The 70,034-nt window shown below is 44.7% G+C and overlaps 5 protein-coding genes across 11 annotated transcripts; 4 read left to right on the top strand and 1 right to left on the bottom strand.

Moving 5' to 3' along the window:
- Positions 1-1,428: 1,428 nt before the first annotated feature.
- Positions 1,429-5,054, top strand: LOC308677881 (apoptosis-associated speck-like protein containing a CARD; the record flags this gene model as incomplete). The annotated part of the gene is made up of 3 exons (XM_081344576.1): positions 1,429-1,705; positions 3,604-3,663; positions 4,679-5,054. 3 exons carry the CDS (start codon positions 1,429-1,431, stop codon positions 4,948-4,950), a joined length of 609 nt encoding a protein of 202 aa, XP_081200702.1. The 3' UTR covers positions 4,951-5,054.
- Positions 5,055-10,272: 5,218 nt separating this feature from the next.
- LOC308677281 (apoptosis-associated speck-like protein containing a CARD) lies at positions 10,273-17,412 on the top strand. 3 transcript variants are annotated; one of them, XM_081343541.1, is made up of 3 exons: positions 10,273-10,600; positions 11,307-11,366; positions 16,988-17,412. In XM_081343541.1, the coding sequence occupies exons 1-3, from the start codon at positions 10,324-10,326 to the stop codon at positions 17,146-17,148; spliced, it is 498 nt and encodes a 165-aa protein (XP_081199667.1). In that variant the 5' UTR covers positions 10,273-10,323; the 3' UTR covers positions 17,149-17,412. The 3 variants fall into 3 exon arrangements, with proteins under 3 accessions (XP_081199667.1, XP_081199665.1, XP_081199666.1); XM_081343539.1 differs by lacking the exon at positions 16,988-17,412 and adding an exon at positions 14,842-16,295; XM_081343540.1 differs by lacking the exons at positions 11,307-11,366; positions 16,988-17,412 and adding an exon at positions 14,842-16,295.
- Positions 17,413-20,477: 3,065 nt separating this feature from the next.
- LOC308678656 (uncharacterized protein) lies at positions 20,478-25,087 on the top strand (the record flags this gene model as incomplete). The annotated part of the gene is made up of 2 exons (XM_081345885.1): positions 20,478-20,669; positions 23,892-25,087. Exons 1-2 carry the CDS (start codon positions 20,615-20,617, stop codon positions 25,085-25,087), a joined length of 1,251 nt encoding a protein of 416 aa, XP_081202011.1. The 5' UTR covers positions 20,478-20,614.
- Positions 25,088-31,921: 6,834 nt separating this feature from the next.
- On the top strand, positions 31,922-60,591 carry LOC308679126 (histone acetyltransferase KAT8). 5 transcript variants are annotated; one of them, XR_014028703.1, is made up of 12 exons: positions 31,922-32,290; positions 35,685-35,759; positions 36,680-36,855; positions 37,761-37,814; positions 38,157-38,321; positions 39,105-39,194; positions 42,371-42,511; positions 44,395-44,488; positions 45,227-45,377; positions 45,965-46,119; positions 50,033-50,284; positions 60,552-60,591. XR_014028703.1 is itself a non-coding variant. In XM_081346396.1 (11 exons), exons 1-11 carry the CDS (start codon positions 32,026-32,028, stop codon positions 50,095-50,097), a joined length of 1,431 nt encoding a protein of 476 aa, XP_081202522.1. In that variant the 5' UTR covers positions 31,922-32,025; the 3' UTR covers positions 50,098-51,666. The 5 variants fall into 5 exon arrangements, 2 of the variants coding, with proteins under 2 accessions (XP_081202522.1, XP_081202523.1); XR_014028704.1 differs by lacking the exon at positions 60,552-60,591 and adding an exon at positions 51,322-51,666; XR_014028705.1 differs by lacking the exon at positions 60,552-60,591 and adding an exon at positions 51,307-51,666.
- LOC308679128 (prostasin-like) lies at positions 54,173-69,657 on the bottom strand. Its single transcript, XM_081346400.1, has 6 exons — positions 69,478-69,657; positions 61,320-61,343; positions 60,686-60,848; positions 58,633-58,907; positions 55,160-55,326; positions 54,173-54,722 (listed from the first exon to the last, which is right to left on the bottom strand). The coding sequence occupies exons 1-6, from the start codon at positions 69,539-69,541 to the stop codon at positions 54,345-54,347; spliced, it is 1,071 nt and encodes a 356-aa protein (XP_081202526.1). The 5' UTR covers positions 69,542-69,657; the 3' UTR covers positions 54,173-54,344.
- Between the last annotated feature and the right edge of the window lie 377 nt (positions 69,658-70,034).

Raw genomic sequence — 70,034 nt, 5'->3', positions numbered from 1 at the left:
ACCGTACTACAAAAAAGATGTCAAGATCTTCCAGAAAGTTCAAAGAAGAGCAACTAAAATGATCAAAGGCCTGGAGACTAAAACATAGGAAGAATGCCTGCAGGATTTGGGTTTGACTAGTAGTCTAAAGCCTAGGGACGCGGTGGCTCAGTAGGTTAGGACGCTGAGCTTGTCGATCAGAAGGTTGGCAGTTTGGCGGGTTGAATCCCGAGTGCCACGTAACAGAGTGAGCGCCTGTTACTCGTCCCAGCTTCTGCCAACCTAGCAGTTCGAAAGCACGTAAAAAATGCAAGTAGAAAAATAGGGACCACTACGGTGGGAAGGTAACAGCGTTCCGTGCGCCTTTGGCATCTAGTCATGCCGGCCACATGACCACGGAGACGTCCTTGGACAAGCGCTGGCTCTTCGGCTTTGAAACGGAGATGAGCACCAGCCCCTAGAGTCGGAAACGACTAGCACGCATGAGCGGGGGAACCTTTACCTTTTACCTAGTAGTCTAAAGAAAAGAAGAAACAGAGTGACATAATAGCAGTACCTCAGTATTTGAGGGGGTGCCACAAAGAAGAGGGGGGTCAACCTATTCTCCAAAGTACCAGAGGGCAGGAAAGAAAGCAAGAAACAATGGTTGGAAACTGACCAAAGAGAGAAGCAACATGGCATTAAGGAGAAACTTCCTAACAGTCAGGGCAATTAACCAGTGGAAAAGCTTGCCTTCAGAAATCATGGGCGTTCCATCACTGGATGTTTTTAAGAAGAGAATGGATAGCCACCTGTCTGAAATGGTATAGATTCTCCTGCTCGAGCAGAGGGCTAGACTAGAAGACCTCCAAGGTCCCTTTCAGCTCTATTTTCTATTCTATTCTATTCTATTCTATTCTATTCTATTCTATTCTATTCTATTCTATTCTTCTGTTCTAGTTCTAGTTCTATTCTAGCTTCTCGGAGGAGAAGCGAAACGTCTTCAAAAAAACACCCGAGAAAGTCCAGTTGCCTCGTGGAAAAAAAAGCACCTTTGGGACAACCGTGATCTGGATGACTGAGAAGCTCCACAAGCCGAATTTATTTGCAGACGGAGCCAATTTGCATTAAGCTGTTATAGCTACACGCACCTGAAGAGGCCGTGCGATGCCAAGCAGGCTACCAGTGCTAATTACACTCTCGCGCCCTCTTCTCAGTCCCTCCCTGAAGAACTCGCGCGTTGCCCGAACTGCACGTCTGAATCCTTACAACCCTACCAGACCCTTCCTCCGGAAATCTCCAAGAGGTCTCTGCAGCAAAAAACCAAGCAAGCCCGGAACGGGAAGCCAGAAGCAAAAAACCGAAAGTAACGTGGATCGAGCGCCCGACCCCTCCCACTACTTGCCAACCTTTACCGCGCTTTCCTGGTTGCTTTTTCTTGCCAAGTTCCGTTTTCGGGGAAGAGGCGCGATGGCCAGGAGCGTCCGCAGCTGCCTGGCGGAAGCCCTGGAGAACTTGGAAGACGTCGAGCTGGAGAGGTTCAAGGCGAACCTCAACGAGTACAGGGTCAACCCGGGCTTCCGAAACATCCCCCGGGGGTCGCTGCAGAAGGCGGGCGCGCTCAAACTCAGCGACCTGCTGGTCAGTTACTACTGCGAGGACTACGCCGTGGAGGTGGCGGCCGCGGTGCTGCTGGAGAGCAACTGCAGACCTCAAGCCGAGCAGCTCCTCAGGGACACCGGGAGAGGTAGCCGCAGGGGTTGGGCGCTTTCAACCGCGGAAAGAAGGAAGACCGGACCGGGGCTGACCCGGGGTTTTCTCTAACCTAGCATGCCCCAGATGGGTTGGGGCCGTAGTTCCCAGCCCCGTAGCTTCTTGGGGGAGTTGAGTGCGGCCGGAGAACCGTAAAGCTGTGGTGGGGAGGTTGAGCTGCTTCAACCTCAGTTGACCAGCCAATGGAATGGGAAGAAAAAAGAAAACACGTTTCCGTTTCCAGAGAAAAATTCTTTGCTAGGATTTTGCTTTCTCTTTCCAAACGTTGGGTAGGAAATAGGTCTAACCCCACCCCCCTGGCTCCCTTTCTCATATTTTATAAGTAAAATATATTTTACAATTTCTATGGGAACCAGAGCAAGTTTTATACATGTTTGCTTACCAGTTATTCAGTGCATGTGCCACCCAGCAAGCGCACACACACACACACACACACACAAATTAATATATATAAATATATATATATATATATATATATATATATATATAAATTAAAATGATCTTTTAGCAGTAAAAACTGTTTTAGTTTTTCTTATTTCATCCCAGTGTTCGCTTAGTTTGTTAATTTTAATATGCTTGGGATTCGCATTTTTAATCTTATCAAGAAATACACACACACACACACACACACACACACACACTTTCTAATATACTTTCATTGTTTAGAATTTATGGCTGTGCTGGTATTTTGTGTGTGTCTGTACTTGCACAGCCATAAAACCCAAGCAATGAAAGCATTGCTAACATTTCATATCTTTTACAAAAGATATGAGACATGAAAACACCATATATAATAAATATAATGCAATAAAGTGTAACCCAGTAACAGAAAATAACAGCAGTACTAAAAAGTTAGAAATATCAGGGCGCCACTAACTTATCACTGTATTAGGAGGCCTGGAAGAAAAATGTGTTTTTCCGATGCTGGAGAGGGGACAAAGACCGCTTTGGGTGTTTCTTAGCAGGGTGGGGGTGCCCAGTGGTTTGGAAATTGTTAGGCCTGCGATATTTTGATAGGATCAAACTGTTGTATTTGGTTAGGACAGAGGTAAGAGCAGAAATGAAGGTGGATTTTCTTTAGATGCAGTCATCTCAAGCCACGAAGGGTTTTATACTTTGTGTCTGAAAACAAATGCAGAGTGAATGAAGATGAACTGATGCGATGCACTCATTTCATCCAAATCTAGTCTCTGGTTCTGTTGCAGAAATTGTGCTAACTGGAGTTACAAGTCACCTTCAGGGACAGAACCAAGCTTAAATTTATCAGGACATCATTTATCATAGCAAGTTTATTCTTATCCAGGTAGAGCTGTAGCTGATGTCTCCATGCACCGTGGAGACACCTTAATCAGGTTGACCTGAACAGAGCTCCTGGCCAAGGGTCAGAGGACACAATATGAGCAGAGGAACGAAGTATATTTTGCTGTTCTCATCAGCACAGTAATAAAGACTCTTGTCTGTTTCTGGTCAATTTCACTCCTTGTTTTCCTCCAGCAGCATTGTAAGCATCACCTTCTGGAGGCCCTCCAAAAACCAGAGAGTACAGCAGAGTCTTCACATAAAGAGAATCTTCCTACATGCAGTCCAGTCTAATGCTGCCAGCACAGCTTCATTCTAGGTGGAGAATAAGAACTCAATCAAAATGTGTGCCAGAGCCTCAGGTACAATCCCAAACTGAAACCCAATAGGGTCCATCAAGATGATTATACTGTATAGCTCCAGCTTCCGTGGGAAGTTCACTTGCTACCATTTTTCCAGCTTCTCAAGCTGATCTATGCACACGCGGTCTCTCAGAGAATATCAGGCAAAGTTTTGTGCGTTGTCCATTTATTGGTGGTTTTGCACAGTAACCTTTTTTTTCTCTCCTTCCAGATGCCCGCAATGCTGCTCAGAAACCTGTGCCTCGGCTCAACACCCACTCAAGACAAACTGGTGAGTCCCATAACTTCTCCAACAGTAGGCAGGAATCCACTGTTTGGGTGACTGTTTGCTTAGTACAAATTTAAGCAAATTTCAGTTTCACAACAATATCTGATTTCTCTCTAAAACCCCAAAGAACGGTAGGGAGATTATATTAAAACCTTGGTAAAGGCAACGTATTTGCATATATTTATAAAACATGCAAAGAAAGATGGGCACCATTTTCTCTTCAGCAGGCAGTTTGGGAAATCCGTCTCTTCCCATTGTTGAATTAAAAGCCTGATGTGAAAGGTGCTGATTGTGTTGGTCATATTATTTTATAAAGACTCATTTCACCTGTTAGCTTTCACTTCGTACCTTGGATTTATTTTTTTCAAAGTTGTTTGTGTAGAACCGTGGTGAACCTATGGCATGCGTGCCACTGGTGACACGCAGAGCCCTCTCTGTGGGCACGCGCGAGATCACCCCAGTCCCAGGCCTTCAGCTGGGCTTTATAAAACCTTTTCGCTTTAGGCCTCTGCCGCCATTTGCACAAAAAAAAAGGTTCAATCAATCATTTCAACTTCTTGCGGGGAAAAAAAAGATCTCGCAAAGTTGGAATTGATTGATTGAACTTTTTAGTCCCATCCAGTCTGCCGTTACCACTGCAGCCACGCCCACCCAATGGGCCACGCCCACATGGCACACGACGATACATAAGTGGGTTTTGGGTTGCAGTTTGGGCACCCGGTCTCTAAAAGGTTCGCCACCACTGCTATAAAACAATACAAGCTTGACAATATTGAGTCTACTACAACCAAGATGTTTGTTGTTCCCCAAAGTAGTATTCATAGGACCCCACAATTAAATAAAAAATATTTTTGTTTGATAAATTAAATGGTTGTAACCTTGCAATTTATACAAGCCTTTGTATAATCTCCTCCGGAGACCGAGAAGACAGTTGGCTCCTAATGGAGCACACGTTTGTTTTTTTATCAAATATTCTGTGCCTTGAATTGTGAAAAAAAAAATTATTTTTTTTAAACAGAGGTTCAGGCTCCAGAAGTGCATTTTATTGAACGCCATCGGGAGGCCCTGATTCAGAGAACAACCACAGTGGAAGAAATTCTGGATCAGCTCTACGGAGTTCTCCTGAGTAATGAGCAATATCAAGGAATCATGATAAAGGGAACAGAGCAGGCTAAAATGAGGGCGCTCTTCAACCTGATGCCCGGCTGGGATCGCCATGGCAAAGATTTGCTCTATGAGGTTCTGAAGGAAAAAAGAAGATTTCTGATTGAAGACCTTGAAAGGCAGTGAGGCAACAGAAGTGAAACACCACCTCACGGCATAAAATATCCAGTTACACAAGTCATAGGCATCCCACAGAGGTGTATCTCTCTCTCTCTCTCTCTTTCTCTCTCTCTCTCTCTCTGTATGTATGTGTGTGTGTATATATATATATATATATATATATATATATATATATATATATATATATATATATATATATATATATATATATATTACTGAGCCCAAGATTTATGTTGCTAAGTGAGAAATTTGTTCAGTGAGTTTTGCCCCATTTTATGGCTTTTCTTGCCACATTTCTTAAGTCAATTACTGCACTTGTTAAGCTAGCAACACGGTTGTTAAATGAATCCGGCTTTCCCATTAAGTACGGGCAGTCCTCGACTTACAACCACAATTGAGCCCCAAATTTCTGTCACTAAGCAAGGCAGTTGTTAAACGAGTTTTGCCCTGTTTTATGACCTTTTTGCCACAGTTAAGTGAATCACTGCAGTTGTTAATTGAGATTTCCACATTTCTTTCTGAGGAGCATTTTCACTATGTAATAACAGAGTCAGAAGGGACCTTGGAAGTGATCTGGTCCAATCCTTTGCTCAAGCCTAGACCATTCCAGATAAATGGCCATCCAGTCTCTTCTTAAAAACCTCCAGTGTTGGAGCATTCATCACCTCTGGAGGCAGGTTGTTCCACTGGTTAATTGTTCTCACTGTTAGGAAATTTCTCCTTAGTTCTAGGTCGCTTCTCTCTCTGATTAGTTTCCATCCATTGTTTCTTGTCCTGCCTCCCGGTGCTTTGCAAAATAGATTGACACACACACCCCTCTTCACATTCACATTCTTCTTGCCTACACATAATTTTTGATTGCATTCCAAATCAAACTGCTCTTTATCCAAAGAAGCTTAAGCACTTATGTAACAATAACAAGTTTTGTCTAGATGTTATGGACTGTAATTCCCCCCCCCAATCCCTTGTCACTGGTTATGCTTGCTGGTGTAATGGGAACCCACAGCTGGTGCCCCCCAAGACACCTATCTCCTCCTTCAAATAATTGGTTCTAGCCTCCAACGAGAGACCAGAGGTAGGGAAGCGGTAGAACAGTTGTGTCTCAATCTCGGACTTCAACTCCCAGAGTTCCCCACCCATTAGGCCCGTGGTGGCGATCCTATCGCACGCGTGCCACAGGTGGCACGCAGAGCCCTCTCTGTGGGCACGCGTGCCGTCGCCCCAGTTCTAGGCCTTCAGCTGGGTTTTATAAAACCTTTTCGCTTTAGGCTTCTGCCACTGTGTGCAAAAAAAAATATGATTCAATCAATGAATTTCAACTCGCGGGGGGAAAAAATGATCTTGCAAAGTTGGAATTGGTTGATTGAACTTTTTAGTCCCACCCAGTCTGCCTTTACCATCGCAGCCACGCCCACCCAGTGGGCCACTCCCACCCAGTGGGCCACGCGTACCCGGCACCCAACGATAAATAAGTGGGTTTTGGGTTGCAGTTTGGGCACTCGGTCTCTAAAAGGTCCGCCATCACTGCATTAGGCAGATGAAGTCCACGCCTCATTGCTGAGGTTGAGAAACACTGCTATAGAGAGCAAGCGAGATGATTTTGATAGAGATATACAGAAGCTGTTCCCTAGTCAAAAGTGGCTGAAGTGTTATGAAGTCCAGAACATCCAGATAACATTCAGAAATATCTCAGAGAGACCGCCTTCTTAATATACTGAACTCTAAGAAGGAGGCGTCTATGGAGATTCTCACGGTCACGGTTGTCCCAAAGGTGCTATTTCCAAAAAAACCAACTGGCCTTTCTTGTTTTTCTTTTTTCTTTGAAAACGTTTCACTTCTCATTCAAGACGCTTGAGCTGAAGAAGCTTCTTGGATGAAAAGTGAAACGTTTTCAAAGGGAAAAAAAAAAGAAATGGCCTGCGTAGCAAGGCTGACAAAAACTCATGAAATAGCTAGATTCCAAACGTTCCTTTTACTGAACTGGCAGTCCCAAAGCTAGCCCATTATTTTTTATTTAGAAAATTTATATAGCAATAGCACTCAGCCTTATCCTGTATATCTCTTCATATAGCTGCCTACTTGCTCACAGTGACTCTAGGTGGCTTACAAACAATAGAAATAGTAGTCCTTGTTATTCCTGATATGGTATGAGTATCATATGTAACCATGATTTATGATTCTATGACCTATCACTTTTTTTTTGTCTGATTGAGAGCTTATGCACCAGAGACAAATTCCTTGTGTGTCCAATCACACTTGGCCAATAAAGAATTCTAGTTTAGTCTAGTCTAGTCTAGTCTAGTCTAGTCCATTCCATTCCATTCCATCTCCTATTCTATTCTATTCTTCTATTCTATTCTATTCTATTCTATTCTATTCTATTCTATTCTATTCTATTCTATTCTATTCTTTACAAAATGTCTAGTATTTTTAAAATCAAGGTAGCCCCAGTGCAATTCTAAAAGAGGTGGAAAGAAGAAAGGTCAGAAAAAGGGGAACAGGCAAACTGAAATACCAATTCCTAAAGTTTCCAGTTATTATATGTCAGGAGGGATGAAAAAAAAATCCATCTTGTCTCAAATAGCCAACCTAGAGGAAAGCATAACCAAAATGGCTGTGAGTTTCAATGGAGTAGCGGATGGACTTCCTTTGATCCTGATCTCTGTCTGAACATTCCCATTGTTGCCTTTTATCAGACAATCTTGACAAAAATCCCAATTCACGCCTAATTGTATCATGACAAAATAAAGCATCTTCTAATCACGTGCTACTTTGTTATTTCAAAAAACAGAATGAGATTAAAACAGGGTTGCAAGCAAAGGAACGTGTATGCATTGTGGAATGTTTTAGTTAATACATGTTCTGTTTTGATTTACAGTTTTGAAATATGCGCATAGATAAACGATGGGATGGAGTAAGTTGGCATATAATCAAAATGTTACTATAGCCAAAGGCCAGCAAGACAATGAGATAATTAACTGATATGGGAGACAATCTTCAAGATGTCCTCATCTGCTGCATTCTTGAGGCTAGATAACAAAATTTAGTGACCTGATAAATCTCAAAGGTTTTTTTAGTAGGAAAACTATGTAATAATCATCTGCCTGCTCTGGCATTACTTACAAAAAAAGGAGAGATTAATATCTAGCACTAGTGTAAAAATTGTATGTATATACACAGATATATAAGTGAAAGTTGTAGCAAGATTAGCAATACAAGACAAAAAAAAGGTCTAAGCAAAGTACAATGCCAATATTTAAAGGAATCAGAGGGGTTGTGTTTTCACAGAAGCTGCAGCAAATGAAAAATTAACCTTGTCTGAAATTTGTGTAAATGTTTATTTAGACAGAACAAACTTACGATGGTAATACAGGTAGCCCTTGATTTATGACCAGTCTCTTAGGAATTGTTCGAAGTTACGACAAAACCCTCAAAAGCTAGTCATGACCCAGTTTCAAGTTCTGACATCACCACCACCCCTCTTTTGTGGTCCTGTGACTGTGTTTTGGTCACTTGGCACCCAGCCTGCATTTACTGAGTCAACCTTGAGCCTGGTGGGACGCGAACCTGCACTAATTGCAGGCAGCTGGTGTTACTTAAGGAGGCATTAGCCCACTGCTCCACCAAGGCTCTTTGAATGGTCCCTAAGTGTTGTAAGTCGAGGACTACCCGGTATAAACAGGTGCGATACAAATGTCAACCCAGGGACATTTTCTTAAGGAGGGCTCCCTTGGTGCCCTCTCTCAGCTTGGTTGTTTTCTTGCAGATGTTTCATTTACCCTAACTAGGCAACCTCATCAGTGCTAGCTAGGGTAACGAAACGTCTGCAAGAAAAGAAGCAAGCTCAGAGAGCACCAAGGGAGCCCTCCAAGCACCAAACCCATTTCAGCCCTGAGCTACAAATATTTTCCTTCATTGGCACCATAGCTGGGTGAAATGGGAAAAATTTGCCTGCAGGCACACTTCCACCAAAGAACATTTTTTTTCTTCCTGCACAAAATGCCTAAGGCAGCTGTGCCCTGCCTACCAGTGTCAGGTACAAACCTCCAAACAGCTGCACAGCTGGATGGAAAATAGCCCAGGAAAGCGGGCGGAAAAACGACCACGGCTCACGATTACAGACGCACACCGGACGAGCCCTGATGATGTTTGTTACCTAGTTAGGGTAATGAAACGTCTGCAAGAGAAACAAGCAAGCTCAGAGCCGCACCTCGTGTCAACCCTGAGCTGCGAATATTCACCGGTAGATTTTTCTTTTTAATAATAATAATGATAAGTTGGAAGGGACCTTGGAGGTCATCTAGTCAAACCCCCTGCTGAGGCAGGAAACCCTATACCATTTCAGACAAATGGCTGTCCAGTCTCTTCTTAAAAACTTCCAGTGTTGGAGCATTCACCACTTCTGGAGGCAGGTTGTTCCACTGGTTAGTTGTTCTAACTGTCAGGAAGTTTCTCCTTAGTTCTAGGTTGCTTCTCTCCTTGACTAGTTTCCATCCGTTGCTTCTTGTCCTGCCTTCAGGTGCTTTGGAGAATAGCTTGACTCCCTCTTCTTTGGGGCAACCCCTGAGATATTGGAACACTGCTATCATGTCACCCCTCACCCTTCTCTTCATTAAACTACACATACCCAATTCCAGCAACCGTTCCCTATATGTTTTAGCCTCCAGTCCCCCAATCATCTTTGTTGCTCTTCTCTGTACCCTTTCTAGAGTCTCGACATCTTTTTGACATCGTGGTGACCAAAACTGGATGCAGTATTCCAGGTGTGGCCTTACCAAGGCATTGTAAAGTGGTATTAGTACTTCACGTGATCTTGATTCTGTCCCTCTGTTAATGCAGCCTAGCACTGTGTTGGCTTTTTTGGCAGCTGCAGCACACTGCTGGCTTATATTTAAGTGATTGTCCACTAGGACTCCGAGATCCCCCTCACAGTTACTACTATTGAGCAAGGTACCACCGTCCTATACTATACCTGTGCATTTGATTTTTCCTGCCTAAACGTAGAACCTTACTTTTTTCACAACTGAATTTCATTTTGTTAGATAGTGCCCAGTGTTCGAGTCTCTCCAGATCCTCCTGTATCTTAAGCCTATCTTAAGCGCCTTTGGGTGAAACGGGGCTCAGTTCTGGCGCCAGCTCCGTTTCCTCAGCAAAGGGGAACAAAACGTTGAAAGAGGCTGATAAACCAGCAGTTCCGAGGCAGCCGTGGGTCCTCCCTTTTCCGGAGACCGGATCAGGAAGACCCGCTGAAAGGAGAGAAATCGAAACGATATTTTTTTTTCTCTCTCTCTCTTTCCCATTTCTAATTTCCTCCCCCCCTTTCCACTTCAAACCGGCTGGTGGTTCGCGGCTCATCCCGACGGACGGGGCGCGGCGAACATGGCCAAATCCATCCAGCAATGCCTGGAGGAGACGCTGGAGGATCTGACGGAGGACGAGCTCCAAGAGTTCAAAGCCAACCTCCACGAATTCCCGGTCAAACCGGCCTACGACAATATCCCCCGCGGACGGCTGCAGAAGGCGGACGCGCTGGATCTGAGCGACCTCCTGCTCGACTTTTACACCGAGGATTACGCCCCGGAGGTGGCAGCCGCGGTGCTGAGACGCTCCAACTGCAGACCGCAAGCCGAAAACCTTGTGGCTCTTTGTGGAATTGGTAAGGAAGGGCTGTGTGTTTGTGTGTGTGTGTGTGTGTGTGTGTGTGTGGTGGCAGCCGCGGTGCTGAGACGCTCCAACTGCAGACCGCAAGCCGAAAACTTGTGGCTCTTTGTGGAATTGGTAAGGAAGGGGTGTGTGTGTGTGTGTGTGTGTGTGGAGGGAGGGGGTGATAGCCAAATCCGGCTTCAAGATGAGGACCTCGGTATGGTTAGACCCCAATTTATTCCCGAGACGAGGGAGATCTTTTAAATTACAATTTATTTGAAACGTTTCGACTAAAAAGGATTCTCTTATTGATTGATTGGTTGATTGATTGATTGAGAGAGAGAGAGAGAATACAAAGGGGAGAAATCACACCGTCACTTTTTATAGTTTGCCTAATAAAAAAGTACATCAAAAGGTTTTGATTGAGTAGGGCAAAGTCAACTGTCTAGTTCAGGGGTAGGCAACCTCGGCTCTTTTATGACTCGTGGACTTCAACTCCCAGAATTCCTGAGCCAGCTTGGCTGGCTCAGGAATTCTGGGAGTTGAAGTCCACAAGTCATAAAAGAGCCGAGGTTGCCTACCCCTGGTCTAGTTATATCATAAGAATTAAAAACATCCAATAATGTGTGAGCAACTCAGATTGAAAAGAGCATTGTGCTCTGGATAACAGCAAAAGAAACATTGGCCAAGAACGGAACCTTTTTTTCCCCTCCTTCCAGATGTCTGCAATGCTGCTCAGAAACCTGTGCCTCAGCTCAGCACCCACTCAAGACAAGCTGGTGAGTCCCTTAACTTCTCCAACAGTAGGCAGGAATCCACCCGGGTGACTGTTTGCTTAGTACAAATTTAAGCAAATTTCAGTTTCACAACAATATCTGATTTCTCTCTAAAACCCCAAAGAGCGGTAGGGAGATTATATTAAAACCTTGGTAAAGGCAACGTATTTGCATATATTCATAAAACATGCAAAGAAAAATGGGCACCATTTTCTCTTCAGGACCCAGTTTGGGAAATCCATCTCTTCCCATTGTTGAATTAAAAGCCTGATGTGAAAGGTGCTGATTGTGTTGGTCATATTATTTTATAAAGACTCATTTCACCCGTTAGCTTTCACTTCGTACCTTGGATTTATTTTTTCAAAGTTGTTTGTATAGAACCGTGGTGGTGAACCTATGGCACGCGTGCCACTGGTGACACGCAGAGCCCTCTCTGTGGGCACGCGTACTGTCGCCCCAGTCCTAGGCCTTCAGCTGGGTTTTATAAAACCTTTTCGCTTTAGGCCTCTGCTGCCGTGTGCAAAAAAAAAAGATTCAATCAATCATTTCAACTTCTCACGGGGGGAAAAAAAGATCTCGCAAAGTTGGAATTGATTGATTGAACTTTTTAGTCCCATCCAGTCTGCCATTACCACTACAGCCATGCCCACCCAATGGGCCACGCCCACCTGGCACACGACGCTACATAAGTGGGTTTTGGGTTGCAGTTTGGGCACTCGGCCTCTAAAAGGTTCGTCTGGATAACAGCAAAAGAAACATTGGCCAAGAATAATGTCAATGGGTGGGGTTGGGAAGGGGGTGGGTGGGGGGGAGGGGTTGTTTTGTTAAAGATAAAATGTATTGAAAAACTTTTCAATAAAAAAATAATAATGTCAGAATGGATATACAGTAGATAAGATACATTCTCAACATTTCCCATCCTTGAGCTCAATTCAGGTAGTCCTCTACTTACAACGGTTCATTTAGCGACCATTCAAAGTTACGACGACACTGAAAAATGTGGCTTATGACAGCTTTTCACAGTTACGACCTTTGCAGCATCCCCCTAACCATGTGATCAAAATGCAGGTGCTTGGCAACTGGTTCATACTTATGACCGTTGCTGTTGGTCCCAGGGTCATGTGATCCCCTTTTATGACTTTCTAACAAGCAAAGTCAGTGGGGACTTAACAATCAGGCTACTAACTTATCCACTGCAGTGATTCACTTAACTGCAGCAAGAAAGGTCGTAGAAAGGGACAAAACTCAATTAACAAATGTCTCACTTAACAACAGAAATTTGGGGCTCAATTGTGGTCGTAAGTCGAGAATTACCTGCACTCACTTTTGTTCATGGAGGCTTGAGAACAGCTGAAAAATGAAACTCTTATCTAAAAGGGAGGTTTTTCTTCAAGGCTAAAGTTTATGGCAAATCATTTGCTATACATTTTGAAAAGGGCAAATTTAAAATACAAGAAAACCCATGTTAGTTGGCCAGTGTAACAGTACTACAAGAACCATATTGTGAGTATTTCAAAGTCCATGTTGTGTAGCCCTCCGGGGGCGAATTTGGGGCCCGTCAAAGCCTCTCGCTTGATCCAGATCAAGAAGGTGGGCATCTGTTCGGGTTGGTAGTAGAGAAATAATTTGCAGGATCTTATCCCGTGGCCATGTTTGTTGCAAACTGAAGCGCCAGATCTTCCAAAATCACCTTTTGAAATTTTTTCTGGCAAAGCTTCTTCAAAAATGAAACAAGAAAACCTACTAATTTATCAGGCATCCTTTTCCTTTGGTGCCTATGTTAAAAAAAAATCCTGCTGTCTTTCTTTCAATTTCTATAGAAAACATTAAAATCATAGGTATTCAGTAAATTGAATTGAAAAAAGAAACAGCAAGGTGTGCATCTTTTTCCTAAAATACCTTTAAAACGATCATGGCTTCCACTTGCATTTCTTAAAATTTCATGAGCCCTCTTTCTCATTCTCACATATTTTATAATTTTCTTCCTTGGATGTTTATGACCCTTGCTATCTTCTGCAGTTCTTACACAATACAGACCTTTGTCACTAACGTATTCAGTATTACTCAACCATTCCCTAACAAGTTTGAAAGAACATTTTTTAAACTTCTTATAAAAGTCTCACCTTTTTACTTTCACTTATTACATCATTCCATTTATGAACTATGGAACTTTATCTGGCTTTTAATTTTAATCTATTCTCTTGGGAAGCTTGCCTGCAAAGTTTGTGAACAAAATCGCCTTAGAAAGAGCTCCACAAGTTTGAAAGACATTTTTTAAACTTCTTATAAAAGTCTCACCTTTTTACTTTCACTTATTACATCATTTCCTTTCCATTTATGAACTATGGAACTGTATCTGGCTTTTAATTTTATTCTATTCTCTTGGGAAGCTTGCCTGTAAAGTTTGTGAACAAAATCGCTCCCAGAATTCTTGACAATGGCCACTCTGGCTGTGATATTTGGGGTTTTAAAACATTTTTAAAGCATTCTTTTCCTTGTCTGACAATTGTAGTCCAGTTCTGCTCTTTCTAACAATTGGACTACAGTAGAACCAAAATAAACAAAGGGAACAATGCAGTCTTGAAAAACGTATTGGAATGGCACCCACGTTAAGTCTCACTCTTGTGCAGTCTATATGCACTCCCTGAACAGAAAAGTCCCTATGAAAAATTACATACATGCTTGCTGTGCTTGCTACCACTCATTCATAAATAACTGATACAACAGCAATGTGAAATGTAATTTGATTTCCTAGAAACTTTAAGAAGTTTCCTGTATGATTTTTTTAAAAAATGAGAAGCTTCTCTCCCTTTCAAAAAAAAAAAAAAGGTTTACTGCTGTAATTGTCAACTATAGCAGGGGACAAGAGCTGGCATGCTTAGGTAAGAATATCTGGGTTTTTCCCCCAAGCCATTTTCCATACAACATAAGCTGGCCAAGGCAGGGCAATTCAGATGTGTCTCCACAGGAAGGAAGTGGAACAACCCCCTCAGCAGGGGGTTGGACTAGATGACCTCCAAGGTCCCTTCCGACTTATTATTATTATTATTAAGTCAAACTCAAGCAATTAGCCAGCATAAACAAGGATGCTGTTTTTGCACACTTTGTTTCCCATCCCAGTGACTTCTATCTACCACTTCCTCTAAAACACTTCGTTTTTATGTTAGAATATTAGAATTCTACTATTGGAGAAGGACTCAAAATGCTGTTAGAAACCATTAGCTTGCTCTTCCCGTTCCCAAGGCCGCGAGAAATGTTTCTCATTCCGTGCAACTTCCAGATGTGGGGAGTTCAACATCCCAAATGCCGTAGCCAGAAAGGCCATCGCCAAGAATTCTGGAAGTGGATAATCACTCGTCTAAAAGCTGCTCAGGATGGGAAACACTGGCTCTGAGGCAAAGGGAATGAGTTGGCAGCTAATGTAAGACTACCCTGTGAGCATGTACAGAGTTCTTGTCTTCTTGTCATTTCTTGACAGGGAATCAGCCGTCTAGTTCTTCTCACCAGCATTTCATCGACCGGTTCAGGGAGCAGCTGATTCAGCGAACTACCACAGTGGAACAGGTGTTGGATAAATTGCATGGTTCCATCCTAAACGAAGAACAGTATCAAAAAATCTGCTCGCAGGAAACTAATCAGGCAAAAATGCGAGAGCTCTACAAGTTAGTTCCTGGCTGGAACCGCCTGTGCAAAGATCAAATGTACAGTGCACTGGAGGCCATAAATCCATTTCTCATCAAAGACCTAGAAGGGAGATGAAGCAACAAGGAAGATGGAAAATTAAACCATTTTCCTGGAAGCCTGGCATTCTGACGAATTGGCCATTAATGGACTCAGACGCAAATAACATCTACATACAGTGCAAAAGAGATAATCAAAGAGCCAAAAAGAACAAAGCGACCAAAACAGCTCCCTACCAGCAATCAACATCTAGATGAGCATAGATTAACATCAAGATTAACATCAGATCAACAATCAAGAAGTAAACAATATCCTAATCAAGGAACTGCCAGACAAGCTAACAGTAAACAGCCCCACCAAAGACATAGCCCCCTCTTCTTTGTGGCAGCCCCTCATATACTGGAACACTGCTATTATGTCTCACCTATTTCTTCTTTTCTTTAGACTGGCCAAACCCAAGTTCCGCAGTCATTCTTCGTACATTTTGGTCTCCAGGCCTTTGATCATCTTAGTTGCTTTTTCTATATAATTATTATATAGATTGTGTATTGTGTTGTATGTTTAAGGTATGTGAGCTGTCTTGAGCCCATTCACTTCTTGGGGGGGGGATTCCATTAATTAATAAATAAACAAGCATAGACTAGAGAAGATATTAGGTGCGTGTCATGTATGTGTTTCACTTTGAGAGTGGGCAGCTAAATTTCATTTTTGATGTGCGTCGTCGTGCCCACAGTAAAAAATGAAAATAAGGATTATCTTATCTTAAGATATTACTGTGCTGTCGATTGGGCAATTGGATTTTATAAAAGGATGATAACACAACATTAGTTGACATTTTGTGGGGGAGCGATGGCTCAGTGGTTAAAGACGCTGAGCTTGTCAACTGGAAAGCTGACAGCCTGGGTTTGAGTCCCAAGTACCGGGCAATGGCGTGAGCTCCAGTTTCTTGCTCCAACTCCTATCCACCCAACAGTTCGAAAGCATGCAAATGTGACTAGACAAATAAGTACCACTTTAGTGGGAAGGTAATAGCGCACCGTGTGCCTTTGGCATATAGCCATGCTGGTCACATGTGGTGGGTCTCATTACAGGTGGGGATGAGACAGCATACAGGGTGGAGGTACAAAAACTATCCATATGGTGTAGTAACAACAACTTGCACCTGAACATCGGCAAGACGAAAGAGATGGTGCTAGACTTCCGGAGAAAAAAGGAGGAACCTGCCCCACTTTACATCGGGGAGGACTGTGTGGAGAGAGTTTCCTCCTTTAAATTTCTGGGAGTCTACCTCTGTGAAGATCTGACCTGGAAAGTTAATACAACCCAGGTGGCTAGAAAGGCCCAACAGAGGCTCCACTTCCTCAGGGTCTTGCGGAAGAACAGGGTAGAACAACGGCTTATGACCCTCTTTTACTGGTCTACTATAGAGAGTGTCCTCTCGTACGGTATTGTGGTTTGGTATGCTGGTCTGACAGCCGCAGACAGGAAAGTATTACAGAGGGTGGTGAGTACAGCACAAGACATTGTGGGCTGTCCCCTGACACCACTGGATGACCTCGCCAGGGCTCGCTGCCTTGGAAGAGTGAGGAAAATTCTCAGGGATGACTCACACCCTGGACGGTATCTCTTTACTCTCCTACCATCCGGCAGGAGATATAGGAATATAGCCAGCCGTACCAACAGGCTGAAAAACAGCTTTTATCCGTGGGCTGTTAGGCTTTTGAATGAGAAATAACTTTTGTGAATTTTATGCAGAATTGACTTGGGAGGCAGGTGTGTGGTGTAGTTGGTTCACATGGTGTAGTAAGATGGAGGGTTTGTTGTCAATGTGCATTGGGGGGTGGGAGCACAAAGGGAGGCTCAGCTAATCTCAATGTACACATAGTTGTACTTTGACAATAAAGGTTCATTTCATTTCATTTCATAATGCAATATGTCTTCAGACAACACTGGCTGCCTTGGCCTAGAAACAGATGAGAACCGTGCCCTAGAGTCGGACATGAATGGACAGAGAAACCGTTACCTGGTTGACATTTTAGGTAAGCATTCAGAAAAATCAGAACCAGCAACAGCTGCTATTTATATTATCCTGTGTTTCCCCTAAAATAAGACAGGGTTTTATATTAATTTTTGCTCCAAAAGATGCATTAGGGCTTATATTCGGGAAACTATGGTACTAAATGTGTCCGTCTGGCTGACAATCTTAACTGAGGCTTATTTTGGGGTGGGGCTTATACTGTATTACTGTTGTGATTCAGGGTCAGCCTGTGGGTTCGGCAGTTGGGTCGGACGATTCAGAGGAGGAGGAGGGGGGTGTTGGAGAGCCTGCAGAGGACAGTCCTGAGTCTTGACAGAGCCCTCAGCCAGGCCCCTCTCATCTGGTTACTATGCAGACCCAGCTGTGTGAGCCTGACAGCGTGGATGAAGATGACCCAACAGCTGGCCCTGTTCAACGATGCCCAACGCAGGAGGCAGTCAATCAGGAGTAAACAGAGGAAGGCAATGGGGCACCTTGGAAGGAGGCAGAGAGAAGCCACGCCCTGAACTGTTTAAAAGCGGAATGTGTGGGAGGGCTGGTTTGCTGAAGGCAACTGTTTGAATACCTGCTGTTTCATGGTTTGTATTTTGGTTTTGCTCTGTTTGCTCTGTTTTATGTCAATAAATTTGGCAGGCTTAGTTCCAGCCTCTTGCCTTTTTGTAAAGGGGTTGTCCCTGCCTTTTCTGCAGGGCCAGTAGTAGGCTGGAACAGAACAATTATGAGCGTCTGGAAAAAATCATGTTAGGGCTTATTTTCTGGTTGGCTCTTATTTTCTGGGAAACACAGTATTATAATATAAACCAGTGCGTATCAACCTCAACAACTTATGTGGGCTTCATGTCCCAGAAACTGGCTTACAATTAGCCATTCTTTATGTTATCTATTTATGTATTTATTATTTTTAAAAATAACTCCAAGGTGGTGAACGTATCCAAGATATCTTCCTCCTCCTATTTTCTCCATTGGGCTGAGAGAGAGCGACTAGCTTAAAGTTACCCAGCTGAGTTTTGTGATTAAAGCAGGACTAGAACTCACAGTCTCTCATTTTCTAGCCTTGTACCTAAACAGTATAATTTTTGAAGGCATAAAAAAGCTTTTCGGAGCAACCTTTTGCTAAGTACACGTTTCCTTTTTTTTTAATTACCGGTAAGTGGAGTACAATGTGTTATTATAATACATTGTAATATAATAATACATTGTAACCTGTAAGATTTCAAATGGAATTATTGCTTCATTTATTTATTTGCTTGGGGCAACTCATCGAGGATATCTTTCATCTCTTCTCATTTCACAATGGAACTACTGGGCTATCTTATCGTGCCAATTCTGTGTAGAAAATGGTGGGAGGTCAACATAAATTGTGGTTGTATGTGATGACACATTATATTACATCTTATTGACCAATACAGATATACTATACCAAAACAAATTAACAAGCACTCTGATAAATTGATAGATTTGAGAGCCAGTTACAGGCTTTAGTTCTTTTTGGAATCCAGCTTTGATAAATGAAGTAAGAGCCAAAACTTTTTTGCAGCAGCTTCTCTTGGCGTGGAACCCAGACTGAAAAGAAGGGACAACCATATCAACAAGTTGGCATATGCTATTATAAAGTAATTGTTCCAGAGCTTTATAGCAAACATTATACACTAGGACAAACCTGTACACGAGGGCAATTTTTTTTAAAAAAAAATCATAGCTGAATAAGGGTGATGGGTATTTTGAGCCAGCAGATTGGCAGTTGTATTTTTAAACCCTTTGACCTACTGCAAGAGGAAATGAGCTGTCTACAACTGTAGAATAGCAACTGTTGAAAAAATACTTTTAAGAAGAAGAAAACAAAAAACAAAAACTCCAGCATTCTTCTTCTTCCATGAGTCTTTGGTGCTTTCTGAGCTTGGTAGTTTTCTTGCAGACATTTCATAATCCGGACTAGGTCACATCATCAGTGCTAATGTTATCTAGTTTGGGTAATGAAATGTCTGCAAAAAAAACCCACCAAGCTCAGAAAGCACCAAGGATCCTAAAATAGAAATAGAAATACCATAGAAATAGAAATGTTCCTTATTGGCCAAGTGTGATTGGACAGGCAAGTAATTTGTCTCCGGCCCATAAGCTCTCAGTGTGCATACAAGCAACAAGTGATAAATCATGATCATAATCATAAAATACAATAATCATAAATCATAAAATACAACACTCAGTGATACATGGGATACTAAATCAAACCAATCAACATAAATCATAATAGGATCCTAAATAAAAGCAATCCTGAGCGACAAATATTCTCCTTTATCCTTCTTCCTTCTTTGCCCTAGGGTACTGAGATTTGGGTCCATTCCTCTATTCATTCCTCTAGTCCAGGGGTAGGCAACCTCGGCTCTTTTATGACTCATGGACTTCAACTCCCAGAATTCCTGAGTCAGCTGCTGACTCAGGAATTCTGGGAGTTGAAGTCCATGAGTCATAAAAGAGCCGAGGTTGCCTACCCCTGCTCTAGACTATACATTAAAAGTCTCCAAAAATTTATTAAGATTCTGCAGACACTTAAAATTCCCCCATTCTAAAAGGACACATTTAGTTTTTTTGGCAGCTGCAAAAGAGGTAGGGAATCAAGATAAGCAGATTTCCTCCAGGAAGCTGTGCCATCTAAATACTTCTCCTGTTGAATTTCTGCCGGTTGTATATTTTATATATATATAAAAAAGGCTGTTCTCATTCTTCGTAATGCATCCGAAGCAAACTCCTCATTTCCCCGGAACCCCGGTCTGTGGGAACGGCCAGAATTTGGCCTCCCAAGAATTTGGTTTCTCAGCCTTCAGCTTTCCCAACCCCCCTTAACTGGCCTTCACGTGGGTTACAGTGCAGAGCATACTCTCCTGGCTCACGGGCAGGCTGGCATGTGGGAGGTTTGGGAAACGCTATGATAAAGCTTTCACATATAGCGTTAGTATCTTGTTTTTGTATGATCTCATAGGCTCCTGAGAAGTTCTCACTATGTATGTATCCAATTATCTATGTATCCAATTATGTATCCTATGTTGTATGAGACTGATGGAGTTTTTTGTAACGTTGGAGGTGAATAAAAGTTCAGCGGGCAGTGCTCAAGGAGGTTTTTTTGTGGAGACGAGGCTGCCTGGCTGGTTCAGAGCAACCCTATCGACCAGGGTCTGAATTCTTTTCCCTTCGAATTCTTTGCCCTTCGTCTGAATTCCTTTCCCTTCGTCTGAATTTCTTTCCCCTTCAACGGTCCTTATCTAGAGTGTTTCATTTGGTTTCCTAGCAACCGTCCCCAAGATTCCCTCCCGCCCCTCTCTAATTCCCCCCCCCGCATCATGTGAACTTCAAGGATATGACGTCATCACTGGGTTCCCTCTATCATTCTGTAGGCATTACCTATTTGCAAAGCCGCAGGATTGTTATAACTGTCTGGTGTTTTGCAACTGCTCTTTGATTGTGCCTTAGGAAAAGAAAAAGAAAAGTGTGAGGATTTCGCAAAATCCATTTCCCAGGATACGAGGACGATCTTGAGATGGAAAGGGAGCATTTAGGAGGGACGCAAGAAAGGGAGAAATCCAGAGACAAAGGTAAGAAGAAAGAGCCCATCTAATGAGCCTGAAGCCATTGGAAGCGGAGCGGAGAAAACAGACAGACGCTGCCGATTTCTTTTATGCGAGGTTATAACCTCTGAAAATAAGGGATCAGTTTTAAGAGCTCCATTCTGTCTACGCAAGGCAAAATCACCGAGCAAGCTGGTGCAATTTATTAGTATCCAAATTATGCAAGATTTTTTTTTAGTTATATGAGACTCTTCTGCAGGCTCGTTGTGTACAGCTTGAAAACTTGATGTAGTCTTGAAAAAGCCAAGAAAGTGGAAATCAGAATAATATTTGGCTCTGTATATCAGAACTAGGTTTTAAGCTGTATAACTGGCAGGAAGGCATTTGGGGGAGTTGAGAAATGAGGAAGTGAGACAGACAGTGGAGATGGAAGGGATATTTTAAAACAGGAGTGTTTTAAACAAAGATGACAGGCAGCGCATTAATTTATTCATATATTATGTTTTTTTAATTTATGCTCTCCATATGGGGTTACAATTCTTTCTTTCTACTGATTCTGTACCACAATGGAAGAACAATTGGCTGGTTAGAAAAGCTGAACCATAGGAAAACATTTAAGTAGATTATTTAGTTGCCCAAGGCTCCAGCATGCCAGGAATTGCAAAGATGCAGCTGTTTGAAATCTGCAAATTTTTCTGTTTCCTCTTTTGAAACCTGCCCCTGTTTGCTGCACTATGCTAAAAAGATTCAGGATTGGGAATGATTCTTAGCATCTGCTTGTTTAATTGCTACACTAAAGGCTCCCCCCCACCCCCCAAGCTCTATAAATTAAATTCTGCAGGCTGAGTGCTCAACTTGCATTCAGCTTCCAACCAGCCCAATGAACATCTCAAGGCCAGGTAGCAGCTGCCTTCAGCCACAGATGAATTGAATTTCATAGCTAGTGATAGCATGATGCACTGGGCCACAAGCTGGTATATCACGTTAGCCTGCCATGCAATGTAGCGGTTCACTCTTGTGCAGACCCAGAAAATTTGACTGGGCCAATCTAAGTTGTGTTACGAAGCGATGCCACACACTGCCTGCCTTCTGATTACTGTAAAAAGAATCTGCCATGTTGAGATGCGCTTTCTGCAGTTCTGTTTTCTGTTATTTGGATTTATGTTCTCAATGAAGGATTCCTAGTTACAAGATTCCCTGTCTGCCTTGTGCTTTCTACAAGTGAAAAACAATATATGGATTTGTAGAAAGATTATGGGAGTGGTTAGAATATTTGTAGCTCAGGGTTGAATTGTGAGGTCCTTGGTGCTCTCTGAGCTGAGTGGTTTTCTTGCAGATGTTTCATTACCTAAGTAGATAACATCCTCAGTGCAGAATCACAGAATAACACAATTGGAAGGGATCTTGGAGGTTTTCTAATCCAAGCAGGAAACCCCTATACCTGGGGTAGGCAACCTTGGCTCTTTTATGACTCGTGGACTTCAACTCCCAGAATTCCTGAGCCACCCATGCTGAGGGGAAAGGGAGAGGTTTCCAAGCTGAGCCATGCTGGCTCAGGAATTCTGGGAGTTGAAGTCCATGAGTCATAAAAGAGCTAAGGTTGCCTACCCCTGGACTATACCATTTCAGGCAAATGGTTGTCTAGTGTCTTCTTAAAAGTCTCCAGTGTTGGAGCAACCACAACTTCTGGAGGCAAGTTGTTCCACGGATTAATTGTCAAGATATTTCATCTTAGTTTTAGGTTCTCTCCTTGATGAATTTCCATCCATGGCTTCTTGTCCTGCCTTCAGGTGCTATAGAGAATTCCTTGATTCCCCTCTTCTGTGTGGCAGTCCCTTAGATATTGGGACACTGCTATCAGTGCACTGATAATGAAACAAAATTTCATTGATTTTAATGAAATTGGTAATGAAATGTCTGCAAGAAAGCCACCAAGCTCAAAGAGCACTAAGGACTCCACAAGGTCATGGGAGCTACAACATCTATAATCCCCAGTGATCTGAGCCAGTAGACGTACTGGCTGGTGTTGTGGAAAGTGCAGCCCATCATATCTGGAGAAGGTTGTTTTAGCATTCCTTGCTTATTAAAAAGAGAGGCATCAGACTGACCTCCTCCCAAATATGCCCCACATTTAGGACAACATGGGATTTGGGCCACTGAAAACTGGGGTGGAAGGTTTGAGTGAAAAGATCCCAGGGTGTCAAGGGAGCAAGTGTGTCACTGACAGCTGTTTTGGATACGAGATTACTTTCCATGCAGAAAATGGCTCCAGTTAGGAGAAAGTGATATCTGTATACAGCTACTCCTTGACTTATGACAACAAGGCAGTTGTGATTTTTTTGCCCCATTTTACAACCTTTTTTGCAGCAGTTGTTAGAATGACTGCAGCTGTTAAGAGAATCATGCGGTCACTAAGCCAATCTGGCTTCCCCCATTGACTTTGCTTGTCGGAAGCCAGCAGAATAGAATAGAATAGAATAGAAACTTTACTGTCACTTTAAATGTACACTAATCAGCATACATTAAAATGAAATTTCGTTCCATTCAGCTATCAAAAAACCCATTACGCATATACCCATATACATACGCGTATATGACACAGAGAAACATCACAGTCCACTTCGAATGTATAAATATACATGGCAAAAAAAAAGAATCCTGCAAATTTACAAGATGGATGGCATAAGGAGCAAAGCTGTTACAGAATCTAGTAGCTTTGCTATAAATACTTAGAAACCTCCTCCCAGAGAGAACTAACAGGAACAGACTGTGAAGTGGGTATGTGGTGTCCCTAACAATGCTTTGAGCTGTAAGCACGTAACACTTATAAGCAGTATCCTGAATAACGGGAAGTGAGTGTTCTATAATCTTTTCAGCTGTCCTTACCACCCTCTGTATGGACTGTCTATCTGAGGCACTGCTACCACCAAACCAAACAGTGATGCAGTTGGTTAAAACGCTCTCAGTTGTACCTCTGTAAAAAGTGGCCAGGACAGAAGGAAGAAGATGTGCTGGGAGGGTTACAAATGGGATTGCATGACCCCGGGATAGTGCAACTGTCATCAATTCATGCCAGTTGCCAAGCATTCGAATGTTGATCACGTGACCATGGGGTTGCCGCAATGTTTGTTAAGTGTGAAAACTGGTCGTAAGTCACTTTGTTCAGTGCCTTTGTAACCTCGCACGGTCGCTAACTGAGTGGCTGTAAGCTGAGAACTATTTGTACTCTTTTTTTCCTACTCTCTGCAGGTGTTGAGATTGGAAGTCTTCTTGAGATGGAAGATCTCCAGATGGAAGCCCCAGAGGGAGGACTAGAGAAGCAGGGCCTAGAAGCCACTCTGAGCCTGGAGCAGAGAGGATTAATGCTGGGGAGTATGGAGAGAGAAGAAAGACCAAGAGGGGTCCTTGATGCAGGCTGGAAAGAGCAGGCAGAGCTTGAAGACCCCGATAACTTTTCAAGAGCTGAGGATTGCCAAAACCAGGCCAAAGTAGAAGACCAGAGGTGGAGAAGCCAGGTGAGAAGACGCCGGATGAAAGAGGTTTCCCAGGATCCTCCAGGTTTCATCAACCTCCTGGGGATCCTGGAACCCCCACCTGCTCTTCCACCCACCGCACCCCACAGAGTAGTGAACAAACCCTTCCATTGCACGGAGTGTGGGAAGAGTTTCTCGCAGAGCTCCGTGCTCATCGAGCACCAGAGAATCCACACAGGCGAGAGGCCCTTCGTGTGCAACGTGTGCGGAAAACGGTTCTCCCAGAGCTCCACCCTGATGGGCCACCAGAGGATCCACACAGGCGAGAAGCCGTTCGCTTGCCCTGAGTGCGGACGGGGCTTCAGCCGCAGCTCCGCTCTGACTGAGCACCAGCGCACCCACACGGGAGAGACCCCCTTCCCCTGCCGGGAGTGCGGAAAGGCCTTCAGCCGCACCTCCAACCTGGTGAAGCACTTGCGCACCCACTCGGGCGAGAAGCCGTACAGCTGCGCCCTCTGCGGGAAGCGCTTCTCGCTCAGCTCCAACCTGCTCAAGCACGAGCGCACCCACTCAGGGGAGAAGCCCTTCCCCTGCCCCCTCTGCGGGAAGCGCTTCAAGAAGAAGACCCATCTCGTCTCGCACAACCGGGTCCACACCGGAGAACGGCCCTACCGGTGTGAGCAGTGCGGGAAGTGCTTTTCCCAAAGCTCGTCTCTGATCGAGCACCAGAGGATCCACACTGGGGAGAAGCCCTACAAGTGCCCCCAGTGTGGCCGAGGCTTCTATGTCAACTCCAAACTGGTCAAACACCAGAGAATCCACACGGGGGAGAAGCCCTACGCCTGCTCGGCCTGTGGGAAAACTTTCCGATACAAGCAGCAGTTTCCTCGTCACCTGGCCCACGTCCACCCAGGGGAAGAGCAGGTTTCTGTCCTTAACTTGGGGACCAGTGTTAATATGCTACTCTCCTAGGGTGTGCCCCAGGGCCCGGCAGCTGGCCTTTAAGTACCAGGGCTCCAGTCCCAGTCAGAGGCAGAATCGTTGCCAAGTACGGTGGATTCCCTAGAATAGCATCTTATGCTGAATGGTTAAAGCTGTTTCTGAGATAGTGCCAACTACATCGAGGTAGTCCTCGATGTGTGACCACGATTGGGCCCAGGTCCTCTGCCGCTAAGCAAGACAGCCGTTAAATGAATTTTGCCCCATTTAATGACCTTCCTTGCCACGGTTATTAAATGAATCACTGCAGTTTTTACATTAGTAACACATTTATGAAGTGCATCTGGCTTCCCCATGGACTTTGCTTTGTCGGAAAGTTTCAAGAGGTGATCACGTGACCCCGGAACACTGCAACCGTCATAAATGTGAACCAGCTGCCAAGCATCTGAATTTCGATCATGTGACCCGTGGGGGATGCCACAATGGTCGTAATGGTGAAAAACGGGTCACAGGTCACCTTTTTCACGTAACTTCAGATGGTCAGTAAGCACATGGTTGTAAGTCAAGGACTTACAAGCCATATTTCTACCTTAGTAAATGTCACTAAGTGAATGGGTGGTCCGCTTCATGATTCCACCTGCATGCTCGTTTAAAGGAGCCACTTCCCTAAATTACAGAGTTTTCTTGGGGGGGGATTTATGCAGTATGTCCCTAAGACAGAGTTCAGGCAGCTTCAGAGGGTTTCCATTATAGACGATTCACAATAGTGTCAAGAGCTATCAACTTGACATCTTGTTGCAGGTAGTCCTCAAAGTTACGATAGTGCCCAATAAGAGATGACTGATCGCAGCATTCCAATAATGGTCATGTGATTACAATTCAGTTGCTTGGCAACCAGCCTGTATTTTAAGACGGTTGCTGTGTCCCGGAATTGCATGATTGCCATTTGCAAGCTTCCCAGCTGGCTTCCGACAAAGTTAATGGAGGAAGCCAGATTTGCTTAATGACTGCATGAGTTGCCTAAACAGTCTGGCAAAAAAAGGTTGTAAAATGGGGTGCGGTCATATGATTCACTTAACGACCTCATCAGTTAATAAAAGAACTTCCAGTCCCAATTGTGGCTGCACGTCAAGGACTACCTGTATGTTAACTAACACAATGTAAGTATTCTATTCTGCTACTGGATCAAACTTGTTTTATGTGGAATATGAAACCCAAAGCTAATTACTTTGCTTAACTTTGCTTTTTTGTTACCATACTGGTCAGGGCATAGGCAGGTTTTAGTTTTCCATCTGCTCCGAGAAAAAGTAAAAGGATTTTCTTAGGGTCTTATTTTTGTTGTTGTTCATATTTTGTCGGGAAAGCATAGTAGGATTTTATTTTCTGGGGGGGGGTTGGTTTTTTTGTAACCTGAAGTAAAGGTAAAATTGTACTCTGAACTTCTTTTATTGAGCTAATTACAGTATTATCTAGAAAATATTCATTAACCCTTTAAAGAAGTTTCATTAATATTTACATTATTCAGATGGCATATTTATGATAACTACACAACACACACACACACACACACACACACACACCACAAACTGACATAAAACTCCATACTGATCTTCCAGCAGTTCTCATTCAAAGTAATTCCTTTCATTGCCGGACTGTAAAATTATGTCTGAGAGCTGAGACATTTTGACTATCGATTGGATTTTAGAATAACTATAAAAACTTATAAATGCCCTTTTATCATTATGGAACAGACCAATCTTTTTAGAGGTGTGACTGTTCGGAATCTATAGGATTGCTCACTTTTTCTGCTGATGACTCGTACAAGATCCATTTCAGGCTCTGTGTACCCTTTACTACAAAAACCATGGGCGGGAGGAACCATCATTAGTGGTGAGCCTGTGACATCTCATGGACTCATCTCAAGAAGCGAGCAATTAGACAAGGTGGTGATCTCCAAAAGTCACATATGAGCTTCTCATTAATTAAGTCAATCATCAGATCGTTGACAAATTTGGGGGGGGGGGTTGTTAGTCAATGCTCTTGAATTAGCTTCAGAACTTCGTAAGAGCCAGGATGAAAACAAAATGAAATCAAATGCATCCTACTTAACACACATACCTGTAACTTAGTCATTTCCACAGAAACTAGTGTTTCAGTCATTGAGACTGAACTTCCTGTATCAGGTAACATGTTTGAAATAGGCTGTGGTCTGGTCCTAGTATTACGTGACAACATTGGAATAGATAAGTTCTCAACTTGCTTGCTTCATTGTGGCAGTTGCATGTTTGGATAGGGGAGTCATACAATGGTGAAGTCACTTTCCTTTTTGAAACAAAACTAGCTAGAGGAATAATCACAAGGTAGTATCAACTGTGAGTTTCATGGATTCCCTCTTTAGTTAGGGCAGAAAGAATGCAGGTAGACCTCAATTTATGATGGGTCACTTAGCAATGGACAAAGAGCCTCCCCAGGGCTGCTTATGACCCAGATCTGAAATTCTGGTAGGCCCTTCATTGCTGTCACAGGATTGCATTTGGGTTGCTCAGCAACTAGAGCCTATTTACAGCGATTTGCATGGTCCCACGGTCACATGACCAGGATTATTCAGTGGGTTTTTATGCTAGAAACTGGTGGTTACTTCCAGATTTCAGCAAAAAAAACAAAACACCTCCCATTGTGGGCAATGGATTCACTTAACAACCACAGCATTTAATGTTGGCGGCATTTGCTTTGCAACCGCCATATCCGCTGAACGACCACCACACAAAAGATCACAAAATTGGGCGCGGTCTTGTGATCTGTTTAACGACCAGCAGGACTTAACAATCATAAGTCGAGAACTTTCTACAATAGAACAAAAGTCTTGAAATTCCTAGTGTTCCTGGGATAGGACAATAATTGCAGAATAGACTGGCATGTTCGGTGTTGCACCCGCTTCTGTCCCAGGTATTTTGTAAGATTAAATATATGTGCTTCGGTGCACAAAAAGTCCCTATCATCATTTCTGCCTGTTGTCTCACTGCTGTGTTATGTCTCCATTTCTCACTCAGACGTCGTAAAGAATCACTTTGCTAAAAATAACAACTTTCCAATCAGTTGCTAAAATAATTTAGTCATGGACATAATGTACAGGCCCGTTGAATTTCACTTCCAGATAATTAACAGGGTACAGAAACACAAATCCTGTATCAGTTACATACTGGGTCTGTACTGGAGTAACTATATCAGCTCACTAATAAAGTCAGGGTTACAAGGAAAATGCAGGCAGTCCTCGACTTATGACGACAACTGACCACAAAATTTCCAATGCTAAGCAAGACAGTTGTTAAGTGAGTTTTGCCCCATTTCATGATCTTTCTTCCCACTGTTGTTAAGTGAATCACTGCAGTTTTTAAGTTAGTAATATTGTGGTTAGGTGAATCTGGCTTCTCTATTGATTTTGCTTGTCAAAAAGGTCACGAGGTGATCACATGACCCTGGGACACTGCAAAAGTCATAAGTACATGCCAGTTACCAAATGTCTGAATTTTAATCACATGATTATGGGAATGCTGTAGTGGTTGTAAGTGTGAAAAAAGATCATAACTCACTTTTTTTTCAGTGTTGTAACTTTGAACAGTCGCTAAATGAATTGTTGTAAGTCGAGAACTACCTGTAGATATCTTTGGCTGGTTTCAAAGCCTTAACTAATTCCTACCGCATTCTACTGATTCGTGACTTAATCACACATATTGCATAATTCTGAGAAATCATCTAATTTTTTCTATGTCAATCCATCCTCCTCCAATTTTTAAGAAAATGTAGTTGCCAGCAGGGTCAAAACAATTAAGTTGCTGTAACCCAGTTATCCCAAAACCGTAAATTTACAAAAATACTTCTTTTTTTTCCATTCAGTTAGTACGAATTCTCAGAGACTGGTCAATTCCCTACAGTTTTCCTGGCAAGGGTTTTGCCAAGTGATTTGCCGTTGCCTCCTTGCTAGGGTTGAGAAAAGGTGTCTGGCCCAAGATCATAACCAGCTGGCTTTGTGTCTAAGGCGGGAGCCGTGGAACTAGAACTCAACTGATGCTTTCATTACATCACCAAACTGGCACTCATGGGGAAATATGATACCAAACAATGGGGTGTTAGAATATAAAGGCTTCCCCGCACATGCGTGCTAGTCGTTTCCGACTCTTAAGGGCTGGTGCTCATCTCTGTTTCAAAGCCCAAGAGCCAGCGTTTGTCCGAGGACGTCTCCGTGGTCATGTGGCCGGCATGACTAGACGCCAAAGGCGCACAGAACGCTGTTACCTTCCCACCGTAGTGGTCCCTATTTTTCTACTTGCATTATTACGTGCTTTTGAACTGCTAGGTTGGCAGAAGCTGGGACGAGTAACAGGCGCTCACTCTGTTATGCGCCACTTGGGATTCGATCGGCCAAACTGCCGACCTTCTGACTGACAAGCTCAGCGTCCTAACCCACTGAGCCACCGCGTTAGAATATAAGATAGAGCAATTCCTACAACGAATTTGAGGAGCAATGTGAAATTTAAAACATTGCTTTACTTACCATGATAGCACTTAAGTTAAAACTCACAAAATAGGGCATAAAATGTGTCTGAAATCAAAAATTATGTTTTAACAATGTAACAAAAGCTTTGTTTCCATTTCTGCTGCCCCTTCTCATAGAGAGCAATAGAAACTTCCCTATCCTTTGTATGTTAAGTAAGCTTATTAGTGTTACTCTTGAATAACAAGTGAGTAAAAAGGCTGTGTATAGAATATTTGCCCCAGTGCAGTTTATTAATTTTGTACTGATGGTGTTTCAGATTTATTGTAACCATATGCTTTCACCAATGTTTCTCAGTAATGGCTCATTAAAAATGTAATTTCCTACAACCCACAAGCTTTGTCTGCAGTGCATCATGTTTATAAAAGTAAAAAAAATTCTTCCTGTTCTCATCAGATAAAAGTTTACAAAAAAAAGTGTCAGTGAAAAAATACATCAGATAATCGCATACATTACATTCTACACAAGATATCATGAGCCTTATCTCCTTTTAATCAACCTTTGTCAGATCTTGGTACGTGATGTATTTTGATGAGTCACTTCAAGTTTAATTATCTGAAATACTTGCAGTATAAGAGAATAGCAGAGTTGGAAAAGGGCCCTTGGAGGTCTTCTAGAGCAAACCCCTGTTTAAACAGGAGATCTTATAGCAGGGCTCCCCAAACCCCGGTCTGTGGACCAGTACTGGGCTGTGGCATGCCAGCACCCAGTCTGCACAAACAAGCAAAGCCCCATCTGCAGGATGCAGGCAGCACACAAAACCACGTCCCCTCTGGTCCATGGGAAAACCTGTCTCCTCATAACTGGTCCCTGGTGCCCAAAAGATTGGGGACCTCTGCCCTATACCCAGTGCTTTTTTTGTAAAAGAAAAAGGTGCCAGAACTCACACGTCATACAACCCACCTTGCCTATCCTACAAGGTTCCATCCAAAAAAGGTGCCGGAACTCCGTTCTGAGCGTTCTATGAGAAAAAAAGCCCTGCCTATACCATTTCAGACCAATGGCTGTCCAGTCTCTTCTTAAAAGCCTCCAGTGATGGAGCACCCATAATTTCTGAAGGCAAGTTGTTGCACTGGTTAATTGTTCCTGCTGTTGAGAAATTCCTCCTTAGTTCTAAGTTGGTTCTCTCCTTCATTAATTTCCATCCATTGCTTCTTGTCCTGTCAGGTGCTTTGGAGAACCCCTCTTCTATGTGTCAGTCCCTCAAATATTGGAACGCTGCTATAATGTTGCCCCTGGCCCTTCTTTTTACTAGACTGGGTGTTATGCATAATAATAACTAATGATGAAGGGTAAAATTAATAGTACTTGCTTTATTCTTTATCCAGCAGTTTTCACTAAAAATAATTCCCATGGGGAGCAAAAGGGCGTTCAACTGAATTTGACTTACAGCTGGAAAGAACAACCTTCACCAGGCTAAACAGTGCCCTAGCGATGTTCCTGAACTACAACTCCCAGCATTCCTCCTCATAGGCTAGAGTGGTTGGAATTTCTGGGAATTGTAAATTAATATCTGAAGGACCATCCGGTGTCTGGCGTGGTATCCTTGGGGGGGGGGAAAGCTCAGGCTTCAGCTTAATATCACCATTCACCCTGAATCAAATAATAATAATAATAATAATAATAAGTTGGAAGGGACCTTGGAGGTCATCTTGTCCAACCCCCTGCTAAGGCAGGAAACCCTATACCATTTCAGACAAATGGCTGTCCAGTCTCTTCTTAAAAACTTCCAGTGTTGGAGCATTCACCACTTCTGGAGGCAGGTTGTTCCACTGGTAAGTTTCTCCTTAGTTCTAGGTTGCTTCTCTCCTTGACTAGTTTCCATCCATTGCTTCTTGTCCTCCCTTCAGGCACTTTGGAGAATAGCTTGACTCCCTCTTCTTTGTGTCAGGGAACTCATCCCCAAAGTGCTTTTGTTTTTCAGAAGGCAACAATGTCCAGGTGCCTTTTTGAGAGGGGGAGTGGAAGTGGGGGAGGGAAGCACCTTTGGGACAACCATGACCTGGATGACTGCGAATGTCCATAGGGCAGGGGTAGGCAACCTTGGCTCTTTTTTTAATGACACCTGGACTTCGACTCCCAGAATTCCTGAGGCTGCCTCAGGAATTCTGGGAGTCGAAGTCCACGAGTCATTAAAAAGAGCCAAGCTTGCCTACCCCTGCCATAAGGCAGTCCTCAGGGAACTCAGTTTCCCAGCAACACGGGGCAGAGCGAGCGAGCGAGCGAGTAACGTCACGTGACCGAGGCTCGGTGGCGTCACTCGTCCGCGCCTCGGCAGGGAACTTTTTATCTCCATCATGACCCAGAGAAAGCACTTCCGGTTTGGGCCTGGAAGGTGGGAAGAGGGTGGGGGAAAGAAAGGAAAAAAAAAAAGAGCCGTCGTCTTCAGCGCGCCTGAATTGTCGCGGTGGCGGTTGTCATGGCAGCGGCGGCCGGGCCCGGAGGAGGCGAAACGGCCTCCTCTGCAGACGAAGGCGGAGGAGGGGGCCGGGGGAGCCCCCCCGGCTCGGACCCACGACGCCTGGGGCCGGGGGGGCGAGAGGAAGAGGAGGCGCCGCGGCAAGGCAGCGCGGGAGGCCTGGGCAACCAGAGCCGCCCGTCCTCGTCGCCGCCCTCTCGCGAGGCTGAAGTCAGCGTGGAGATCGGAGAGACCTACCTGTGTCGGCGAGGGGACGGAACGTGGCGTAAGTGGACCACCCCCCCCCTCTCTCGCCCCGACCCCGGGTTATTCGGCGCCGTGTCCGTACTCGGCGTCGGAAAGGGGCTCCCCGTTCGTCGTTGAAACGCGCGCGCCTTGCTCGACCGTCAGGACCAGGGGAAGGCCACGTTCAAGTACTAATGCCACTTTACAAAGCCTTGGTAAGGCCACACCTGGAATACTGCATCCAGTTTTGGTCACCACGGTGTCAAAAAGATGTCGAGACTCTAGAAAGGGTACAGAGAAGAGCAACAAAGATGATCGGGGGACTGGAGGCTAAAACATATAGGGAACGGTTGCTGGAATTGGGTATGTGTAGTTTAAGGAAGAGAAGAGTGAGGGGTGACATGATAGCAGTGTTCCAATATCTCAGGGGCTGCCCCAAAGAAGAGGGAGTCAAGCTATTCTCCAAAGCACCTGAAGGCAAGACAAGAAGCAACGGATGGAAACTAGTCAAGGAGAGAAGCAACCTAGAACTAAGGAGAAACTTCCTGACAGTTAGAACAATTAACCAGTGGAACAACCTGCCCCCAGAGGAGGTGAATGCTCCAACACTGGAGGTTTTTAAGAAGAGATTGGACAGCCATTTGCCTGAAATGGTATAGGGTTTCCTGCCTGAACAGGGGGTTGGACTAGATGACCTCCAAGGTCCCTTCCAACTTTATATTATTATTATTATTATTAAGTCCACCCTCGTCCATGGAAGCGTCTTGGAGCCGGCCGTTCTGTCGGAGCCCGACCTCCTCGGCAGGGTTGTTGTGGAAGAAAGAAAGAAAGAAAAAAAAAACCCAAGGGGGGGAATTGTTAATTCTGGGGTGTTACTTGGCAGGCGCTTGCCTGTTTGGAGTTCTGAAATTATCGTGATGGTTGGTTGCCCGGCCAGCCAGATGTTGATTTATTTATTTTTTATTATTTTAATCCCATTTATATCCCGCCCTTCTCCGAAGACTCAGGGCGGCTTACAATCTAAAGCACAAATCAATGTGCTTAGCAATATTTATTTATTTATTTTATTACATTTATATACCGCCCTTTCCCGAAGGACTCAGGGCGGTTTACAGGGTGATTAAAAAACAAAGATACAAAAGTTAAAAACAGATTTAAAAAAATTATATTCATCCCTGCATAAGTAAAACCCCAGTTAAAATTAAGATTAAAGCTAAAATTAGAATCCTCAGCCTGGGCCATAGAGCTCGAAGAGCCAGGTCTTCAGGTCCTGTCGGAATGAACGGAGGTCGGGGGCAGTCCTCAGCTCCACTGGCAGCTGGTTCCAAAGGGCAGGCGCCCCCACAGAGAAGGCCCTATCCCTGGGTGTCGTCCGCCGGCAATCTCTTACTGGCGGCACCCTGAGAAGACCCACCCTGTGGAAGCGCACTGGACGAAGGGAGCTTGATGCCGGCAGCAAGTGTTCCCTCAGATATCCCGGACCCAAGCCATTTAGGGCTTTATAGGTCATCACCAGCACCTTGAATCTCACCCGGAGGGCAATCGGAAGCCAATGCAGCTTGCGGAGTAGAGGTGTTACAAGGGAGTATCGGGAAACCCCCATCACAACTCGCGCAGCCGCATTCTGCACCAGCTGAAGCCTCCGAGTGCTCCTCAAGGGCAGCCCCATGTAGAGAGCGTTGCAGTAGTCTAAACGGGAGGTCACGAGCGCATGAGTGACTGTGCGTAGGGCATCTCGGTCCAGATAGGGTCGCAACTGGCGCACCAGGCGAACCTGGGCAAAAGCCCCCCTGGTCACGGCTCCTATATGGTCTTCAAAATTGAGTCGTGAATCCAGGAGGACGCCCAAGTTGCGAGCCTTCATTTTATGTATATGCCTGCTTATTAGGGCTTTCGCCCCCCCCAAGCTGCATTTTTACAAAGTCAGCTTATTGCCCCCAACAATCTGGGTCCTCATGTTGATTTGATTTGATTTGATTAAATTTCTATGCCGCCCTTCTCCCTGAGGACTCAGGGCGGCTCACAACCGTAAAAATTAAAAAAACGTAAAGTAATTTTTTTAAAAAACAATAGATGCAATAGTTACGAGACAATTTAACCCAGTAAAAAGCCTAATTAAAAAACGTAGTCAGTCCAGGCCCGCTTGTTGGAACAGCCAGGTCTTCAGGTCACAGTGGAAGGGCCGAAGGTCAGGGGCCGTCCACAGCTCTAGAGGCAATTCATTCCAGAGGGTCGGTTGAAGCCTCCGGGTGCTCTTCAAGGGCAGCCCCATGTAAAGAGCATTGCAGTAATCCAGGCGAGAAGTGACGAGGGTGTGGGTCCAAAAAGGGGCGCAACTGGCGCACTAGGCGAACCTGTGCAACGCCCCCCCCCTGTCACGGCCGTTAGGTAATCATCCAAGTTGAGCCTGTGAGTCCTCCCCAAAGACCTGGGATTAGGCAGGTGATGTTGTTCGATGGCACTAAAAGTTATCATCGCAGGGTGCAAGCTGCTGTGAGTAATGTTGCCTTTTGCAATGGACTGGTGGTGATTTTGTCTTCTATTTCTCTGTTTTCAGTCTTTGCATATTTGTGACGGGTAGATAGATACCTTTTCTTTCATTAGTCCTGCAGCTGCTGGTTCTGGTTGCTGAGCCAATGGTCCTGAATCCTGTAGTAGCCCGTTTGTCACTAGATGTCCTGAAACTCCCAACACTTGCGCTGTATAATTATTATTTGTACAGACAATTATAGATTTACAACTTTTCATCTCAAATTATTTTCATTATTGCTAAAAGGCCGTAAAACAGCTAAAGCCAAATTCATCCTGTGTAGCGTAATACACAGCATTAATACGAACCACACATAATTGTGAAATGCTTGGGTGTCTTCATTTCATCCATTTCCCCATGGAGAAGAAGGAAGCTATCATATATCATATCCGAAGCAGGTAACACTTTTTTTTGAACCACACTGGACGGATCTTTTTCTTATAAACTATTACATGATAACCCAAAGCTAGATTGATACAGTAGCCTGATGATTATCCTTCTAGCTTCAGGCCTCAATACAGTCATTTAAGGCTGTAATTCTTAGCATGTCTGACAGTAATCCATTGAATATCATATAATTTAATTGTAACCAAACATTCATGGAGTAACTGTGTGCATTCTCATTATTCTTCTGTTACACTTATCTAAAGTATCCTTGTACATATTATAGAAATAAATGGAAACTTCTATATGTTCATACTCCTGAACTTAGTTACACAAGACCCACATCTGTGGTTCAAGCCTCACTGGTAAGAATGAACTAAACTTTCATAGGTTACTTCCATGCTAGCTTGTTTACCTTTTGAAAGAAGAAAGTGTTTCGTAGTCTTTTTACTGACTTACATTTTTCACTTTTCATCACTGAAATGCCCTTTAACGAGATTAATGGTTGCTTCCCCTTCAGATTCTGCAGAGGTGATTCAGTCTCGGCTCAACGAACAAGAAGCCAGAGAGGAATTTTATGTTCACTATGTAGGATGTAAGTGCCGTTTTGAGATTCTGATCTGTATAGCGAAGAGAAAGTTTGAGGTGTCTTAACTAGTTCAGTCTTCCCTAATCTCATGCCCTGCAGATAACCTGGAATGATAATTTCTTGAATTCCTAACCAGCTAAATTAATCTAATTAAATATAACTATGCTTTTTTCCCCCCTGCAGTCTTCCATAAATTGTTTCATCAGGTCATTTTGAGATCAGATGAGCATAGATTTAGTTTAGATGTAGCTTTAAATAGGATGCTAAGTAAGATTGTATTTTTTTTCTGCAGACTAATGATAAAGTGTTAGGTAAAGAACCATCATAGCGTGCCTTAGCACAGTGTGTTGTAACCCAAACTGCCAATTATCCCAGTGTGTAGAAAAAAAGGAAAAAGAAGCAGAACAAAAATTATATGCCTTTAGTTCAATATTGAGCTCTGGGAAGAAGCTGAAAGAGTGTTTATTGGTGACAATCAGGATGAAGAGTGTGCTTAATGTTGATTCAGGGTTTTAGTTTTTTTCTAGTACTAGGATGGAAGCTGCTGTATGCAACTTGGGACGCAGTCAAAGCTTTGTTTGGGGTGGTGATTTTTGTTTGCAATTGATAAACCACTGGCAGTCAGAAATCTTTGCTGATCATCTAGATCAGGGATGTCCAACCTTTAATGCTGACCGAGGACTTCTGTGCATTGAAGTCCACAAGCTTTAAAAGGTTGCCGAGGTTGAACGTCACTGATCTAGAAGTCTGTCGGTAGATTTCAATCTATCTTCTGTTTACCACAGAGTAGAGCAAGGCAGAGTGGATTGACTTTCTTGTTTCCATATTTCAATTTCTAGCTAAAGAACATTTTATGTGGGATGGCTGAGGGGAGGGGGGGGAATGGTGAAATTTCTGTGATCCTAACTCTCCTTTGGCTCTCACAGTCAACCGACGTCTGGATGAGTGGGTGGATAAGAACCGCCTGGCCCTCACCAAGACAGTCAAAGATGCTGTGCAGAAGAACACCGATCAATACATGAATGAACTTTCCGAGCAGCCCGAGCGCAAAATCACGCGCAATCAGAAGCGCAAACATGATGAAATCAACCATGTCCAAAAGGTGATGCAAGGGACAGGGGGCTGGGAAGGCAGAATTGTTCTATGCCGCCAAACACAGGTAGTCCTGAACTCACAACCATAGTTGAGCCCATTATTACCCTCATTAAATTGTTGCTCTCACTAAACAAGGCACACTTGCAATCCCAGCTCTCCACGTTGCAGTCATTGTGTGAGCATGGGGTGCCTCAGGCAGTGGAGAAGCGGTGGTTGCCAAATGAATGGTCGTATCTTGAGGACAGCCTGTATCCATTCCAGAGGTGGGGAGGGAAAAAAACCAACAACAGTATAGGTAGTCCTCAACTTATGAGCACAATTGAGCCCAAAATTTCTGTTGCCGAGACAGTTAAATGAACGTTGCTTCATTTTACAACCTTTCCTGTCACAGTTGTTAAGTGAACCACTGCAGTTCTTAAGTTAGTAACACGGCTATTAAGTGAACCTGGCTTCTGCCTTGGCTTTGCTGGTCAGTTGCTAAGCGTCTTTTGATCACACGACTCCGGAGATGCTTCAGTGGTGGCAAAGGTGAAGAATAATCATAAATTATTGAATGCCGTTGTAACTTTGAGCAATCATTAAATGAACTGCTGTAAGTGAATTTGAATTTGAATTTTATTGAATTTATATACCTCCCTTTCCCGTAGGACTCGGGGCGGTTTACAGGGTACTTAAAACAACAATACAAAAATTAAAAACAATTAAAAAGATTAAATTAAATCCCTGAAGAAATAAAAAACCCCAGTTAAAACTCTCAGCCTGGGACGGAAAGCTCGAAGAGCCAGGTAAGGACTGCCAGTATCCTATTGCATTTTTGGTGCTATTGCTACCCTTAACACTGGCAGGAGAAGGTGGCTTTTCCAGGAAATGCTTGCCGTTACTCACACGATTGGGCTTTTTCCCCCACCACAGACGTATGCTGAGATGGATCCTACCACAGCAGCGTTGGAGAAGGAACATGAAGCAGTGAGTGTTTATCCATACCTGGCCTAGCTGTGTCTGGCTTAAAATCTGAAGAGTTTTGGAAAAGGCAGTATTACGAGCCATAGTGGTACAGCGGTCGGAATGTAGTATTGCAGGCTAACTCTGCCGACTGCCAGCAGTTTGATCCTGACTGGCTCAAGGTTGACTCAGCCTTCCATCCTTCCGAGGTCGGTGAAATGAGGACCCAGATTGTTTGGGGGCAATAGGCTGACTCTGTAAAACCGCTTAGAGATGGCTGTAAAAACGATGAAGCGGTATATAAGTCTAAGTGCTATTGCTATTACCGTGCTTGTAGGACACCGCTTACTTTCGTCTCCCTCTCAGATCACCAAAGTGAAATATGTGGACAAAATCCATATCGGGAACTATGAGATTGACGCTTGGTATTTCTCACCATTCCCAGAAGACTACGGGAAGCAGCCCAAGTTGTGGATCTGCGAATACTGCCTCAAGTATATGAAGTTTGAGAAGACTTACCGCTATCACCTTGTACGCAAGGGGGAGGATAGTTGCCAGGGGGCCGGGCTAGGGAAGGTTGGGGTGGGAGAGAATTAAGCGCCAGAGAGCCTGTAGGTGGAATGAAACACTATCAAAAAGAGAAAATGGCATCGGGATCAGTGCATATCAGTATATTTGAACTTCTATACATATACTCGACTTACAATCGCAGTGGAGACCAAAATTTCTGTCACTAAGCGAGACTTTTGTTCAATGAATTTTGCCCCATTTTACGACCTTTCCAAGTTGTTAAGTGAACCACTGCAGTTGCTGCAGTAGCAATTGGTTGTTAACAAATCCCGCTTCCCCATTGTTGACTGCTTGCCAGAAAGTTGCAAAAGGTGATCATGGGATGCCAGGACACAGCAACTGTCATAAATATGAGCCAGTTGCCAAGTGGCTGAATTTTGGACCACATGACCATGGGGATGCTGCAGTGATCGTAAATGTGAAGAATAATCTTGAAGTCACTTTTTCCCAGTGCCTTTGTAACTTTGAGCAGTCACTAAATGAACTTGATGAAGTTGAGGATTTGAGGATTACTAAATGAAGTTGAGGAATACCTGTATTTAATTTCGGTATTTTCAATGTTGCCAACTGGAAAAATCTAAACAAACAATGCTAAAATGAAACTGGAGAAAAATAATCAGGTCAAAGGCAAATAGATGCAAAAGGTGCATTGAACAGGTTCGTAGGTGGAATTCCTCAGAGGAAGAAAAAAAAAAAGATGCCTGTCATTTTTGGTACCCATCAATCTTCTTATCGTTGCTCCAGGGCCAGTGTCAGTGGCGACAACCACCAGGGAAAGAAATCTACCGCAAAAACAACATCTCGGTATATGAGGTGGATGGCAAAGATCATAAGGTAAGAGCCCACATCAGCTCCGGGCTTTCTAGCATTAGCTGTTCCTGTGTCCATTTTTTGTGGTCTAGGCAGCAAGTTTGCTATTTTGGGAACTTGGCATTTGCCAACTTCACTGTTTGGAAAATCTGGTTCTTCAGATAGAAAGTCAGTCACTCAGCATAGTCATAAACAGTCATTACCTACTATATAATTTTACTTCTCCCCACATTTGCAAGTTGCTTTTGAATAAGCCGACCTATACAGGTAGTCCTCAGCTTACGACCACAGTTGAGCCCAACGTTTCTGCTGCTGAATGACAGTTGTGAAAGTGAATTTTATACCTTGCTTGCTCCAGTTAGTAAGTGAATTGCAGTTGTTAACAACTTGGTCTTTAAGTGAATCTGGTTTCTCCCTTGACTTGGCTTGTCAGAAGGTTGCAAAAGTTGACCCGGAGGGACACTGCAATTGTCCTAAATATGAATCAGTTACCAAAAATCTGAATTTTGATCATGTGACCACAGGGTTGCTGCAATGGTCGTTAAGTGTGAAAAATGGTAATAAATCAATCTTTAATTGTAACTTTGAATGGTCACTAAATGAGCTGTTGTAAGTTGAAGACTACCTCTGTGCAGATAAAGTTTGTGTGGGCCAAGAGCCTCGAATCTTCAATCTTTTGATATAGAAATAGCTATATCAAAGAAGGTAAATTACACGGAACACGGTGCCAACAAGTCTATAGAGATTCTCAATCATCCAGGTCAGGGGTCCTCAAGCTTGGCAACTTTAAGACTTCTGGACTTCAATTCCCAGAATTCCTCAGCCAGCAAAGCTGGAATTCTGGGACTTGAAGTCCACAAGTCTTAAAGTTGCCAAGCTTGAGGACCCCTGATCCAGGTCATACCGTGTTTCCCTGAAAAATAAGCCCTAGCTTGATTTTTACGTTTGCGCCTAATATAAGCCCTATCCCCAAAATAAACCCTAGTTTTGGGGCGAGGCGCACACATAAAAATCAAGCTAGGGCAGGGGTGGGGGGCGGGGCTGCCCCACGCACACGGCACCCACTTAGGACCGCTGCAGCCAGGCCTCTCATGCCCCAACACCTGTTGCATTACAGCCTGAGTTCTGCTGCTCATGGCTGGACACAGACATTGCACCAGTCCCGCCACTCGTGGCAGGAGGCCGCGTGTCGCGCCAGTGCCACTGCTCACACACCATGGTGCGATGCGCCACAAAGCTTGCCGCAAGCAGTGCCACTGGCACAATGTGCCACGTGGCATCTGGCCACAAGCGTACAAGCGACCTGGCTGCCGCAGTCCTAAAGTAAGGGGTGCGTGGCGCGCACTCAACTCTCCAACCCTGCCCCAGCTTTTTTTTTTACACGTGCTGAAGCTTCCTGGATGAGAAGGAAAACATCTTCGAAGGAAAACAAAAATTCAATTGTCTGGTGAAAAGGCATCTTTAGGACGGTACTAACAAAAACATTTTTGGGGAGTTGTCCAGAATGTCTAAAGGATGTATCTAAAAGAAGCAAATGACTCATTGAGCAAATAAACCCAGGGTTGTCACTCAAAATGGCCAAGCTCAAATTACCCTGCTTCAGACATTATATGTAAACGACGACAATGTGGAGAAGGCTCTGACGCTGGGAAAGATGGAAGGCAAGAGAGAGAGACGAACTTCAGGAAGATGGAGGGTCTGTTACAGTGGTGATATCTGCACCATTGGAAGTCCTGAAGGACCAGTCGGGGGACAGATGGAAAAGGTCCATGTAGGTGCTAAGAGTTGATATAAATTTGGCAACACGTACTAGCTAAAGGGTGACAGGTTAGGGAAGGGCAATCTTAAGCGTGAACAGTAATATGGAGTTTTAAGGTATTTCATTTTAATAGCTGGAACAGTAAAGTGTATAATGGGCCAGAACACACAGTTGCAGTTGATTGATTGGAGAGTGCGGGCTCCTGCATGAGGCAATCTATGTTATGATTGGTTGCTGCGTGAGAAGGGGGTGTTTCCCTTTTTCTTCTGTGTGCTCTGTATGCTGTTCTGTGATTTACCTCATGATTTACCTCACCATCTTAGTGTGTACCTGTCTTATCTTGTCTGCTGTAAATATAAATGTAAAATATATTTATTTATATAACATTACAAACCAGCGTCTTTGACTCCATTTGCACACTGGCTGCTTAATTCCCTGACATGAAGGCTCTTCTATTGAACTATTACTGCAGAAAAAAGTCATAAGAACTGGTTGCATCTAAATTTTGAGAAGACCAATCAGGAAGTTATGGAATGTATGAGACACTGTAAAACAGGGGTCTTCAAACTTGGCCCTTTTATGACTTGAAGCACCTGAAGGCAGGACAAGAAGCAACGGATGGAAACGATTCAAGGAGAGAAGCATCCTAGAACTAAAGAGAAACTTCCTGACAGCGAGAACAATTAACCAGTGGAACAACTTGCCACCAGACGTTGAGGCTGCTCCAAAACTGGAAGTTTTTAAGAAAATATCGGACAACCATTTGTCTGAAATGGTGTAGGGCAGGGGTGTTCAAACATGGCCCTTTTATAACTTGTGGATTTCAACTCCCAGAATTCCTAAGCCAGGCACGCTAGCTGAGGAATTCTGGGAGTTGAAGTCCACAAGTCATAAAAGGGCCAAGTTTGAAGACCCCTGCTGTAGATCAATGCTTCTCAACCTTGGCAAGTTGAAGATGTGTGGACTTCAACTCCCAAAATTCCCCAAAGCTGGCTGAGGAATTCTGGGAGTTGAAGTCCATACATCTTCAACTTGCCAAGGTTGAAGACTGTCAGGCTGCTCACAGAATGGCCCAGATAGGCCTGGCTCAAATTGAGTTTACAGATACCTATTTGTGAGGTTCAAAAGAAGGAACCTTACACAAAAGTTTCATTTTTCTTACATGCATTCTTGGCTTTTTGAACAAGTTGGAGATACCTGAATTTTTTTAACCAGCAAAACCTCAGAACCTGCACATCACACTCTAGAAAGCCAAATTTTAATTTTAGATAAGCTGTAGGCGTGAATGAAATTCTCTTCTTTTAGAAAGTTTACCTCAGAGACACTTTTTTGTTTGTTTCAATAAGGAATGAGCCAACACTCATCTTTCTCCTCTTTGCTCCTGGATTTCACTTTTTTTTGTCTGAAGCCTATGTCCTTATTGCTCCCTTTTTCTCCCCAGATTTATTGCCAGAATTTGTGTCTTTTGGCCAAACTATTCCTGGATCATAAGACCCTCTACTTTGACGTGGAGCCCTTTGTCTTCTACATCCTTACCGAGGTGGACAGGCAAGGAGCCCATATTGTTGGCTATTTTTCCAAGGTACTGACTGCTGGTGTTCACGGAATGGAGAATGAATTGTAACTAGCTTTGTGATCTAACAAGTGGATGAATTCTACGGCTGTGCAAAATATTTTGCGCGCTCCTGGTTTTAGGTGCTTCGTGTCTCTACATTTGTGTCAGCGTCTTTGACTCCATTTATTTATTTATTATTTATTTATTAATGGGATTTATATCCCGCCCTATCTCCCGAGGGACTCAGGGCGGCTAACAACAACAGAACTTAAAGGTCTCTGTACAGTAAATTAAAAATAAAAATTTGAAATAAATCAAAATAAATTAAAGAATAGAGTTAGAGTTGTAAACATAATTAAAATGCCTGTCAGTCCAGGTCAGCCAGGTGGAAAAGGAGTGTTTTGAGGCCACGGCGAAAGGACTGGAGATCTTGGGCCATCCGAAGCTCAGGGGGGAGCTGGTTCCATAGGGCTGGCGCTCCCACAGAGAAGGCTCTTCCCCTGGGGGTCGCAAGGCGACATTGTCTAGCCGACGGTACCCTGAAGAGGCCTTCTCTGTGTGAGCGTACTGGGCGATGGGAATTCGTTCCCGGTAGCAGATGGTCCTGCAAATATCCCGGGCCTAACTGCTGCTCAGTTCCCTGACATGGGGGCTCTTTGGGGTCTTTTGTCCTGTGGACTAAAACACAGTTGCTTTAAGCACAGGTGCTTTGGGATAGATGTGAACGGGGGGGAAAAAGTCAAGGAGAACAGTGGTGATGGTTGAGAGAAGGCCCTAGGAAGACTGGGAGGGACAAGAAGTCCACAGGAACATCAGGAGTGGTTATGGGGAAGGAGAGAAGGAAAGAGTCTAGAACGGGGATAGGCAACCTCGGCTCTTTTATGACTCATGGACTTCAACTCCCAGAATTCCTGAGTCAGCAGGAATGCCTACCCCTGCTCTAGAAGATCAGGGCCATATGAAGATCAGAGGTTTTTACAAGAGAGGCCATGTATACTGGTCCTATTCACTCCATCTATGTCTTATTTTGTATTCAATTATCCGAGTGTTCTGGCTTTCAGTTCTACGGAACCACGGCTGGTCCAAATAATTCAGCACATCTTCCAAATTAAGAGTTTTAGTTTTATGAGCATCCCAGGTGAGCACTTAGAATCTTATTTCTGTGTGTTTAAAATTAGTGCCTGGTAAGAAAAAACTTAGGAGAAAATATAGTTTAAGAAACATGACAGGGAAAGAGAGAAAACGAAATTAATCACTCTCTCTCTCTCTGTGTGTGTGTGTGTGTGTGTGTGTGTGAGAGAGAGAGAGAGAGAGAGAGAGAGAGAGAGAGAGAGAGATCTTGGCGTGTCTGGTTTCCTCTGAAATCTGCAATACCGCACTTGGAAAACTTTAACCACAGACATAAGGGAAATTTTATTGCAGTGAAAATTCAGCGTAATATAAAAAGCAGACTCCGTAACAAAAATCTGTGTGAAGAATTGGACACACAATCCTAGAATTATGCAGGGTCAATCACTGTGAGTCTGAAAAGCCCGATGGCCATAGCTTGCTCTTAGAATTAAATTGAAAAAGAACTTGATAGGCCGACTACCTTGAGCTTTTGGAGGATCAATGGAGTGTGCATGTAATCAGTAATTTAAAAAGATATATTGAGGAAGGAAGGTGATAAATAAATCGGTATCCAGATCAGCTTAGAGAGTTTGCAGCAGGAGAGAGCAAGCATGGATTTTAATCCATTACAGCGGAACATGCTTTTCTCCAAAGTTATCCTTAGGGTTGCCAGATATAATGGGTACAATTGGTGACTACTTTTTAAAGAAATATGATTTTTCTGGAGGTTGATTTCTCTGCTTAAGGCTAGATTTCATAACATCGTTTACCTGACTCCTGTGATTTCTCTTCCCTTCTAGGAAAAGGAATCCCCAGACGGAAATAACGTCGCTTGTATTCTAACCTTGCCCCCTTACCAGAGACGGGGTTATGGGAAATTCCTCATTGCATTCAGTAAGCTTGTTTTCTTAGCCGTGAACGATAAAAACGAGTTGCAGAGTTGATTAGGTAAAGGTAAAGGTTCCCCCGCACATGCGTGCTAGTCGTTTCCAACTCTAGGGGCCGGTGCTCATCTCTGTTTCAAAGCCGAAGAGCCAGCGCTTGTCCGAGGATGTCTCAGTGGTCATGTGGCCAACATGACTAGAAGCCAAAGGCGCACGGAACGCTGTTACCTTCCCACCGTAGTGGTCCCTATTTTTCTACTTGCATTTTTACGTGCTTTCGAACTGCTAGGTGGGCAGAAGCTGGGATGAGTAACAGGCGCTCACTCTGTTACGCGGCACTTGGGATTCGACCCGCCAAACTGCCGACCTTCTGATCGACAAGCTCATCAGTCTCTTAATTGCTTCCCAGTGTTGGATTTGTAGGTAGATCTATTGTCCCCCCTGGTGACAAGTTAACTTCTGTTGCATCTGCCCTACCTCCTCCTCCCCTTTGTAACACCCCTGCTATCCTGATCGCTTTAGGGCAGGGGGTCTTCAGACCTGGCCCTTTTATGACTTGTGGACTTCAACTCCCAGAATTCCTCATCCAGAGTCACGGTGCTAAATATTTAGTCCTTCCGTTTTGAAGTCACTTTATTTTTAAAAAGTGTGAGTTTGATTGGGCCTGAGCGTTTCCTTGCCCTCGAAATGCCTGGATTCTGAACCGAGATGCTTTTGAGGCCTTGACTTCGGATCTCTTCTTCCCCAGGCTATGAGCTCTCCAAACTTGAAAGCACAGTGGGATCCCCCGAGAAGCCCCTTTCGGACCTCGGCAAGCTGAGCTACCGTAGCTATTGGTCGTGGGTGTTACTAGAGATCCTTCGGGATTTCCGAGGCACACTTTCCATCAAGGATCTCAGGTAAGAAGAGATCTGACTACTAGTCAGTTTAGAACTCTTTGTAAAATGTAAATAAAAAGCCCTTGCGGCATAGTGGTTAAGGTGCAGTATTGCAGGCTAACTGCTCACAGCCTGGAGTTCGATCCTGAAAAGGGGGGGGAGGCCTCAAGGTTGACTCAACCTTCCTTCCTTCCGAGGTCGGTAAAATGAGATCCTAGATTGTTGGGGGGGGGGCAATATACTGACATTGTAAACATTCCAGCCAGCAAAGTCAATGGGGAAAAGCCAGATTCGCTTAACGACCACGTGGTTCACTTACCCGTTGCAGTGATTCACTTAACCGCCACGGTAAAAGTCACAAAATTGAGCACGGCTCACTTAACCGCTGCCTTGCTTAGCAATGGAAATGCTGGTCGCAAGCCGAGGACGCCGTACAGTAAGCGAGGCTGGTGCCAAGGGAGGACTGTGTTTGCCCTTCTGTGGCATTTGACGGTGGAGCAGCCTTGATTGAGCGCGATGAGGCCTATTTGAAAGGACTCCTGACCTCCCCCCTTATCTTGTAGTTGTTCCAGCTGATGTTGCGCATGTTGTTGTTTCCCTTGGCACAGCCAGATGACGAGCATCACGCAGAATGACATCATCAGCACCTTGCAGTCCCTGAACATGGTCAAGTATTGGAAGGGGCAGCATGTCATCTGTGTCACTCCCAAGTTGGTGGAGGAGCATCTCAAAAGCGCTCAGTATAAGAAGCCGCCTATCACAGGTACCGCTGAACGGGGGGAAATGGTGGGCGGGATGCACTAGTGGTTAATCCTGCTCTCAAAAAGTCTGATTTGCAGCTTTAGTTCTGCATGGGCTTGTTTAACGTGGTGCTCCACCTCCTCTCTCTCCCTTTGCCCATGTACAATTTCCAGATTTGCAGTGACAGCAGAACTGAAATCAACTCCCGCCAGATTGTTAAATTTGCTAGGTTTAGCTCCTTGGCCCGCAGTCCCCAACCTTTTTTTTTTTCTTCCTTTTTTCTATGCAGTTCTTAACAATAACTGCATTGTCTCTAGCTGACTTCCTTTTTAATGCCACATGTCACCATCTGTTGTTTCCCGGTTTTAACTATTCTCATGCATGCTGTTTTCTGTCTTTTAGCTTTCTGGCATGGGTGTGGATACGTCGTGTTTTCCTCTGAGACATATACGTGTAGTCCTCACCAACACTTCATTTAGTGACCATTCAAAGTTACGACGGCACTGAAAAATGTGATTTATGACCATTTTTTCACAGTAACCACCTTTGCAGCGTTCCCCCTGGTCACGTGATCGAAATTCATGTTTATGACCATTCTGTGTCCCAAGGTCACTTTCGGTAACCTTCCGACAAGCAAAGTCAGTGGGGAAGCCAGAGTCACTTAACAGCCTGGTTGCTAACTTATCAACTGCAGTGATTTCACTTAACAACTCTGGCAAAAAAGGGGCAAAACTCACCCTAACAAATGTCTTGCAGAAATTTTGGGCTCAATTGTGGTCGTCGGTCGAGGGCTGCCTGTAGTTTTTCCTGATCTTAGGGTGCTCTAAAGTTTTTGAGAGTGATCTCTTTAAGCCCTAAACTTATGATCATTCATTTAATGCCCATTCAAAGTTACCACAGTGCTGAAAAAAGTGACTTATGACCAGTCCTCACACTTGTGACCATTGCAGTTCTCCCTGTGGTCCCTGTAATCAAAATTTGGGCACTTGGCAACCAGTATGTATTCATGAGAATTGCAATGTCCAAGGGTTGTGTGATTGCCATTTGTGACTTTGCCCTGGTGGTTTCCAAAATCTAAGTCAATGGAGGAAGCTGGTTATGGTTAATGTCCGTGTGATTTGCTTAATGGCTGTGGTAGAACGGTCGTAAAAATGGGCACAACTCACTTAATGATTGCATTGCTTAGCAGTAGTAGCTCTTGACACCCCCTTGTCTGGAATGGTATAGTCCAGGGGTAGGCAACCTTGGCTCTTTTATGACTCGTGGACTTCAACTCCCAGAATTCCTGAGCCAGCATGGCTCAGCTTGGAAACCTCTCCCTTTCCCCTCAGCATGGCTGGCTCAGGAATTCTGGGAGTTGAAGTCCATGAGTCATAAAAGAGCCGAGGTTGCCTATCCCTGGTATAGAGTCTCCTGCTTGAGCAGGCAGTTGGATTGGAAGACCTCCAAGGTCCCTTCCAACTCTGCAGTTCTATGTTTTATTCTTCACCTGCGTGTCTAATGGGGACTCTCCTCAAGGTATTGCCTACAAGGCTGCTAGCTCCTAGTCGTGTCCTTTTAGTTTTCCCGATCCGTGGAACTGCTTTCCAGTCTTTGCTGTGCCCTTTAATCCCAACTAAACTGACATTCTTGGATTAATTCCAAGGAATGGACTTCAAACCGTTAAAAGTCTCCTAAGCAACTGGTTTCATTTCCCCTCTAGTAGCCCGGGCAGTTAATACTTAACTCCCATAAGATAGCCGGGGTTAGGGTTATTCAGTTTACCGTATCGGAATTGCAGAAGAGGTGCTGAAAGAATGCTAAGCTTTCATGTGAAGCGCATTGCAAGCGATGTTCATTCACAGAGTGAGATTGTTTTCGGCAGAAAGCGTTTGCCTCCACCCATCCTCCTCAAGGAAAAACACAGTGGCCTAGAAAAAAGCGTACCTTTGGATATTTGGTGGGACATAACTCATTCAGCAGATGGCATGTACTCATTGCATGCAGTTCTTGTGAAAAGTTTCCAGCCATGGCTGGATGTTTATCTAACCTTGTCTCGCTTTATACCACTGCAGTTTGTGCAGACTGGATCTTTCCTGTTTGGCAGCACCAAGCTGCGGTATAATATAAACACCAAATAAACTGAAATCTCTGCATAATACAAGTAAAGGTAAAGTTTCCCCCACACATGAGTGCTAGTCGTTTCCAACTCTAGGGGCCGGTGCTCATCTCCGTTTCAAAGCCGAAGAGCCAGCGCTTGTCTGAGGACGTCTCCGTGGTCATGTGGCCGGCATGACTAGACGCCAAAGGCGCACGGAACGCTGTTACCTTCCCACCGGAGTGGTCCCTATTTTTCTACTTGCATTTTTACGTGCTTTCAAACTGCTAGGTGGGCAGAAGCTGGGACGAGTAACAGGCGCTCACTCTGTTACGCGGCACTCGGGATTCGACCTGCCAAACTGCCGACCTTCTGATCGACAAGCTCAGCGTCCTAACCCACTGAGCCACTGCGAAATGGCTCTTCGCCATGCTATAAAGCCGTTTCCTCATTTAAGCCAAATAACTCGCTTACCATTTATTGGCAACCGTGCCCGGTATCTACTAAGAGTGGGAAGAAGTCAGATTTTGCAGATTTTTGCTGAAAGAGGCATTGTTATTTTCTCCCCAGGGAGCGGATGACATTGCGGTATATGTCATTTGTGTAACAGGAGCTGCAGGGAGATTATTTGGACCCCCTCCCAGTTCTCTTTCCTTTCCCAAGAAGCAGCTCAGTCAGGAGCTGCCTCTTGGGAGGAGCACAAGGGTTGTGAAGCTGGTACAAACAAGGCATAAACTCTTGTACGGTGGCCTGAATGGCCAGGAGGGCCTCTTAAATCTAAAATGAATCTGCCATGGCACTTGCAGGTAGTCCTCAACTTATGACCATAATTGAGCCCGAGACAAGTTAAGTGGGTTTTGCTTCATTTTGCAACTTTTCTTGCCGCAGCTGTTAAGCGAATCTGTCTTCCTCGTTGACTTTGCTTGTTAGAAGGTCGCAAAAGGTATATACCACAACCGTCATAAATATGAACCAGTTGCCAGGCACCCAAATTTTGTTCCCGTGACCTTGTGGGATGCTGCAACGCTTGTACGTGTGAAAAATAAGTAAGTCAGTCTTTTTTTAAAATAATGTTGTAACTTCAAACAGTCCCTAAATCAGGGGTAGGCAACCTCGGCTCTTTTATGACTCATGGACTTCAACTCCCAGAAATTCTGGGAGTTGAAGTCCATGAGTCATAAAAGAGCCAAGATTGCCTACCCCTGCCCTAAATGAATGCTTGTCAGTAAAGGATGCACCTGCATTTGTGTTTGCTGTTACTAGTCCGAGGCATAATTTTACTCAGGGTGGTATGTCTTACGCTTTCTCTAATACTCAATTTGATTAGCCTGTTGAATTTTCGTCAGCATACTCAGAAAGGACATCCATGCCCATTATATTTGAAATAGCGATGGACTTTTGTTTGACTCCTCTGCCCTTTTCCACTTACCTGTTCAGACCCATTAAGTCAGACATGTCAAACACAAGGCCCGGGGGCCAGATCCGGCCCGCGAAGTGGTTTCATGCGGCCCGCGAAGCCATCCTGGAAACAGGGAGGGAACGGCCCCCACTGCCTTGGCCTTGGCCCTGGCCCAGAGACCCTCCTTCTGCCAGAGACCCTCAGATCTGTCCCACTCCTGCCCAGGCCCCCATAGGCACCCTTGATGCCAACGATGTAGAGCTGGCCACGCCTACCCAGTAGGCCATACGCACTCTAGCCACGCCCACCCAGTAGGCCATGCCCACCCTGGCCATACCCACCCGGCCCCTTGAGGGCAACCGCAATGCTGATGCGGCCCTCAGTGAAATGTGAGTTTGACACCCCTGCATTAAGTTTTCTTATTTCCTTTCTCCCCCCCCCCCCTTTTTTTTCCTCCAGTGGATTCTCTCTGCCTGAGATGGGCACCTCCTAAACACAAGCAAGCCAAGATTTCCAAGAAGTGAAGGAAAAACTGACTTGAAAAACCGAAAGGGTTTGTCTTCACGTCTGCTTTTTTTATTTTGGAAGATGTTCACCAATTTAACATGGCAGTCGGTCTTGTACTGAAAAGGCATACGTGGAACAGGTGGCTTGGGGTTATGAGAAAAACCTGAAAACAGGTGTTTTTGAGTTTGCAGCAACTCTGCCCAGGTGGGTTCATTTGAATGAAGACTACTTATTTATCCCCGCCCCCCCCCCCTTTTTTCATTCTGTTGTTCGATGTAGAACTTTCTTTCTTTCCAAACTTGGTGTCTTCGTAAGTCAGGGCTGGTGTCTTCATTTGTATCATAAAAGGAGCAGATAAATCATTTTATTATTTCTAATTGACAGTTCTGACTGACTTTGGGATATTACTAATCCCAGAATCAAGCAGGCCGTTAAAAATGGGAGAATTGTGGTAGAACAAGATCCGAGCGGTAAATAAAACACAGGGATTGGCTATTTGAGGAGCGCATAGTCAACAAACGTTGGAGGCAACGATTACTATCGGTAATACTGAAAACTAGATTATTGATTATCGTAAGAAGGAAGATTGACGTCTCCAAGAGAGATCTCCAACTTATTAAAATATTGAACAGTCAGCCTTGTTCAGAATTTTGAAGAAGAAGAAAAAAATCTCTTTGTCTTCTGTAATTCTTGAGAAAAATTCTCTCTTGGTAGATCTGTTGTCGCTCTCAATATCTTCAAAGGGAGGCAAGTAGTTTGTACATTCATTCTGTCAAAGCTCATACGTGTTTTTAGTTACACTAGATAAGTAGCTTGAATCCTTCCACTGTCGCATGGCTATTAGCTAAGTGGGGAAAGAGGGAGAGAACGATTTCAAGTAGTATCACTTGCTCCACAGTCAACATTAAGGTCAATGCCGACAAAAAAAAATATAATATGTATTAAGAGTTACAATGCTTGGTAGCCAGTAGCACGAGAGTCAGGATTTGGGTGTTAAGACTCAGGAAAAAGAAAAAAATGGAAATAGGCACATATAAAAGTCCTATGAATCACTTCCAAGGCTGTTCCATAGTGCAATGTTGGCTTATTTGATGTAACTAAAAGGAATTTACCAAATCCTTTTACAGTGCCTCAAAGCAAATGGTTCTTTCTAGGAACAAAACACTGAACAAGAATAGGGGGGGGGGGGGAGAAACATGCTTTTAACTTAGTTGCCCTTCTAAAAGACAGCCTTTACCCAGATGAATCGACGAGCTCCAGATTGGAGAAAACGTGACTACAAGGATATTGTAGAATTGCTTGATATTTCCCCATCCGTTGCGTGAACCGCGTTTGGTGGTGATCAAATGAGAAGGGACTTTTCCTGGAGAGTCAAAAGTCTCTTGAAGCGACCAAGCGGACCGAAGAGAAAAACCTGTTGCCATTTATGCCTCCGGTTTCCGCCGAGGTCCTTGCATACTTTCATCGTTGGGGAGAATGATTTCAGGAGGGACCCTGAAGCTTGCGGTGGATGTCTTGGGTAGAAACATCTATTCACAGAGTTGCTGTAGTTTTTAATGTGTATACCCCATATATATATATATATATATATATATATATATATATATATATATATATATATATATATATATATATATATATATAGTGTGTTCTGCTTAAGAAATATTTTAATAAAAAAAACATAACACAAGTACTGTGCCATTTTATGACTGATTTGCCGGAATTGTAGCTGCTCTTTAATGGTGGCACAGTGGGGGGGGCGGGGGGGGGACCTGTAAATGACAAGGAACAACCCTGGGCAAGGAAAACTAGAGAAAAGGTCCTTCTGAAGAGGAACTGTCCTATAGCAGGAAATGAAGACCGCTTTGTATCAATAAGCTTAGGTCACGGAAACTCTGTCCTTTTCATAGCAGGTAGCTATCACTTGTTACTCTGTTGTGAAGGGGTTTTACTAATGCATCTCTTCCTCATTTTCACAAGGTTTGACTAAACAGCAGCATGCCAAGATATTAATTGTCCTAACCGTCAACCTTAATGAATCTCACTTGCCAAATGTGACTGGCTTGTTTTTCTTGATTAGCTTGGGTCTGGTGACAGTTTTGTATAAGGCCAACTCATGCCCAGTATTCATTGTACAGCTCACGTGACAAGATCAATTGCTTGAGTCATTATGCTCAGCTGTGGACAATACAGATCCTGGCAGTTTGGCATCTTACTTCCTGCATGCCTTTGGGAGAACTCTACCTGTGTATCTTAATGCTCATAAGCAAACTGCTTCGCAACCTGTACATTTTCTCTAGTTCCACCTTGACGTTTCTTGTGAGATAAACAAGTCCACAAAGCTTCCCTTGGGTAATAAATAAAAGCCGTGTTAGCGTAGAATTACCATTTACTTTATTAAAACCTTTCATCTCAAAAGCAGCAACTGATTTCAATCCTTAAAAGATGACATGTACATTACTTCTTTTTTTTAAAAAAAAAAGTGTGTGTGTGCAAAACATAAATTCTCTAAATACAGTTGCAACCCTCTTTCTTCAAAGAGGGCAATTTTGATCATCGTTGATGTTCCCGTAAAAGAGTCCCACTCCTTTTTAACTCTGCGTCCATGCTGGCAGTATTTCTGTCCAAGCATACTTGGGTGGGGGGAAGCAGTCCCCTTCATCGCCTTCACATCGGAGTCTACTACTTCCATAAATCTGTCAGGCTGACAATTGGTAGCACAGAACGAAAGCTGCTTGATGGCATCTCTGAACTGAGGTCTCCACACACAAGAACAGCCCAGAATCTCTGCTCTCAGCCTTCGCCCCAGCTTGGAGGGAATTCATAAATTATACAGCAGAAACATCCAGAGGCTGCATTCCCACCCCTGCGCAATTCCAGCTTAAATCAGGCAAAACTGCAAGGCTAGCAGCACACACAAGTGGGCCTAGATCATCTCAGCCAAAGATCAAAAGGCAACAGGTTGGTTTCAAAGTCCCAGCACCTCTGCTGAGTGTTGTGTTTTTTTTTATCCAGTCTGTGAGCCAGAAGGAGGGGTGGGTAAATGCCGAGTCAGATAGCCCAGAAGAGAGAGAGAAATGAGTGAGGGTCAAGTAAACCAAAGATGGGTAGAAGTGGTCCTATAGAATATATCTTTTTCAGAGCTCGGTGGTTGGGCTGTACTTCTCCAACAGCGTTCTTGACCTCTTCCTCGTACGCTGAGACCATAACAGAGCCTAAGAGTAAAACTGCTGACCCTGTGAAAATGCCCCCGCCCGTCATCCAAGTTACTAACGGCATTATATACTTGGCAAGACAAGTGATCTTTTAAGAGGGAGAAGTTAACGTTAGGGCACATTACGCTTGCTCTCTGAATTATCCAGTTGGGCAAGATACCGGAGCGCGATCTCAACGGAATCCTAAGGAAGAAAGGATTCAGCTGACTGATTCTCTTCAAAGGGCCCTCGAACAATGTCCCAACTATTGTGGAGGGCCCTTGTCTTCACAGCAACAGTTTAGGAAGGCGACGAGGGAATTCACATTATGAGCAGGAAAGGAGAAACTGGGCAGAGAAGAACCTGTCTCGAAACCGATCACGTTTCAAAATGTATGCGAGGAATGCAATCGGGAGAAGAATGCCAGATACTCGACAGAGAGATTAGTCATATCCAAGCGCAGTTCCGGAATTTGCCTAAAAAAGGGAGACTGTGCTCCCACTGACTTATGAAATTACATCCACAGTAACAAAAGAGGTTTATTGCCGATTTGTATCCAACTATGATTTTTTTAAAAAAGGCCAAGCAAGTCTTGGGCAATGGGGAAGGGGCGAAAAAGGGAGATACTCCCGGGACTTATGGATTAGATCCTCAGAGTAAAAGCCAGGGATAGGAGTGAGGTGTGAGCTTTTTAAAAAGCCATACGCTACACCAGGGCTAGGTAACCTTGGCTCTTTTATGACGCATGGACTTCGACTCCCAGGCTCAGGAATTCTGGGAGTTGAAGTCCCAAGAGTCACAAAAGAGCCAAGGTCGCCTACCCCTGTGCTAGACGAAGACTGCCGGTGGATTTACAAAGACGCACATGCGATGACCCCCCCCCAGGAGTCTTTGGGCTTCGGAGGAAGAGTACCGCTTCCTAATTGAATCCCGTGTGGCGTTCTCTGCACCCGGCGTGCAGAGAGAAAGCTTGAAGCACACCAGGCTATGAAATTGTGAGACCGTCCCGGGGAGGATAAAAACAGGAAGGCAACCGCACTCCTTGTGCAACCTGGGGTGGGAGTAGAAGATTACCACAGGCAGCTCTGGAGGAGGAGGAGGAGGAGTGGTAGACCAACCATGCAGGCTATGGAAACAGAACCACTGGGAGTGCTCTTGTCTGGGTTGAGGGGCCGGCTCCAGCCTGGTGAGGGTTGGATGTCGTCATAGGGGCCTCCCCCGCTTGTAGAATTGGGGCAAAAGGCCTCTTTGGGGGTGGGCCCCGGAGGGACCGTCACTTGTTGAAGCTGTACCTCTGGAACTCTTTGCTTAATCCAGTCAGCATAGACAGGAAGGCGGATGTAAACACCAGGTCTATTGGGCTCCCCACAATTGTCTCCCCAGCTCACGACGCCAGCCAGGAACCAGGCGTTGTCAACAAGACAGGAAAGGGGGCCTCCGGAATCACCCTAAGAAAAAAAGGAATTAAAGTCAAGTTGGGGTCTTATTTGGGGGGGGGCGAGGAGTTGCAAAGGAAAAAGAAGTAAGAGAATCTGTAATCATGCTGTCTGATACTACGAAGAGGGATCAAGCCAGTGCTTTTCAAACCGGGTAACTTTTAAGATGTGTGGACTTCAACTCCCAGAATTCTCAGCACTCTGGGAATTCTGGAAGTCCACAGAACGTTAAGAGTGGCTAAGGTTGAGGAATGCCGGTCTAGCCTAAAGCTCTGAAAAACCCAACTGTCTATTAGCCTCATTTAACAAAGAGACGCTTCCTCGTGCAATCCTAGTAAAATGACTGAGAACTCCTGCAGTTTTCAGGACCTCGGGTCCTACCACCATCACCACCGCCCTTGGCCAATGAATGGCACCCCCAACCTCCTCTCCTCTCTCTGTGGCCTCACCTGACAGGCGTCCTTCTTGCCTTCTGCAAAGCCAGCACACATCATGTCATTGTGAAGGGTGTGGGACCCATCAGGATCTGGGTTCCTTCCATACAGGCACTTGCAGTTCTCTAGACCAATGATGGGCACTTCCAGTTGTTGAAGTGTCATGGGTGAGGGAAGACTTGCTACAGGGAAGGAGACGGTATAGAGTCAGTGCGGAGGCAAGGCAAGGCTTACTTAAGCGTTAAGTAGGAGGGACGGTCTTCCCTGGGGTGGGGAACCCAAACTGGGAAATAGGTATCTCCTCCTGGATTAATCCAATGTGCTTCTTAGCCCAGCACTTTCTCTCTCCCAACCAGATGTCTGTGGAAAGCTTCCAGAGCCATGCCTGACTCCTTCTGTCATTACATCGCAGCTCCCCTTTGTAGACTCCAACCCAGAAATAACATTACGTCTTTAAGACCACTAGTTCTTGATGGAACTGGATGTGTCCAGTCCCCATCCAGTTCAGTAACCATCCCCATTCTTGTGGTAATGGACTCCACAGATCAATTATGTGCAGCCCTTTCATTTCTCTATTCTAAATCTCGTCCCAGTTTCATCAGATTCTTCCTGATCCAAATCTTTTCAGAGAAGAAGAAAAAAATATCTCCCTGTCCATATTCTCCATGCCATACATGACTAAACCAGGCTAAACCATCCCAAAATGTCTCTTTTTTTCTAAAGCCTTTTCCTGTAAAGGAGGCGTTCAGGCGTTATGAATGTTGACTTACATTCATCTGCCTATTCCTATTAACGGCTTTAAACTATTGCCTAGGACCGTGGTGGTGAACCAATAGCACGTGTGCCACAGGTGGCATGCAGAGCTCTCTCTGTGGGCACGCGTGCCGTCGCCCCAGTCCTAGGCCTTCAAGCTGGGTTTTATAAAACCTTTTTGCTTTAGGCCTCCGCCGGCGTGTGCAAAAAAAAAAGGTTCAATCAATCAATCAATTTCAACTTCTTGCGGGGGAAAAAAAGATCTCGCAAAGTTGGAATTGATTGATTGAGCTTTTTAGTCCCACCTAGTCTGCCGTTACCACCGCAGCCATGCCTACCCAATGGGCCACGCCCACCCAATGAGCCACACCCAGCTAATGGGCCACGCCCACATGGCACCCGATGATACATAAGTGGGTTTTGGGTTGCAGTTTGGGCACTCGGTGTCTAAAAGGTTTGCCATCACTGGCCTAGGAGAATCTGGCACTATAATTTCTGGCAACTAGGGCTGTTTGGAGTTCTTCAAAGCTTTGACTGCCTTCTCTAGAAGTTTTCCAACTGCTGCTCTGTTTTTATTATCCACGCACTATTAAAATTCCCCGGTTCCTGTTTGTAACCTTTAATTGGGCAAAGCAGTGCATCATACGGCAACACTTTTTTGAATTATCCTCCCATGAATGAGCTAACTTAAAGGAAACGTCCAAATCTTCCTGACAGTTAGAACAATTAACCAGTGGAACAACCTGCCTCCAGAAGTGGTGAATGCTCCAACACTGGACGTTTTTAAGAAGAGACTGGACAGCCATTTGTCTGAAATGGTATCGGGTTTCCTGCCTTAGCAGGGGGTTGGACTAGATGACCTCCAAGGTCCCTTCCAACTTCTTCTTCTTCTTCTTCTTCTTCTTCTTCTTCTTCTTCTTCTTCTTCTTCTTCTTCTTCTTCTTCTTCTTCTTATTATTATTATTATTATTATTATTATTATTATTATTATTATTATTATTATTATTATTATTATTATTATTATTATTATTATTATTATTATTATTATTATTATTATTATAATCCAGGACCTATTATTCTATGGGATTGAGATTTGGCAAAGTCACATGATTGACATTTCCAATGCTCCCTGCCGGCTTCTCACAAGTCATTGGGGAAGCCAGCAGAAAGTTAAGAATTTGCTCCCGCTGTTTTTCTGCCTGCCAATGGTCATTCTGTCTCTCAGTTTAGTTAATGTCTCTCAAACAATAACCCAACTGGTTCATGGATTGTGAATGATCATTATTACTACAGAATGTCTCCTTTTATTGTTTTTTTTTTACATATTTATACCCTTGCAAGATCCTCTTACTTTTGATTTTTGAAAAACCGATGATGCCATAGAAATATAGGTAGGTCTCGACCCATGACCACAATGGAGCCCAAACTTTCTGTTGCTAAGACAGCAATTTGTTTTGCCCCATTTTAAGACGTTTCTTGGCAGACTTGTTAAGTGAATCACTGTAGTTGTTAAGTTAGCAACACGGTTGTTAAGTGAATCTGGCTTCCCCATAAACATTGTTAGTCAGAAGGTTGCAAAAGCTGATCACATGACCCCAGGATACTCCAACCGTCATAAATATGAGTCGGTTGCTAAGCATGTCAATTTCGATCACGTGACCTCGGGTACGCTGCAACGATCGGTAAGTGTGAAAAATAGTCATAAGGCACTTTTTGTCAGTGCCATTATAACTTTGGTCACTAAACGAACTGTTGTAAGTCAAGGACTACCTGTAAAACGTTGAACACCCAAAATCAACTGCTCTAATATTAAACTGGACAAACATCATTTGGGATAAGAAGGGAAGAAAACTAAATCCTGAATGTGGAAGAATTTGCAGCAAGAGAAACTGCATTAGATAGAAAAGGTTTGCCATTTCAGATGTATCAGCATCCTTGCATACTTAAATCAGCCACCTGGGAAAGCCAAGGAAAATCATCCAAACAAAAAACGAAAGTTAGAATTTTTGGGACATGTGATGCAACACCCAGAAAAATACGGCCTACTTCATTTAATCCTCCAGGGCAGGGGTAGGCAACCTTGGCTCTTTTATGACTTGTGGACTTCAACTCCCAGAATTCCTGAGCCAGCATGGCTCAGCTTGGAAACCTCTCCCTTTCCCCTCAGCATGGCTGGCTCAGGAATTCTGGGAGTTGAAGTCCACGAGTCATAAAGCGGCCTAGGGCAGGGGTAGGCAACCTTGGCTCTTTTATGACTCATGGACTTCAACTCCCAGAATTCCTGAGCCAGCATGGCTCAGCTTGGAAACCTCTCTCTTTCCCCTCAGCATGGCTGGCTCAGGAATTCTGGGAGTTGAAGTCCACGAGTCATAAAAGAGCCAAGGTTGCCTACCCCTGCTCCAGGGAAAGATTGAAGGCAAACGAGGTCCAGGCAGAAGAAGGACATCATGGCTTCAAAACTTAAGGGACTGGTTTGGACAAAACTCAGCCGCACTTTTTCGTGCGGCTGCTGATAAAAACAGGATCGCCAACGTCCGATGACGGATATGGCACAAGAAGAAGAAGATGGCATCCTTTGGGTACAACTGAAGCTACAAGCGCCACCTTCATCCAGCCTAGCTGATGGAGAAATTCTGGGATTTATACTACCACACCACCCAAAGGCGCTAGGTTTGGCAAAGAACAAGGATTACAGCCCCGGGTGAAACCTTTAGATAAAAATCTTTTCTCCTTACTATCTGCAAGGACATTCCCCCAGCCTGTGACAGTGCATCTCATGCCTGGCGGGAAGGTGACCGAAGAGGCAGGCAGGCAGATGGGCCGTACAGTCCGACTATAGGTAGCAGGGAATTTGAGTTTCACCAGGGCAATGTCCCCTTGAGAGCTTTCGTCTTCATTGTAATCAGGATACTTGATCACCTCTTCTACTAGTATCACTTGGATGTCTGGTGAGGGGTTTTTCAGCTGATAGGACCCCAGTGCGACTTCATACATATCGATCTGATTCGCCCTGCAGAGAGAAAAGTGGTTTGCATCACTTTTGAGATTCTAAGACTGTAAGATCATCCCAAGTGCACCCAGTATCCAAGCATGGGCATGAAGGCAATAATAATAATCCACCTTTGCCCCCCCCACCCCCTGCAATGTTTAAATATATCCTACGCGGTGGCTCAGTGGGTTAGGACACTGAGCTTGTCGATCAGAAGGTTGGCAGTTTGGCGGGTCGAATCCCGAGTGCCGCGTAACAGAGTGAGCGCCTGTTACTCGTCCCAGCTTCTGCCAACCTAGCAGTTCGAAAGCACGTAAAAATGCAAGTAGAAAAATAGGGACCACTACGGTGGGAAGGTAACAGCGTTCCGTGCGCCTTTGGCGTCTAGTCATGCCGGCCAAATGACCACGGAGACGTCCTCGGACAAACGCTGGCTCTTCGGCTTTGAAACGGAGATGAGCACTGGCCCCTAAGAGTCGGAAACAACTAGCACACATGTGCGGGGGAACCTTTACCTTTACCTACTTCTTAACAGTAAGACAGCATCAGGCTAGTATGCCACATAGCCACGAACTGAACTGTACAGGTAGTCCTTGACTTCCAACTGTTTATTTAGTGCAGGGGTCTTCAAACCCGGCCCTTTTATGACTCATGGACTTCAACTCCCAGAATTCCTCAGCCAGACACATTGGCTGAGGAATTCTGGGAGTTGAAGTCCATGAGTCATAAAAGGTCTGAGTTTGAAGACCCCTGATTTAGTGACTAGTCGAAGTTACAATGGCACTGAAAAAAGTGACTTATCACCGTTTTTTCACAATTATGACCACTGCAGCATCCCCAGTGCTGTTGGAATTTTGAACGGCCACTAAACAAACTGTTGTAAGTCGAGGACTACCTGTACTTTCCCACTACTACTTTGCTCACAACCAACCTTGGAGGTGGGTTAGACTGAGAGAGAATAATTGGCCCAAAGTCACCCAGCCAGCTTTCATGCCTAAAGTGGGACTAGAACTCACTGTCTCTCAGAGATTGGCTCAGTCACCCAGCCAGCTATTATAATAACAACAACAACAATGTTGGAAGAGAGATTGGAGGTCATCTAGTCCCACCCCCTGCTCAGGCACGAAGCCCTATGCCAGGGGTCTTCAAACCTGGCCCTTTTATGACTTGTGGACTTTAACTCCCAGAATTCCTCAGCCAGCATGCCTGGCTAAGGAATTCTGGGACTCGAAGTCCACAAGTCATAAAAGGGCCAAGTTTGAAGACCCCTGCCCTATACCATTTCAGACAAATGGCTATCCAGTTTCTTCTTAAAAACTGGAGTTGGAGTTTAAAAAGTGTTGGAGCATTCACAGCTTCTGGAGGCCGGTTGTTCCACTGGTTAGTTGTTCTAACTGTCAGGAAGTTTCTCCTTAGTTCTAGGTTGCTTCTCTCCTTGACTAGTTTCCATCCGTTGCTTCTTGTTCTGCCTTCAGGGGCTTTGGAGAATAGCTTGACTCCCTCTTCTTTGTGGCGGCCCCTGAGATATTGGAACACTGCTATCACGTCACCCCTCGTCCTTCTCTTCATTAAACTAGAAATACCCAATTCCAGCAACTGTTCCCTATATGTTTTAGCCTCCAGTCCCCTGATCATCTTTGTTGCTCTTCTCTGTACTCTTTCTAGAGTCTCAACATCTTTTTTACATTGTGGTGATGAAAACTGGATGCCTAAGACGGGACTAGAACTCAAAGTCTCCTGGTTTCTAGCCTGGTGCCTTCACACTACTAGACCAAACTTTCAAGGGATACTTGACTTACTTGGGGAAGCAATGTGCAGCTGTAACCAACCACTGGGGGGCAATGAGGGTTCCCCCACAGGCATGAACACCATTGAAGTTCAGGTTGGCCTGCCATGGCCACTGTCCGTTTTGAGCATTCGAACCGCCCACGATCCGTCCCAGAGCAGGCACCCCACACAACACTGCAGACAGATGACATTATCATGAGTGGGGAAGGAAAAAAAAATCATTCTAGAATTCATCGCATTGCCTCATTCATTGTTGGCCGCCAAGTATAGCCGTGGGATAAATTAGGAGTACGCTTCTGTTCCAGGGGAACTTAATAAGAAATATAATCAACAGCTAGGAAATCTCTGTCCTCTACTTTAACAGCCCCTTCCTGTTTCTATTGCTGAAAAGGTAGCATGTGGAAGCACGTGCACCTGGTGACTTCAGTCTCAAAGGCCAAGAATAAATAAATGAGACTCCCATTTTGAAAAGTCACAGGTTCGAGGATTTCCATATAGAAAGAAGTACGATCATTAAACTACGATTGTTAGGAACAAAAGCAAATCAGGATTTGAAGAGGGGAGGGCAGAGTTCAATTAGCCAGCAGGAAACACAGGAAAGATAAGAAAGACAGGTAGAATGTGCAACGTTCACGAATCTCTTACCTTCTGTGCTGGCCTCTTTCATGACTGCAGAAAAACATGAAACATAAGGGGAGAAAAAAAAGAATATTAGAAGGACATAAAGACACCTTGTAATATCTCGGTTATACTTGTTGTTTATGAAAACTGGTTTACAGGACACTCCGTTTCCCATTCCCATGCAGCAGGGGTGTCAAACTCAATTTCATTGAGGGCCGCATCAACATTGCGGTTGCCCTCAGGGGGCCGGGTGGGTGTGGCCTGGGTGGGCGTGGCCTACTGGGTGGGCGTGGCTAGAGTGTGTATGGCCTACTGGGTGGGCGTGGCCAGCTCTACATTGTTCGCATCAAGGGTGCCTATGGGGGCCTGGGCAGGAGTGGGACAGATCTGAGGGTCTCTGGCAGAAGGAGGGTCTCTGGGCCAGGGCCAAGGCAGTGGCGGCCGTTCCCTCACTGTTTCCAGGATGGCTTCACGGGCCACACGAAACCACTTCGCGGGCCGGATCTGGCCTCTGGGCCTTGTGTTTGACATGTCTACCATACAGGAAGTCCTCGACTTATGGCAGAGCTACCTGAGGGTACTTACAACTCAGATGCAGCTTTCCAGCAAACCACTGCTTCAGTTAACAACCACTTAATGACCATGACAAAAAGTCATAAAATTGGATTTCTCACGGGGGGGGGGGGTAACCCAACTGACTACAATCACAAGTTATAACCATGATGGGCAAGCTGGATCGTAACCTATGATCATAACTGAGCCCAAAATTTCTGTGGCTAAGGGAGAGACGTCTTAAGGGAGTTTTGCCTCATTTTACGGCCTTTCTTGCCACAGTTGTTAAGTGAATCACTGCAGCTGATAAGTTAGTAACACGGCTGTTAAGTGAATCTGACTTCCCTATTGACTTTGCTTGTCAGAAGGTGGCCAAAGGGGATCACACGTGACCCCGGGACACTGCAACCGTCATAAATATGAGTCAATGGCCAAGTCTCTAAATTTTGATCCCCGGACCGTGGGTCAGCTGCAATGTTGGTAGGTGTGAAAAACGGTCGTAAGTCACTTTTTTCAATGCTGCTGTAACTTAGAATGGTTGCTAAACAAATGGTCGAAAGTCAAGGTTTGCCTATCTACACCTGTAGTCTGTTGCGTTAATGTACACAGGAAGCCAATTTTCCCTCGATTCTGTTGGCCGTGTGGCCTTAACTCTTTGATCTGGTCTTAATTGGGGCCCAAGTCTGGGCCACAACTTTTCTTTAGAACAGTGGTGGCAAACCTATGGCACGCGTGCCAGAGGCGGCACTCAGAGCCCTCTCTGTGGGCACGCCCACCACTGCCAGCAGCTTGCGCAGGTCCATTAGGCCGCCGCCACCGCCTGGAGCAGCAACCCCACCCAACACAAAGGAGGCGAAGCAGCCAGCTAGCAAGCTCGAGTAGAGGTGGTAGAGCTTGCCCACGCCCAGCAAGCCAAAGGCCAGCCCGAGCAGGGAAAGCTGGATCCCCATTGGCACCACGGCCCCCCAGGCCTAGCTAAGATTGCGTGCCTCCCCCCATTCTACGCTGGGCCTCCTGCCCACCACCCCACCTGCCAGAGACTTCCTGGATCTCCCCCAACCCTGCCCGGCCCCTACAGGCATCCCCCCCATGAGCCACATAGAGGTGGCCATGCCCACCCCAGCCACGCCACCCAGTCTGCCGTGACAAGTGCAGCCATGCCCACCCAGTGGGCCACACCCCCATGTCCCCCCCCCCTGAGGGCACCACAATGCTGAGGCAGGCCCGGCACTTTGTGATAAATAAGTGGGTTTTGGGTTGTGGTTTGGGCACTCGGTCTCTAAAAGGTTGGCCATCACGGCTCTAGAAGCATCTTGGAGGAAATGAATTGAGCACACCGCACCTAAGAACTCGCTGGGGGTACCTCCCCAAAGCCCCTCTGCCTTGAACAGCAGGGCAACGGGTGGAAATCCAGCCGAAGCATCCTTGAAGGAAGTTGCCCTGATTCGATGCATTCTCCCTCTTTCACAAGATGCAGGAAATAGATCACAGAATATAAAGCCGCAGCCCTTTCTAGAGCAAAAGTCCCATGGCAGACTGTGTCAAAGCCCGCGTACTTTTCGTTTTAGAAATCACACCGGGTGATATCATCAAAGTGACAGAGAGGGAAAGGTGATTTCTTGCCGGCTTTTCCCAAGGTTTGTTCCTGAGGTTGCGCTAAGGGATCTGAGTCAGCCTCTCTCTCTGCTCCTGCCCGCATTTTTTCTTGTGGCAACTCTGCTTCCTGAGAATTTATTTCCCGCCCTGCGAGACGAACACCAAGCCAAGAATGCGACAACTTGCCACAGCCAACTCGCCGCAGGACAATTCAATTCAATTATTTAAAATAATTTTTAAAATGGTTTTAATTTTGGTCGTTCGTACGTCATTTTGTCCCTCCTTTGGCATCCTTTCTTTAATGATTCTATTCCACCATTTCTTCGATATTAGTGTAAAACATAATCCACCCCGGCTGGATGCTGAAAAGAAAAATAAATTTAAAAAACCCGGATAGACTCTCCTCCCCTTACATCAGGGGCAGTAGTGGGATTCAGCCGGTTCGTACCACTTCTGCGGAGCCGGTAGCTAATTTTTTGTTGCCCAGGCCCAGAATGGACTTCTGGAAGTGGCACCCACACAAGGAACCAGTTGTTCACATATCTGAATCTCACCACTGATCACGGGATCCCAACTGGGGCTGCGAGATGATATACCAGGGGGTGCAAAAACTTGGGTTTAGAAATTTCAAAATTATAGTGTATATGCACAATTGGTTGCCATTATTTTGAACTTTTGTAAGGGGTGCGAGAACATATCAGAAGCATTGGGGTGTGGGGTATAGAAAAGGTTGGGAACCATTGCCTTACATAATGGGTCTACAGATAGTTATAAGCTTATAAATTATAATCCTTATTTAACAAAAAATACTATATTAAATAAATGAATATTCCAGATGAAGGAATCTCTATCTGATAATCAAATCAACCACACCCATCCATGTTCTTATTTTCATATCACGTGTATCTGATTGGTTTCTGCATGTGCAATACAAGAACATTCCAGAGAATTCCAGAACATCCGTTCCTCCTCAGAAGGGAGCTTCCCAATTATTCCGAGGGTGGTTCGGTCCTTTTCCAAAAATTATCTTCTCTACCTAGAAATGGTTTGTGATGCCTGGGATAGGGGATAGGTTTTGCATTAACTAGCCTTGAATAGCCTTTGAATAAACAACATATCTAAACAGTTCTTAAGAAGGGGAGCTGCAAAGTCATCAAGCAAGCCCTACAGAAGATGGGAGGTGAAGTGAGGCAGAATTCTTACAAATGGGGAATGGGGAATGAACCCCACCCCACCCCTTCCCCACTTCATAGAGTCATAGTGTTTCAAAGAAAAAATAAAAAGGAAATGTTATTTTTCCCCCTGTTCTTTCAACTATTCCATTGCTGAACCACAAATAAGTCTGAGGGGTGCCTTGTTGCTCTCTGAGTTCAGTTGTTTTCTTGGAGACATTTCATTACCCAACTAAGTAACACCATCAATTCTAGCGCTGAATATCATCATACCTAGCACTAAGGAGATTGGATTAATAAAACATCTGCAAGAAAGCCCACCAAGATCAGACAGCGCCAGGGACCCCACAGTTCACCCTGAGCCACAGATATTCTCTTCTATTGGTATAAATAAGTCTGTTCACTTCTTGAACACTGCTGATATTATGGGACTACAGAAGTCTGGATCTGCTTTTGAACTGAACTTCCTTGTCAGACTTTACTCTGAAGTTCAACAAGCATCTCTAAATTAGAGGTGAAACGACTTGGATAGATGATGAGGCTAAATTATTCCATAATCTCAGTACTTCTGTTGAAAAGATTGTGGCATGACTACCCCGAGACAAGTAGATTAACCTTTCTTAATCAAATGCTGGCAGGGGATAATGGAAATCAGAGACCAACACATCTGGAGGCCACTAAGAGAAGCTGAGCTAGATAATCAAAATGGGCTTCTGACCAACTATTATTGTTCATCCTTTTTCATCCAGCAGCATCTGTGTACAGTCAATGCGATGTCAATGTTCATCCATCAATGCCATGTGGCATTTGGGAATCCCTGCTTTATTGCACATCAAAATATTTGGCCCAACCATCCCGATCTCCTACGGTAGGATTTTTGAAACAAGATCCTTTTGGGGGACACCGCATTTATTGGTATGTCTGCAGCACAACCTAAGCATGGACTGAGGTCTGTTGTCACACAAATCTGCTCCCGCATTGAGCAGAGTCCTCAGCACAATGTAACACCCTGGAAAAGCTCCTTGAGGCCTCAAGGCTGGCATCCAGTAGCTACTTCTAGGGCTTCAAGCCAATCCTGTTACTTGATCCTTCATGACAAAACTGTGGCTGCATGAGCAACAAGGATGTCTAAAAACAGATCCAGGCGGACTTGTTAGGTTACCTGTTCATGACGTTCAAGCCTGCCACACCCTTGAGAAAAAGTCATTGAAATATACCTGCCTGACCTATTCATGCCCTCTTACACCAACCCACCTCTCAGGGCTCAGCCTTAGCAAGAACTGAATACCTGCAGGACACATTTACAAGGCATTTTTTTATTATTGTTATTCTCAGAGCCATCAGTCGTGAGCAAATGATACCCAACTTTACTTCTCAGGGTGTTAAAATGCTGACGTGTCTGGTTTCAAACACAGGTAGTCCTCGACTTACGATCACGACTGAGCCCAAAATTTCTGGTATTAAATGAGACACTTGTTAAGTGAGTTTGCCCCATTTTACAACCTTTCTTGACTCCGCTGTTAAGTGAATCACTGCAGATGATAAGTTAGCAACATTGGTGCTAAGTGAATCTGGCTTCCCCATTGACTTTATCAGATGGTGGCAAAAGGGATCACATGATCCCGCAACCATCATAAATGCATGCCAGTTGTCAAGCATCCGAATTTTGATCACGTGACCATGGGGACGCTGCAATAGTCGTAAATGTGAAAAACAGTCTTAAGTCACTTTTTTGAGTGCCGTTGTAAGCTTGAACAGTCACTAAACGAACTGTTGTAAATCAAGGACTACCTGTAAACCATTTTTTTTTAGTCAAGAAATAAAAAGCTCAAGAGACATCCATTGTTTTCTGCTTTCCCTGTGAACCTGGAGGTAGAATTTCAACAAATGCGCTTTTTCTCAACAAGAACAGTCACAGCTGTCCTATCATTTGGCATCACTGTTATGTAGGAAGAACACAAGTACAAGAAAAATCTGAATTCTCTGAGTGCCGGGAAAGTTCTCTGAGAATATTCAGAATAGTGCCATCCATGTATAAGACGAAGCTCTTTTCAGACTCAGAATTTAACTACTGCACCTGTTTTGGAGGTAGAGTAACCTTGGAAGAAATTAGCCCCAAAAGGGCCACACCTACTAAGTGCCAGACATCACAGACTGCCAAAAAGTGAGAGGGGAAAATAAAAAATAAAAAAATGCATGAGGAATGACTTAAATTCAATCCTTCACATCTCCATAGGTGCTAGCTTTAACATTGTGCTAAGTCACTGTTACTTTTAATCATGGTTTGACCAACCCATTCTATCCTTGTTTCAACTTAGCAATAAACTCTAAACTTTGGTTTACATGCCATGATGGCTGGCTTTATGGATCTCAGTAAGCTGCAACTAAGCAAGTCGTATCATGTCTCAACGCGATGCATGAACCAACCTGATATAATTTGACTTCTTATTGACTAATACGATTTTGCAGATTTCAGTTGCTGCGAGTAATTTAAATTTGTGTTTTATGTTTTATGAAGTTATTTCCCCCACCCCCTTTGCCAACCTAAAATACAAGGAAACATCCAACTCCAGAAAATTACATCCCATTATTTTTGAATCGGAGTTTGGAAGTTGTGGCTCAAGGTCAAGAAAAGGACTTACAACCACAACTGAGGCCAACATTTCTATTGCTAAGTGAGACCATTGTAGGTTGGGTTTTGCCCCATTTTACAACCTCTCTCGCCACAGTTAAGTGAATCACTGCAGTTGTTAAGTGAACCTGGCATCCCCATTGATTTTGCTTGTCAGAAGATCATAAAAAGGGATCACACGACTCCGGCACACTGCAACCATCATAAATATGAGTCAGTTGCCAAGCATCTGAATTCTGATCATGTGACCGTGGGGGATGCCGCAATGGTCATAAGTGTGAAAAATGGTCATAAGTCACTTTTTTTTCCAGTGCCATTGTAACTTTGAACGGTCAGTAAATGAACTGTTGTAAGTCAAGGACTACCTAGACTTTATTCTCACGTTCCAGGACTGAGCACCACTACTGTTGACGGGATGAGCCCCGAGGGCAAAGCATCTTATATCTTTTTATTTTGTTTGATTACAGACAACTGCGGGCTTGAAAGGACAAACGTAAACACACGTGCAAGGATATTCCAAGGAACCGCTTGGATTTTAATGCCTCTTCTATAAGTTTCAGAAGCAGCTCATTGGCTGGATCATTTCTAAAAGACCTGGGTGTAGCTACCAAAAAGGATATAATGCTTTCCCCCCACCTGCCGCCCCCCCCAGCATTGCAAGAACGCATTTCCCTCCAGAAGAGAAGGGGGGGGAAATCTCACTTCTCACCTCCAACAGATATTATTATATTTCTACCTCAGTTGGACAGGACGTTGAAGGCTTGGAGGTTGCACACAAATGGTTAAAACTTTTTCAAAGAGTAGCTAAAAAGGATCTTAGCACATCAGACCAGAGGTTCCTACTCTGACAAGCCCTTCCTTTAAAATACTTAGCGCAGGCAAAAATCCAGCAGGCAAAAATACAGTCAGCGCAGCTTTTCCAGACCTAGAGATGCAACAACGAAGCAACTTTCCTTGGGGAACGTCTGCCTAAAAGTACGAAATCTCCGGGGCGGGGGGGGGGGAGGGAGGGAGAAAATAAGATGGCAACTCTTCTTCCTTAAGACATTCCAAAGAACATTTCCTCCCCTTTCTCTTTCTGTCTGTGTTTTCCACCCATGCAGAGACCTTTGCCCTCTTGCAATCTTCTAGGCAAGGCACCCTTTGCTAGTCATGCTCAAAAGCTGGTTTCAGGAAGAAGGGTGGGAAACCCAGCATTCAGAAAGAGGAGCTGTCACCCTACCCCTCTAGCAAAGGAGTGCACAATTCCATACAACTCAAAACAAGAACAAAGAAGACAACGTTTGGGGTGGGGGTGGGGGTGGTGGTCTCCTTTAATCATCACAAATTAGCTTAGCTTAAGACTGCAATTTGAAATCCTGTCTCCAGAAGTTGTGAAAGCTCCAACACTGGAAGTTTTTCAGGTTGAGATTGGATGACAACCATCTGTCTGAAACGGTACAGGCTTTCCTGCCTGAGCAGGGGGTTGGACTAGAAGACCTCCCAGGTCCCTTCCAACTCTGCTGTTCTGTATGCTACATTCTTTTCTCATACCACCTTGGGAAGATCTTTCAAAAGAAGATCCAGCTTAAGCCTGGAACCATGAGAAACAGAATTAAGGAAAGGATTTCTTAAAGCAGGAAATCTTTTCCGTGGGCAGGAACAACCAACCCTGGCTTTAGGCACCAGAAGCATCAAGCTCCAAAAGCTAAAAAAAAAACCCAGCTAAGCTACGATCTCTCTGTGTTAAGAAATATATTTCTGGAGACAAAGGCCGGTGTGTGTGTGTGTGTGTGTGTGTGTGTGTGTGTGTGTGTGTGTGTGTGTGTGTGTGTGTGTGTGTGTGAATCTCAGGGCTGCCAACCAGCATAATCTGCATTCAGCCGCCCCCACCAGAAGCCCTGATGGAGCCCAGCTCCCTTCTCTCCGATCCAAGCCACCAAGTTCTTCACTGCCCCCCAAAGCAGGGAAACGCTCTTTGATTCCCCTCCCCAACTTGGCTCCCAAAGCCTTGAGGACTGGAAACTTGAAAGATCCGGGGCCCCCCACCACCAAAGGAAACTTGCGGCGGTTGCTGCCACTCAGCCCGAAGCCTCGTCTGCTGCCAAAACGAGACTCGGCTCCAAACCGGGGCGGGATCGCAAGAAGTGGCCCGCGGCCAAACTGCAAGGTACGCGGGACGCAAGAGAGGAGAGGAGCTGCCCGCTGCCTTTCCTCCTCCTCCTCCACCACCTCCTCCTCCTCTACTTACCGCCGGCGACGAGCAGCAACGACAGGAGCCCGGCGAGGCTCAGGCCACCCCGCAGCCCCTCCATGGCGGGACCCAGATGGATCGGCGGCGGCGGCGACGACTCTGCCCGCTGAAGAGAAACGGCGAAGGGATCCTTCGAACAGCCCGGCAGGCAGGTGCACTGAAGCGGGAGGCGGCGTTCGCGGCTCTACCTTCGCCGATGACGGACAAGCCGTCTAACCTGTCGGGGAAGGGCTGGCCTTCGGCCCAGAGCCAATAAGAAGTGGCAGACACGCTCTCATTTGCATAAGGACAGCCCCCCCTCACCTGGCGTGCGCCGCAATCCTGTTGGTAGCTGAGGCAGAGAGAGAGAGAGAGAGAGAGAGAGAGAGAGAGAGAGAGAGAGAGAGAGAGAGAGAGAGTATGTGTGTGTGTGTGTGTGTATACACACAGGGCTTTTCTTCTCATAGAACGCTCAGAACGGAGTTCCGGCACCTTTTTTGGATGGAACCTTGTAGGGTAGGCAAGGTGGGTTGTATGACACGTGTGAGTTCCAGCACCTTTTTCTTTTACAAAAA

This window comes from Vipera berus (assembly GCF_964194415.1).
Source record: "Vipera berus genome assembly, chromosome: Z".
Taxonomy (NCBI): domain Eukaryota; kingdom Metazoa; phylum Chordata; class Lepidosauria; order Squamata; family Viperidae; genus Vipera; species Vipera berus.
Note: the sequence above shows the minus strand (reverse complement) of the source record. Positions and strands in the feature narration are given on the sequence as shown.

Excerpts from the sequence above, each read along its gene's own strand:
- LOC308679126 (XM_081346396.1), top strand. The coding sequence starts at position 32,026 with ATGGCAGCGGCGGCCGGGCCCGGAGGAGGCGAAACGGCCTCCTCTGCA. Across the intron at positions 35,760-36,679 it reads TTATGTTCACTATGTAGGAT|TCAACCGACGTCTGGATGAG; the intron begins GTAAGTGCCGTT and ends TGGCTCTCACAG. Across the intron at positions 39,195-42,370 it reads TGGATGGCAAAGATCATAAG|ATTTATTGCCAGAATTTGTG; the intron begins GTAAGAGCCCAC and ends TTTTCTCCCCAG.
- LOC308677281 (XM_081343539.1), top strand. The coding sequence starts at position 10,324 with ATGGCCAAATCCATCCAGCAATGCCTGGAGGAGACGCTGGAGGATCTG. Across the intron at positions 10,601-11,306 it reads TGTGGCTCTTTGTGGAATTG|ATGTCTGCAATGCTGCTCAG; the intron begins GTAAGGAAGGGC and ends CCCTCCTTCCAG. Across the intron at positions 11,367-14,841 it reads CACCCACTCAAGACAAGCTG|GGAATCAGCCGTCTAGTTCT; the intron begins GTGAGTCCCTTA and ends ATTTCTTGACAG.
- LOC308679128 (XM_081346400.1), bottom strand. The coding sequence starts at position 69,541 with ATGGAGGGGCTGCGGGGTGGCCTGAGCCTCGCCGGGCTCCTGTCGTTG. Across the intron at positions 60,849-61,319 it reads GAAAGAGGCCAGCACAGAAG|TGTTGTGTGGGGTGCCTGCT; the intron begins GTAAGAGATTCG and ends ATCTGTCTGCAG. Across the intron at positions 54,723-55,159 it reads GCAAGAAGGACGCCTGTCAG|GGTGATTCCGGAGGCCCCCT; the intron begins GTGAGGCCACAG and ends TTTTTTTCTTAG.